The 71,784-nt window shown below is 39.7% G+C and overlaps 6 protein-coding genes and 1 pseudogene across 6 annotated transcripts in view; 3 read left to right on the forward strand and 4 right to left on the reverse strand.

Moving 5' to 3' along the window:
- The first annotated feature begins 13,366 nt into the window (after positions 1-13,366).
- Positions 13,367-14,155, forward strand: LOC148099872 (uncharacterized). Its single transcript, XM_087850490.1, has 2 exons — positions 13,367-13,545; positions 13,639-14,155. Exons 1-2 carry the CDS (start codon positions 13,445-13,447, stop codon positions 14,153-14,155), a joined length of 618 nt encoding a protein of 205 aa, XP_087706616.1. The 5' UTR covers positions 13,367-13,444.
- Positions 14,156-22,166: 8,011 nt separating this feature from the next.
- LOC148099873 (uncharacterized) lies at positions 22,167-23,825 on the forward strand (annotated as a pseudogene).
- Positions 23,826-28,421: 4,596 nt separating this feature from the next.
- On the reverse strand, positions 28,422-29,846 carry LOC148099874 (uncharacterized). The gene is made up of 3 exons (XM_087850491.1): positions 29,760-29,846; positions 29,093-29,289; positions 28,422-28,983 (listed from the first exon to the last, which is right to left on the reverse strand). The coding sequence occupies exons 1-3, from the start codon at positions 29,844-29,846 to the stop codon at positions 28,422-28,424; spliced, it is 846 nt and encodes a 281-aa protein (XP_087706617.1).
- Positions 29,847-44,834: 14,988 nt separating this feature from the next.
- Positions 44,835-46,181, reverse strand: LOC148099875 (uncharacterized). The gene is made up of 3 exons (XM_087850492.1): positions 46,113-46,181; positions 45,503-45,699; positions 44,835-45,393 (listed from the first exon to the last, which is right to left on the reverse strand). Exons 1-3 carry the CDS (start codon positions 46,179-46,181, stop codon positions 44,835-44,837), a joined length of 825 nt encoding a protein of 274 aa, XP_087706618.1.
- A 5,606-nt stretch (positions 46,182-51,787) lies between these two features.
- On the reverse strand, positions 51,788-56,738 carry LOC102797115 (uncharacterized). Its single transcript, XM_006783501.3, has 4 exons — positions 56,544-56,738; positions 55,683-55,838; positions 52,425-52,612; positions 51,788-52,293 (listed from the first exon to the last, which is right to left on the reverse strand). The coding sequence occupies exons 2-4, from the start codon at positions 55,767-55,769 to the stop codon at positions 51,822-51,824; spliced, it is 747 nt and encodes a 248-aa protein (XP_006783564.2). The 5' UTR covers positions 55,770-55,838; positions 56,544-56,738; the 3' UTR covers positions 51,788-51,821.
- Positions 56,739-64,022: 7,284 nt separating this feature from the next.
- LOC148099876 (uncharacterized) lies at positions 64,023-66,285 on the reverse strand. Its single transcript, XM_087849670.1, has 3 exons — positions 66,175-66,285; positions 64,665-64,852; positions 64,023-64,536 (listed from the first exon to the last, which is right to left on the reverse strand). The coding sequence occupies exons 1-3, from the start codon at positions 66,259-66,261 to the stop codon at positions 64,023-64,025; spliced, it is 789 nt and encodes a 262-aa protein (XP_087705796.1). The 5' UTR covers positions 66,262-66,285.
- Positions 66,286-71,156: 4,871 nt separating this feature from the next.
- Positions 71,157-71,784, forward strand: part of LOC148099877 (uncharacterized) — a 1,752-nt gene continuing 1,124 nt past the window's right edge. Inside the window, exon 1 of the mRNA XM_087849671.1 lies at positions 71,157-71,470. Within this exon, the coding sequence (XP_087705797.1) occupies positions 71,157-71,470 (314 nt within the window). The remainder of the gene's footprint in view (positions 71,471-71,784) is intronic.

Genomic DNA, 71,784 nt, shown 5'->3' on the forward strand with positions numbered 1-71,784 from the left:
ATATTCAAGTAACACAACAAATGTACGAACATGTGTCTAGACACTATAGCAACGTAGCGTCCAATGCTAATTTTAAAGCTAAACGAGGTGATCCCGTTTAATGGCCAATTGAAGAAGTTCGAAACTATGAGCAACTTCAACTCGTGCAAAGAAAATAACGCAGTCAGTACTTGTTTTTATTTACAAGGACATGCGCCCTTTAAGTGTTGTGGAGAATAAAGCATAAAATGCTGGAGCCGTGTTACACCGTTCTCTTCTGACAACACATCACGGACATCGCTCTGACAAAGTTGAACCAAGAAGCCAAAGCGACAGTGCCGGACTCTCTCAGCTCGGCAGAGACAGTTGCTTTGACGTGCGACGCTTGGACTTCGAGAGCCACTGAATCGTACGTAACTGTTACAGCACATCACATCACTGACCAGTGGAACCTTCAGTCTCATGTACTACAAACCTGAGCCATGCATGGCAGTCACACAGGTGAACACATTGCAGCGTTGCTAACTGACGCCGTGGCTGAATGGGGAATTAAACGCAAAGGACCTTGTTGTTGTTACCGATAATGCACCAAACATGGAAATGTGGAAAGGCTCCATCGACAAGCTGCTGTTATCTCTGTGTTGCTGCAGTTTGGAGAAGACTGCAGGAGACGTAGCTGCAGATACAACATTGCAGCTATGATACTGCAGCAGATGTGATGAATAAAAAAGGAGGCAGATTTATTGCTGTACATGATGATACAAAGACAAATATTTAAGAAAGAATGAAACTACAAACTGAGAAACTAGATGGGAACACACAGCTTGTGGGGACAATGTGACACAGAGGGACTCAGACAATATACACAGGAGATTAGGGCAGAGGGGACACAGCTGAACACAATCTGACTGACGAGACAAGGGAAGCAAAAATTAAAGACTATCAACATAAAACAGGAAGTAACACACACTGAGACTCAGACTGACACTGGGACTGGGGATAAACAGACATTGAGACATGACAACCTGATAAAGCAAAGGTGCAAAACATAGAGAGATAAACATGGGAACATCATTTGAGAAAAACACACAGCACTACAAATGCAGAGAGCCATGGAGACAGAACACAGACAGACATGATCAGGGACATTATTGGGAAACAGGACATTGACATTGAAACTAACATCATGAGGAACAAAGGATCGATGTTAGAATTCAGCAAAAATAAACTCAGATGCATGAAGAAATAATATTATACTCAACACTAAAAATACAGACAGATTATAAATCATCTCTTAAATCCAAAAAGAATAAACAATAAAGTCAACGCAAAACTCAGACTGCTGGGTCGAAGACCAAGTACCATCATCATATCATACATTTAGTTTTTTAATTAAAAAAACAACAATTAAAATGCACATGTTATCCAAATGATATGTTAGTGAAGCTACGACCATGTAAAGAAAGTTTTTTGGTCACTAGATGGAGACAAAGGGGTTGAAATAGCAACACGTTTTAAAGATAGGAAGTCAAAAACTAATCAGAGACTTCTTCATATCTGATGTAAAGAAGTCTTTATCAGTTTTTATCATTCAAAATTGAAGTCATTTTTTTGCAAGCCTAACTGGACGGGCAGATACTCATCTCACATTAATGAATGCTGGAGTTTGACTGTAATACTTTAACTGTTGCAATGTTTGCACAAAACAAGCTTGTTCTGCTTCTAAAGACTTTCTACAGATGAACAATTCTCCAGGTCTTTATACATCTTATTAATAAGAATGATTAAATTTCAACATTTTAACTATTAACATGACATAATGACATCAAATGAAAGATGAAGTCTTAATCTGACCTGTTTAATATGGACTATTATTAATATTAATATTGATTCCCATTCATTTCCCATGGCAGTCTGACCAGGAACACCACGTAAGGTCGATAAAAACACTCAAAATTCAGTGAAAGGTGGTGCTCATCACTTTTATATGTGTGCATAGTGTGGAGGATGTCATAAGGTGTTGAAGCAATCAGATGTAAAACTCAATATTTATGACTCTTTTAAGTTGTAAATCAGTCAGATTTGTACAGGGTGCCATTTGTAAACTGAATCATGCTGAAATTAACGGCAACATTTTTCCATATTTAACTCAAAAGTCATTCTTTTGAAAACAAAGGAGTGTGTGGTGGACTTCCAGAGACGCAGACCCACCACACTGACACCGGTGAACATCCAGGGAGGACATTGAGATAGTGGACTCTTACAGGTACCTGGGTGTTCACCTGAATAATAAACTGGAGCCACAACACTGATGCTCTTTACAGGAAAGGTCAGAGCAGACTCTACCTGCTGAGGCGACTGAGGTCATTTGGAGTCCAGGGAGCGCTTTTAAAGACCTTCTATGACTCTGTGGTGGCATCTGTCATTTTTTACAGTGTTGTATGTTGGAGCAGCGGTTTATCGGCAGCTGAGAGGAAGAGGTTGGATAAACTCACGAGGAAGGCCAGCTCTGTTCTGGGATGCACCCTGGACCCAGTGCAGGTGGTGGGAGACAGAAGGACTCTGGTCAAAATAACATCTCTGATGAGTCTCCCACTCCATGCATGTAGATGTTGCTGAACTGCAGAGCTGCTTCAGTGACAGACTGCTGCATCCTCGATGCATGAAGGAGCGTTTCTGCAGGTCCTTCCTCCCTGCAGCTGTCAGACTGTACAATCAGAACTGCTCCCAACAAACACAGATGTTTACATCAATGCTGTAACTGCAATAAGTTAATTAACCGATTCGCACTACAACCTGGTTTCCCCCTTACCTGTAGTTATTTTTATTTAATTTAATAACTGTACAGTACTCTCTGTTTATAGTAACCACTGTCCTTAATGTAAATATGTAAGAAAAATTGTGTATGTTTCTGTTCCGTGTCCTGTGTACTGTTTGTTTGTATATTTGTCTTTTTGGCTGCTGTTACAACCAAATTTCCCCTTGTGGGACAATTAAAGGATTATTCTATTCTATTCTATTCTATTCTATTCTATTCTTTACGACATTTAGTAAAATAGTTGTAACTTTTTATATTTAAAAGACAATTTTAAATGTTAAATCTAAATATTATATTTAAATGTAAATGTTAAATATTAAATCTAAATGTTACAGGAAAATAAAAATGTAGCTAACATGCAAATTTTTTTTTTTATTGTACAGGTCAACAGACATACCAAAATAAAAGGTTTACGAAAACCTCCGGTGCTAATGTGTGCCGATAGTGGTCAGATTGTGTCTGCTCTTCCCTGAAGGTCACCTCTGCCACCATGAGCTGCTTCACTTCTCGCCTGCCAGCTGTGCTGCGGGAATTGCGACGTGGAGACTGCAGCTGCTGAGGGTGCTCTACTGCCGAACATTTGATTAGCCGACTAAACGGCTCTTCTCATGTTTTTAGCTAAATGGATTTAACATTTAGATTTAAATATAATATTTAGATTTAACATTTAACATTTAGATTTAATATTTAACATTGTGTTTTAAATATAAAAAGTTAGAAATATTTTACTAAATGTTGTAAAAAATGACTCCAAAAAAAGCTTTTGTAAGGTTTTAAGTTAAATGTGAAAAAATGTTGCCGTTAATTTCACCATGATACAAATGGTGCCCCACTGATTTGACCCGAACATGACAGGAAGGTTGAAGGTCATCATGTGAATGAAGAGTAAAAACCACAGTTATTACTTATTTTTCCATTTTCTATAAAAGCCTCAAAATGTGTGTTTAAATTTTACATCAATCACCAGTCTACTGCAGTGTGTGGAAACTGAATTTATAAATCCAAAATATAGACAAAGAAAAATTGTTCAACCATTTCCTGTATGAGGAGAAATGATCAACAGTAACATCACAGGAAGACATTTGTGGTTGAAATATGGGTCACCGTGGTTACTGTGACACCTTTCAGCTTGTGGGTAAAGCTCACTGTTGTCAAGCAAAGACACACTTTTTGCTGGGAAACAATGGTAAAGGTTTAAATGCAAGTATTTCACATAAGCATAATGAGTTATGTTTAAAAAATGCATATATTATATCCCAGACTGTTTTTTCTCCAGAGCAGAAGATATTATTGTATTGTTGCAGTGCGACAATCAATCCTAATTTAATAACCCCAAAAATCCCACCTGTCTTTCCTCAAACACTTAACCTGGACTTTGATTGTGGCTTTATTCTGATAGATAGTATTACGAGGTCAGAGGACAAAATGTAGCAGACGGCTATGACAGCTGATGCTGCTGACATGAGTCTGCAGCATCACTATCCTGAAGATGGGCAACAAACAGTTGATCTCAGACACTTTGCATTGTTTCTTCTTATTCTGTTGGTTTTTTTTGGCATTTATACAAATGTGAACAGCTTGGTGAAATAAAAAAGTAATAACCCATTGTGGATTAACACCCCCCACCCCCAAAAAACAAACAAACAAACAAAACAAAACAAAAAAACCCTCCATCTGATCTACACTCAGATGTCAGTGTTGGGGATGTACATGGTGGTAAAGATGTCTTCTTACCATGTGCAACCTGAAAGTCACCACAGTTAATATACTGATTCTTGTTTCAGCCACAGATGTTTCCCGTGTGGTTACTGCTGCTTGTTTCTCAGCATGCAGGACCTGTTAGAGTAAACTACTTACATTTAAAACCTCACCATCACAGTCTACTGTGTGTGTGCTAAACAAATATGAACATTACACAAGAATTCAGGGGTCAGTAATTATTAGGGTTATTAGGGTTCAACTATGGGTTTATGGAATATGTTAACTGATTTATTTTCACTTATATTACTGTGGTGATCTATGTCAGTGAGGACACTCTAAGGAAATGTGACTATTTGAACTTAACGCTTGTCATCAACTTGTCCAGACACATGTCACACTATTTTTCCTTGAGAGACACAATCATTAAATACTCATGCAACATGTTGGTTACATATCATATGTACATTGCATTGCAGCTATAGTCTGTACTGATGTTTGCATCTGATTTTTCACGGGGTGAATAAACCTAATATGAGAGATCTTTGTTCACACACTAAACCAACTTCCTGTCTGAAACACCTGCACTACAGGGACAAGTTCTGAAAAGGAAGTAATTATCAAGTTTTTACACAGAACTGAGTTGAATAAAGTCTGTTAAAATAAAAATGGTAATTATGCAGGGTCATTGTTCCCTGTTGTGCTGGACGACATGGCACTGCTAAGGACTGGCTGCAGGAATCCCTAAAATAAAAGTGCCACTTATCAGAGATATGAAGTGAAATTAATACAATAATAACTAGAATTGAGTAGAATTTTAAAACAGGCACTGGCTAACAGATCAACCAAAGTATTTACCACAGTCTGCACAAATCTGAAGGGACTTTTGCAGCTCAAAATGCAGATTTAGGTTTAAAGTTAGTTACGTTAAGGAGCTCGGGGAAAAAAATGTGTCAATCAGATGTCCTCACTATGATGTAAAAACATGTGTATGTGTGTGTGTGTGTAAATAGGGTGGAGCACACAAGTTCCTTGTTTTCACTCTGAAAAATCAATTCATTAATCAATCAGTAAGGCTAAAATACAGCATGTTTTTTATTTGGTAAATAGACTGGTTCTTGTATAGTGTTTTTCTACTCTGCTACTTAGAGACAAAGAGAGTTTTGAGATGTGAGGGATTTGTGACGTTTAGTGTGTTTGGAGTATAAAGTTAGTGTGTTGTGTGGTAGACAGAGATGGGCAAGTAACGCGTTACTGTAATCCGATTACTTTTTTCAAGTAACGAGTAAAGTAAGGGATTACTATACTAATTAGATTACCGTTACTTTCCCGTAGGAACGCTGCGTTACTGCGTTACTAAAACCGTGATTTTTTTGCGAGAATGTCTCATGACAGTGACGTAAGCGAGTGCGACGTTCGTGACAACAGCTGTGTGCAGATCAACAATGGATCATATATCGAGTGCAGAGAGAGTATGAGCGTGCAGCGTTTAAAGCGTGGAAGTATTGACCTTACTTTGAGTTTGATTCCATAAAAAGTGACAAAAACATTAGTGTCCGTTGTTCGTGGGAAGAAAACTTCTTTTTACAGCGAAAAAAACCCTAAACTTCCGAGCAAGCACCGAGTAGCTACGACGTAATGGGAAACTCACAGAGAAACTCGCGGATTCTTCCACTGACAGCTGCACACCTGCACCAGGGTAAACCTCCGCCTACCCCACTCCTGCTTTACAGGTGAAAATAGAGCAACAGGACCGCTAGTCTTTGACTTTATTTATTTTCTGCTGTGTTTTACTTGCATCTATTTGAAAGACTGAGTGTAAACACACAAAAAATATTTTATTTTATGTGCTGGAATGTGCAGAAAATAGGTTTAAATGTTAAACAAATTTCTTCCAGTCAGAGAATGTTGCAGATAATTAAATTTTTGTTTGATGCTAAAAGTTAAAATATTAAAACTAATAAAACAAGTTTTAAAAAGAGACTTTTCCATTTGATTACATTTTGTATGATGATTATGCAGAAAAAGTAGAATTGGGCTGAAAGATCTATCACTTTATCACCTGTTCAGGTTGTAAATCGTGTTTTTAAAAAGTAACTAAGTAATTAATTACTTTTGAAAATAAGTAATCAGTAAAGTAACGGGATTACTTTTTTGGGGAAGTAATCAGTAATTAGTTACTGATTACTTTTTTCAAGTAACTTGACCAACACTGGTGGTAGATAGTTTTGTTGTGAATGTCAAAATTTCTGCCAAAAAGCTACCAAAGGCATATTTAACTATAAATACTGTCTCCAGGTAGAAAACAGGATGAGCGATAAGCCCCCTGTTGTCAGGCCTGCAGGTATCAGGCTGTTGTTCTCCTTTATCTCATAGTGGACAGAAATAATTTTTTGGAGTGGCACAAATAATTTGTGTGGCATCTTATTTGATGCAGAACAGCTGATTGTTCTGTAAATAGTTTGAAATGTTGATTTTAAAAAACGCCTTGGCTACATTTTTGGATAAATAGCTGCAAAAAACTTGTGTTAACGTACTACGCAGGTCATGAACAAGATTTCTTTTCATTTTCATTGTAAGTGGGCTAAAGGACTTGCTCAGACACATGAAAGATTAGAGGGGACATTGATCGTGGGTCTGGGTCATTTTGAAAAAGGGCAAACTGAAGCAAAATTAACACAAACCTAAACTGGGAAATCAAAACAAACAATAAGAAAAATGTAGACAAGAAACTTGGAAACATGGCATAGGAAACATGGCGTGGACAACAGACGACCTGACCATGACACACTGAAAACAGACGACTTAAATACACAGGAGGTGATTAGGGGAAGTGGGAACACATGGAGGAACAGCTGACTGACATGAGCCTAATGACAGGACAAGGGAAGTGAAACTAAATACAATGAACAAAGAACACACGACTCCTTCAAAATAAAACAGGAAACATGAGACAGACATGATAATACAAACTTGATAACATAAGACACGCAGCATGAAACACAAAGGGAAACTTAAACACAGGGGAAGAAAACACAAGGAGTCTAATAACCGAATGAACTTCGCTAATCTAATGAACTTAAACATAAACAACATCCAAATAAACTAAAACTTAAAACGCTGGGTCAACAGACCCAGGAACATGACATGTTCATTTTTAAAACTACAACTAAATAGAGCTCCACTGAAATCTACTGACTGCCCTGTTTATAGTGTGTTTGTGTGCCCATGCGTGAGGGGTGGGGTATATAAAGTACCACAATTTCCCCGTTCAGATTCTGTCGAAACGTTAGACTGCTGATTTTACAAACTATCTCAACAGGAAGCCGTCCTGAGGTGAGTCTCATTCACATTATCTTTAGTTTTAAGGAAACTGCATGCTCATGTGCACAAATTAGAATTATGAGACAGGAAGTTACACAACAAGTTTTATTAATTTATTAATTAATTTTCTAAATGTTTTTTAAATGTTTAATGCTTTTATATGAATGACATGGATGTTGTAGAAATGAAAACCCAATGGAAATGTCTGTATTAACTTTAATTAACTGAAAGACCCTGATGATGATGATAGATTCCAGTGTTGAATCTAATATATGTAACAGTGTATATGGACATACAGTTAGCTTTTTATCAGGTAAACATCTGTAATTAAATTAATCCCTTTTTCAATAAAATCATATTATTGCTGAAATTACAGAAATGCTTTTCTGTTATTGTTTCAAAACTACCAAAGATCTGTGTGTGTGTGTGTGTGTGTGTGTGTGTGTGTGGGTGTGTGTGTGTGTGTGTGTGTGTGTGTGTGTGTAAATAAAAAAGGTTACATTGGTTAGCTTATATCATGTTAACTGTTGGAAATAAGTTCCAGATACTGGTGTGTTTCATTCAGGTCACAATTTACATCAATGACAAATTGTAAATAAAGTACTGCAGTCCTTTGTTTTCCAACCATCATTTGAATGTTTTCAATTTTAAGGTGGTCAAAATACAAGATATTTGCTGAACTATTATATGTAAAAATCAGTGTTTATTTACATAATTTATTTACACCAAAACAGTTTGTGTATTGGCGATACGCAGTCAGAGGTTTTCGTAGCAGTAATGCTGATTGTTTTTAAGTACCAAATTCTACATTCAAAAATAATTTTATATTGTCTGGGAGATGGAAATGAACATGTGCATTTCAATAAAATCATCCTTTTTCTGAAAAAATTTATTTGAGTTCTACCGAGTTGGCTTTGAAATGCGCTGTGATGCATTGTTAGGTTACATTTCTGATGCCACAATATTGTTAAATAATTCAGTTCAGCAAACGTTTTACCTTCAACCTTGTTTTCATCTTTAATTTCAAACTGATATAAGAGCAATGTTAACATGCTGCGTATTCAACAAACTGTTTTTCTTTAATGCAGAAAAGAGTGAACGACTTTATTTCAGCAGCTCCGTCACACAGAGAGAAACCAGAGATGGAGTTTTTCACTTTTATGATTTTGAGTAACATCTTTGTCTTCCCGCTTTTGACCATAATTGTCATCTGTTGTGTGGTATGTAAATTTTGACTATCATTAATCACTTTTATACCAGTCTGACTGTGAATGATATGAAGAGTCATCTGAACACATTTGGAGTGCTGCAGAGATGAAAACATTTAATCATTATTTTGACTATTTTGATGATTTTCATCATTATTTTGATTTTAGATATGACATTCCTGTTGCTCTATAACTTACAATAAATAAAGAGGTGAACAAACACAGTATGTAGCCGTGTAGCAGGCAGGTTAAGACCCAAAATGCAGGACTAGTAAACTCAGAAACAGCTTAATAGCTGGTTTAATGAGAATCAAGGTGCAGAACAAGGAAAGTAGGCTGGACATAAACTAAGAACTCTTTCACTGGTAAATAACACAGAACTCACTGGATGCACAGCTCGAAGGAATGAGGGGGGATGAGACAAAGAGAGACTGAGACAGGAAACTAACACTGAGACAAACCTGATAAGGACAAAAGGGAAAATAAAACATGGAGACACGACTGACCTGAGGAACCACAAAGGGGAACAAAGAGAGACCAAATACAGATGAGACTAAAGGACAGACAGAGAAACACAAGGGATGTTAGAATAATAAAGGGTCTCAAGGAACAAAATGAAACCAGGAAAACACTAAAATAAGATACCAGACCTGGAAAAATAAAGAAGAATAGAGTAAAAAGAGTTGAAACTTAAAAACACCGAGTCAACGACCTGGGATAAACGATGTGGGGTTCATAGATAATTGGCAAACCTTCTGAGGGAAACCTGGTCTTGTTCAATTCAATTCAATTCAATTCAATTTTATTTATATAGCGCCAAATCACAACAAAAGTCGCCTCAAGGCGCTTCATAGATACAGAGAAAAACCCAACAACCATATGACCCCCTATGAGCAAGCACTTTGGCGACAGTGGGAAGGAGAAACTCCCTTTTAACAGGAAGAAACCTCCGGCAGAACCAGGCTCAGGGAGGGGCGGGGCCATCTGCTGCGACCGGTTGGGGTGAGAGAAGGAAGACAGGATAAAAGACATGCTGTGGAAGAGAGACAGAGGTTAATAACAGATATGATTCAATGCAGAGAAGTCTATTAACACATAGTGAGCGAGAAAGGTGACTGGAAAGGAAAAACTCAATGCATCATGGGAATCCCCCGTTAAGGGGAGAAGGCATCCATCCCACTTTGGATGGAGCAGCTCTCATTTCTAGAAAATTTATTAAACCCCCCAAAATATGACCATCCAGAGTTGGGACCAGGAAGCAGAGTTGCAGTCTTACATGCCTCTCTGCGGCTTCTCTCCTCCTATTACCCCCCCCCCCCCCCTCCCCAAAAAAACCAACCCATCTCCGTAGAGACTGTTTCAGCTCCCAAACAGACAAAAAACAAACTAAAAACCAGCAATACAAAACTTAAACATAAAAAAATCACAAAGAAAGAACAATACAGTATCCACATCTGAACCAAAGAGTAAAACAGTGAAATGTGGATTATTTAACATTAGGTCTCTCTCCTCCAAGTCTCTGTTAGTAAATGACTTAATAATTGATCAACAAATCGATTTACTCTGCTTTACAGAAACCTGATTGCAGCAGGATGATTATGTTAGTTTAAATGAATCAACTACCAGAAATCACGAAGCACAGGCCAAGAGGGAGGTCTGGCAGCAATTTTTCACACCAGTCTATTAATCAACAAAAGACCATCCATCCGTCCATTTTCTTCTGCTTATCCGGGGCCGGGTCACGGGGGCAGCAGCCCAAGCAGAGAAGCCCAGACCTCCCTCTCCCCAGCCACCTCCTTCAGCTTATCTGGGGGAACACCAAGGCGCTCCCAGGCCAGCCAAGAGATATAATCTCTCCAGCGTGTCCTGGGTCTGCCCCGGGGCCTCCTCCTGGTGGGACATGTCCGGAAAACCTCGCCCAGGAGGTGCCCAGGTGCATCCTTGCCAGCCACCCTTCGGAGGCAGCCCATTTCCGCCGCTTGTATTTGCGATGTCGTTCTTTCGGTCACTATCCACAGCTCATGACGATATGTAAGGGTAGGGGCGTAGATCGACCGGTAAATTGAGAGCTTCGCTTTTACACTCAGCTCTCTCTTCACCACAACAGACCGGTACAGCGTCCGTATCACTGCAGCCGCTGCACCAATCTCCCGCTCCCTTCTCCCATCACTCGTGAACAAGACCCCAAGATACTTAAACTTCTCTACTTGGGGCAGCGTCTTGTCCCCGACCCGGAGTGGGCACTCCACCCTTTTCTGGCTGAGGACCATGGCCTCAGAATTGCAGGTGCTGATTCTCATTCCCACCACTTCACACTTGGCTCAAAACCATTCCAAGGCGAGCTGGAGGCCATCATCTTATGAAGCCAACAGGACCACATCATCTGCAAAAAGCAGAGATGAGATCCTGAGACCACCGAAGTGACAGCCTTGCACCACTTGTCTACGCCTAGAAATTCTGTCCATAAAAATTACGAACAGAATCGGTGACAAAGGGCAGCCCTGGCGGAGCCCATCACCCACCAGGAAGAAGTTCGACTTATTGTCGGCAATGCGAACCAAGCTCTTGCAGCGGTCGTAGAAGGACTGAATGGCCATAGCAATGGGCCAGCCAGCCCATACTCCCGGAGCACCCCCCAAAGGACCCCCGAGGGACACAGTCGAATGCTTTCTCCAAGTCCCCAATGCACATGTAGACTGGTTGGGAAAACTCCCATGCACCCTCGAGTATCCTCGAGAGGCTAAAGAGCTGATCCAGTGTTCCATGACCAGGATGAAAACCGCATTGTTCCTCCTGTATCCGAGGTTCGACTAACCCGACTCCTCTCCAGCACCCTGGCATAGACTTTCCCAGGGAGACTGGGGAGTGTGATTCCCCTGTAGTTGGAACACACCCTCCGGTCCCCTTTCTTAAAGATGGGGACCATCTGCCAGTCCAGGGGTACTGCCGGTGGTCTCCACCAAACATTGCAGAGACGTGTCAACGTGTTTACATTATACATGCTTCCCTTAGGCAATATCATTAGAAGACATAGCATACATTTTCACTGCTATGCAGATGACACCCAGCTCTATCTATCTATGGAGCCAGATAACACACACCAATTAGTTAAACTGCAGGAATGTCTTAAAGACATAAAGACCTGGATGGCCGCCAACTTTCTGCTTCTTAATTCAGATAAAACTGAGGTTATTGTACTCGGCCCTGAAAATCTTAGAAATACGGAGTAATTTTTGACCAGTTCTGTCCTTCAACGCACATAAACAAATATGTAAGACTGCTTTCTTCCATTTGTGCAACATCTCTAAAATTAGAAATATCCTGTCTCAGAGTGATGCTGAAAAACTAGTTCATGCATTTATTACTTCCAGGCTGGACGACTGTAATTCATTATTATCAGGAAGTCCTAAAAACTCGCTGAAAAGCCTTCAGATAATCCAAAATGCTGCAGCAAGAGTCCTGACAGGGACTAGAAAGAGAGAGCAGATTTCTCCTGTATTGGCTTCCCTTCATTGGCTTCCTGTTAAATCCAGAATTCAAAATCCTGCTCCTCACATACAAGGTCTTAAATATTCAGGCCCCATCTTATCTTAATGACCTTGTAGTACCATATCACCCTATCAGAGCACTTCGCTCTCACACTGCAGGCCTACTTGTTGTTCCTAGAGTGTTTAAAAGTAGAATGGGAGGCAGAGCCTTCAGTTTTCAGGCCCCTCTTCTGTGGAACCAGCTTCCAGTTTGGATTCGGGAGACAGACACTATCTCTACTTTCAAGATTAGGCTTCAAACTTTCCTTTTTGCTAAAGCATATAGTTAGGGCTGGACCAGGTGACCCTGAATCCTCCCTTAGTTATGCTGCAATAGACGTAGGCTGCCGGGGATTCCCATGATGCATTGGACCATACCTGTTAATAATCTCTGGCTCTCTTCCACAGCATGTCTTTATCCTGTTTTCCTTCTGTCACCCCAACCGGTCGCAGCAGATGGCCGCCCCTCCCTGAGCCTGAGCCTTTCCTGTTAAAAGGGAGCTTTTCCTTCCCACTGTCGCCAAAGTGCTTGCTCATAGGGGGGGTCATATGATTGTTGGGTTTTTCTCTGTATCTTTTATTGTACAATCTACTGTACAATATAAAGCACGTTGAGGCGACTGCTGTTGTGATTTGGCGCCATATAAATAAAATTGAATTGAATTGAAAATAAACAGCAAGTCAATTGTACTTAATCACTAAAACCTTTGATATTAACATCACTGTTTTTCTTTTGTTCAAAACTTGTTTGGGATAATCTGAGATGCTCCTCTTGTATTTTCTGACTTTTATAAATATTTCTGCAGGTGCGAAGAGATCGGGCCCAGATCATTTATTACACAAACCTCCTCATCTCCAACGTAATCCAGTTCTGTGCAAGAGTCTATTTGATGTCCAGACCACGAGAATGGCATCATGACATCGATGTTGCTTTTTACTTCATCAGTGTGATGGCCAATGTTTACTTCCAAGTGTGCCTTGCTGCTGAAAGGTAACAGTGTTTATTACTGTGTTTTTGTGTACTTGCATATATTTGGCTAAATATTCTGTGACATTTAGAGAAATCGTCTGTTTTCTGTTGCAGATATTCCCTCATCGGCTGCCCACTGCTGGCCTGCATCAGACAAATAAAGCGTTCTCTGCTGATCTCTGCTCTGGTCTGGGCCTTTTGCATTATCACTGTAGTTCCTGCCACAGTCTTTGAGCAGTTTATAATCCCCCCTATTTTTGCTCTGCTCCCTGCTCCTCTGTTCATCGTCTGCTTAGCTGGAACCATCAAAGCCCTGCGTGCTGCCACCTCAGTGCCCACAGAGGAAAAACGGAGAACTGTAGGAACCCTTGTTCTGTTGCTGTTTAACTACTGTCTGATTGTGATTCAAATATGGATTGTTTGGTGTTTCCTTTCTTTGGCCTGTGGGCCATCTCCCTTTCACTGCTGTTCCATAGAAACTGTGGTGATTAGTTTGTTTCTGCTACATCCTTTTTTGGACTTGATTCTGTCTGTTTTCATGCAGAGAGGTTGCATTGACAAGCTGCTGGCATGTCTGTGCTGCTGCAGGATGGACAGCACTGCAGCAGCTGTCAGCACCACATCAGTGTGACTGATGGTAGCACAGAGAGGTGGGCTGATGTAGTCAGAGTTCATTGGAGAGAGGAAAATAGAGAAAATGGTTTGTGAGATTGCTGATAAATTAAAAAGAGAGAAAATAAACTTATAAATATTGTTATAAGTGTCAGCTGACAGTAGATTTAGATTCTGGTTTTTAAAATTGTTTATAATATTAATTTCTTTATATCAAAATTACTTTGCTTTTATATTCAGATAATATTTTCAGTGATATTCAGTTTTTATTTCTGGACATGTTTGTGTGCCCTCACAATATTTTCTTTTCTGCTAATCTGCTGAGGAAAGGTGAATAAAGTTTTAATTGTTATGCATAAATAGTAATGTTGTACTGTGTAAAAGTCTACAGGTTTGTGAATTTCATTCAGCTTTCTTGTTTTCTCACAGCAAGAGAAATTATTGCTTTGGTTTTGTTTTGTTATGATTATTTGATATAGTTTGTGTTGACTCGTTTGTCATTCTTACAAAAGTAATAAAACAATAAAAGGTAAAAAGAAATGATTTTCTGTTCCAGTTTACATCATTAAGATCATGTAGAGTGAATTGTCATGTCATCAGTTAATGCCATAGTGTCTCATTTATAGAACGTATACTTTTATGGTGGTGCGTTCACATTTTTGCTTTTGTAACCCACATACAAGCTTTAAGAAGTTATAGAAATGAGGAAAGATGGACCAACCAATCAGAAAACAAAGGTTCCAGTATGTTTTGACCAATGGGAATGCAGCCTGCTGCTTTATGTCCCACCTACCTGCTCTGTGTTCCTGCTACCTGTGTGTGTAGTTGTGTGCTGGCAGGAGAAAAAGAGTGATGTGCTGCTACATTTACTTCACGAGAGGCTGCTGCACATACGTTTGCTGGTTATTAGCGATCTTCCAGAAGTAAGGTTACACTTGAAGCACAACTTATGTTTATTTTTGTTCATGTTGATACGTTATATTAGTCTCATTAAAAAAAAAAAAGCCCCGCATGTTCCGACCGAAAGACGCCATACCATTGTCTTCGGCCGTGATGCACCAAGATTGGTGAGCACATGTTGTATGTCTCAGTTAGTTTTAGTCTGTTTTGCACTTTATAGTTGAAAAACTGAATTCACATGAATTAATGATTAATAATTGTTGTATATGCAATAACTTTACTTATTGATTAGTAGGTTTCATATTGTATTTGGAAAAGTGTTTTGAAAATTATTGAAGTTATGCATAGTTTGTATCAGAGAGATGTTTTATTTTTATACATTTGAGTATTTCAATTACAAATTGATGTCAAATATGATGTCACAAAATCCTAAATGGTGGATTATAGCTAGAACAGCATAATTAATATTTTACCATATTGATCATGATGGCTGCTTTCTGCCTCTGCATTTTCTCTTGGAGATGAAGCTGAGAAAGTTCTAGAGTCAGACGCTCGACTTGAAGCTTGTGATACACTGTCCGCGGAGGAAACCTCTGTTTCCTGAGATTCAACAGTCTTACTCACCAGAGTCAACAACAGTGTTACTCCAGAAGGTGCAGGACATGTTTTCTGCATATCAAAAGTACAATTTTCTTTAGCTTTATTTACCGCTTAGTATGCGTCTCTAATTATCATCTGTGGCTGATCTGATCAAATGAAGTTATTTTAAAATGATCTTGAACAATATGCCATCTTCTGAAATGGGACTAGATCATAACAGCAATGTGTGAAGGAATGCGGCATGATCAGCAGACATCACCAAGATGGCGCGAGCTCTGGAGCTAAAACAAAGTGAGCAGCTGCTCGGTGGAGCAGAAATGTCCCCGAACTTCTCACAGACAGTTTGCTCATCAACAAAGACTGTAGAGCAGATAGTTAAGTTCAAACATACACAAAAACTTCTTACAGTCTGGCTACTGATCACAATCACATTCACTTCTCTTCACAATAAAACAGGATACTTGTAAAAATGAACCATATATAATGCAAGTGCTCTTTCAGACTTATTAAACACATTGTGCTCCTTTTAAAATGAATACCTTTTGTTTTCTAAATACTTTAAGGATTATTGTTTTTTACATTTTAGCATGGATTTCAACACATTTTAATATTTCAACACATTTTAATAAATAACAGTTTTAACTTGGTTACAAACAAATAAGTTGATTAGTCAAAATAAAATAAAACAGGAAATATAAAATCCCCCAAAACCCACATGTACTGAATAAATCAATATGCACAGAATGAATTGTGTTTGATTATAAACAATCTGTATTCGTATGTGTCATGTTAATAACAAAAATGTTGATATTTGTAAATAAAAAAATACAGCATTTATTATGGTGTAAATCTGCTGCACCTGACCTATATGAGTCCGTAGAGGCCTAGATTGGAGGCTATGAGGTCAAAGACACTGAAACCTTCTTATACACAATCATCTTTCTTGCTCCGGTCACATCTTTCAGGTAGCATCACCTGTATAACGTGACGGTTTAATATGTGGTTTGGAATCTTTCTGAACTATTAAAAACAGCAAGATGGAGAGAGATAACTTCCTTAGCAGCACCGTTACTCTCCGCACCCCTCAACAACAACAACAAAACACTTCCTGTGTCCAGCCCTCATGATACTGGCCACTCAGAAGCCAGGAAAACCTATACAAGGAAAAACGCAATAAAAACAACTAGGAAGACTCAACACATACTGATTACTATTTAAACGTGCAGTGTAAACATCCAGATGTGTAAACAAGTAAATATCATATTATGTAACCACCGAATGGGTACATAACTAGCTCCATAACCCTTGTAAGTACCTCTTTGTGCATCAAGTGACACATAAATTTACTTCACACCTGCATTTGTCTCCTCTGAACAACAGTTTCAGCCACAAGCAGACAACATTGCTGCTGCTCATCAGAATGTGGAGCAGATGTGGTGTCATGGTTAAGTGAACAATGGCAGTGGTACACTCTAATGTCCTGTAGATATGTAAAAGTAGATGGTTATCTATCATCAGTCAGCATCAGTAGTTTGTGCTTCTATGAAGGAAAATAACGCGTCCTGTATGACAGGGAGGAGTCAGGAGCATCAGACAAAACTGCAAAATTTGATGACCCAGAAAAGGTTTGTGTGTGTGTGTGTGTGTGTGTGTGTGTGTGTGTGTGTGTGTGTGTGTGTGTGTGTGTGTGTGTGAAGTGAAACGGTTTTGTTTAGTATCATAAGCTCTGACAGAAACCACAAAGACGAGGTTATTTGCTACTTCAATGCAAGTTTTTTACCAAGTAAAAAAAAAAAAAAACTACAGCAAACGCTGCACATTATGATTCAGACTTGCTAACAGCTCCCTGATCATATTTTCTTTCTAATAAAGTTTGACTGGTCTCCATTGTAGGTGGGCAGCCAGCTAACAATAGAGAATATTGGGTAGTCATTTCAGCTAAAGCACGTTTTAAAAGAAGAATGCACAGCGTTAGGACAGAGTTTTGTTGAACTTGAGCATAAAAGACAACTTGAGATAAGCTGCTGTCACTTCTCACTCATTATCTATGACTCATTATCCACAAACTGGTTTTCAGTTTGTCACATTTATTTTACATGAAGAAGAAGAACAAAGTTAATTCAACTGAGTTTTGTTTCATCCTCCTAATAAGGTGACGCACCATGATGTCATAATAATGTCAAATATGTTTCAATAAACCATCAAATGCATTATTGTGTTTGTTCATAATGTATTTTGAATATGTTACAATCACCTGGTACCATCTGGAGGTGCAGAGACAATGAACAGCACAGCTTGAGCTACAACTCGTGTTTGAAATGCCTGATTAATGAGAGCATGAGAACACACACAGAGCTGCTCACTTCCTACAAACAGTAAAACAATTTGAAATCAGCACCAACAAAAATATATCAAAATGTAACAAATTATAAATGACTGGATACAGTATTTATATTCAAGTCCTATTGTTTTCATACTAACTAAGACCTACCATAGAACCAAGGCCGCCAGAGCTTACTTTATAATTTTACATGCTGTAGAGCCATTTTAGGGAGCATTTCAAGTTGCTATACATCAATACAACTGTTATAGCCCACATTTTAATGTTATGTATGCATTAAGTCAATAGTAACGACATAAATTGCAAAAAAGTGCAATAAACTACAAAAAATTGAAAATCGTTTTTGTTTTTTTGTTTTTTTTACATATATTTCTACTTGGAGAAATTTAAAAGGTTTATCCCTCAAAACTTTAGATACAAAAAAGTTGCAAAAAATAGTTTACAACAACAGGAAATTTATTTTGAGTGTCTTCATAGTTTTATTTTTTAGATACACCAATTTTTATATACTGCAGAAAAAACGAAAAACAATCTTATGATGCAAATTTGCAAAGAAACAACCTCGTGGTGAGCCAGTAGAAGAGTTCAGCTGTTTGGAGAAACAGCCGTTTACTCTCACACACTGAGATCTGTCAGTTAAAAAGTCTAAAATCCAACCAACGAGATTAAAATCAAGTTTAAACTGGTTAAGAAGTTTATCAGCTAAAAGATGTGGCTGGATAGTATTAAAAGCTGAAGAAAAATCAATAAATAAGAGCCGAGCGTGAGCTTTGGCGCCATCAAGATGGCAATAGAGGAAGTTCAACAGAGTGACCACTGCATCATCAACACCAGGGCTGGACTGGGACAAAAAATCGGCCCGGGCATTTTGACTAGAGACCGGCCCACCAAAAATGTGACGTCATTCAGGGGTAAAACCGCAAAGGATTCTGGGAACTTGTGGCAAGCAGTACTAGCGCATGCAGGCTTTCAATTGAACTCAGTTACACAGCGATAAAAAGAAACACAAAAAATGGCAAGAAACTGTTGTATTATTAACTGCAATAGCCGGTGTTGTGCCAAAAAGTGATTGTCTGCCAAAAAGTGATTTCCGGTATTTGCCAAAAACTGATTGCTCGTATTTAAATTGCTATAAGTAACTTGTTGGGCTATAATATGTGAAACATATGTCAAATGCATCCCTCATGGATGACATAAAGTCATATTGAGCTACAAACAACATTAGTGTAACAAGGTAGAAGCCGCAATCAGTCTTTGGCAGTGACTTTTATATAACCTTTATTTATGCCGTTAAAAAAATTGAATTAACATTAAAAATGTCTTTTGTAAGAAGTAGTTGGACAGCAGAAATGGCTCAAATATTACAATAGTTCTGTAAAAATATTTAAAGTGGGGATAAAGGAGCGGATTGGTTATAATGTAAGTACAATAACACAGAGTTGTAAAGATACTTGAAAAAACAGATAATTTTTAATTCCATATATAGCCCCTTTGTAAACGCTGTTCACCGAAGTCTATTTACTAACATAGATATTACACATAAAATATACACGCAAACATTGGAAATCACTTTTTGGCACAACACCTGTTGCATAACAGCAACGGAAAGCCGACGGGTAAAGAGATCGGTTGTTATCGGATTACGTCGTGGAAATTGTTTAAGCTATGTTTCCGAAGTAACAAAGAGCTGATGGATGGCCTATAAGATTGCTAAACAAGGGGGAGGGTGCATCCGACCTCCTCGGCTGTAATTGGTCCAGCCCAGAGTCGATCATGACCAATTGGCCAATCCAACACCTTTCATTATTTATACCCTTCCAAAAAAAATAATAAAAAAATCGATCGGCCCATAAAAACAAAAAATCGCCAGCGGTATGCCCGATGGCCAGTCCAGCTATGATCAACACCTCTACGAGGCCTGTATGTAGTGGGTCGATAAGCTTCTCTACTTGCTGCAGGATCTCCTTCCTGACAAGTTTTTCAAAGGACTTCATCACTAAGGATGTTAAAGCGACAGGCCTAAAATCATTTAATGATGTAGGTTTTGTGGTCTTAGCAACTGGAGAAATAATAGATTTTTTCCTCTGGAACCTTCTGTTGCTGAAGAGATAAAACAAAGATGTAATAAAAAATATTGCATAGTTGCTCAGCGCATGTTCGAAGCACCTGACCACATATATTATCAGGACCTGGACTCTGCTTCTGGTTTCTTTGACATTTGCGACTGCGCCCCTGTGAACCGTTAACCTGTTTATTGTCAGCATGACTATTGATCACAGTCCTGAAAGATCATGTGTGAACAGCAGATGATGTGAAATGTTGATCACCTACCCGACTTATTGAGCTGTGCTAATACTTTGAAATTCTTCAGCTCACAATCTCAACATGTTAACCAGACCAGGCTTCACATGAGAGATCTTCTATCTGCCTCTCACCACATAAAGCTCCTCAGCTGCACAGGGAAGTTCTTCAGAGGGCAAAGAAAGTCCTTTATGCATTAGCATCTCCTGAAGTGTTGGAAACATGTTAGTGTCTTATGCAAAAACACTGAGTTATGATATTATTTGACAGATTTTTAGCAGCAGGACAGCAGTTTGTGTTGTCCAGCAGAGAGAGACCCACTCAACACTTCACAATTCTCTAAAATAAAAAAACAATTTTCCAGAGAAGTGAACTGTTCACTTTTAAAACGACAACTAAATAGAGCTCCACTGAAATCTACTGACTATTCTGTTTATAGTGTGTTTGTGTGCCCATGCGTGAGGGGTGGGGTATATAAAGTACCACAATTTCCCCGTTCAGATTCTGTCGAAACGTTAGACTGCTGATTTTACAAACTATCTCAACAGGAAGCCGTCCTGAGGTGAGTCTCATTCACATTATCTTTAGTTTTAAGGAAACGGCATGCTCATGTGCACAAATTAGAATTATGAGACAGGAAGTTACATAAAAAAGTTTTATTAATTAATTAATTTATTTATTTTCTAAATGTTTTTTAAATGTTTAATGCTTTTATATGAATGACATGGATGTTGTATAAATGAAAACCCAATGGAAATGTCTGTATTAACTTTAATTAACTGAAAGACCCTGATGATGATGATAGATTCCAGTGTTGAATCTAATATATGTAACAGTGTATATGGACATACAGTTAGCTTTTTATCAGGTAAACATCAGTAATTAAATTAATCCCTCTTTCACTAAAATCCTATTATTGCTGAAATTACAGAAATGCTTTTCTGTTATTGTTTCAAAACTACCAAATATCTGTGTGTGTGTGTGTGTGTGTGTGTGTGTGTGTGTGTGTGTGTGTGTGTGGGGCAAGGTGTTTCTGCGCAGTGTACCAGGGGCACGGAGAAAAGTTGTCGTACCATAGGCACGAGGAGTGTGTGTGTGTAGAGCATGACACCAACTTCTAACTCTGCCTTACCACCCAAACATATTGAAATATATTCATATGTCATTCGAAAGTTGCATAAAATGTTTAGTCCAGTTTAAACTGTGTAGTGTGGTGAAGTTTGCAGGTACGGCTGGCTCAGAGCAGACTGTGGTGATAATGGCCCAACAAGGCTGTGTTTAGATGCTGATCAGTTTTACTCACCACATTTTACATTTGATACAAACTTTAGATTATCTGCGAGATTAAAATCAGCCTTGATTTCTGGTTTAACATGTGCTAATATCTAATATCTATATCTCGAGCTGATCACGGCCTGTACACAAAGAAAAATCTTAAATTATTGTGTGACTTATTTCATAACAATTCTGTTCCCCACACTTCACTCTTACACCCAACCTTCTCCTGATGAATCCCATTTTATCCGCTGGTTTTGAGTTCAGATAAAACTAAGTTGAAGTTTGTGAGTCAGAAGTTTTTATTTTATTTTATTTTTTTTACTACTTTTGAGAAAAGAACGAAGATTTCAAGAAAATCATCTTTTTCTGAAAAACCAGGCTGGCCTTGAAATGCACTGTGCTGCATTGTTAGGTTACATTTCTGATGCCAGAATATTGTTAAATAATTCAGTTCAGCAGAAGTTTCATCTTCAGCCTTGTTTTCATCTTTAATTTCAAACTGATATAAGAGCAATGTTAACATGCTGCATATTCAAACTGTTTTTCTTTTTTGCAGAAAAGAGTGAACAAATTTATTTCAGCAGCTCCGTCACACAGAGAGAAACCAGAGATGGAGTTTTTCATTTTGGTGTTTCTGAGTAGCATCCTTGTGTGCCTGCCTTTGACCATAGTCTTCGCCTGTTGTGTGGTATGTAAATGTTGAATTTTATTAATCACTTTTATATCAGTCTGACTGTGAATGATATGAAGAATCATCCAAAAACATTTGCAGTGCTGCAGAGAGGAAAACATTTCATCATTATTTTGACTTTGATTCATTTATATATGACATTTGTTTTGCTCTATAAGTCACAATAAATACAGACACAGACAAACAGAGTATGTAGCTGTGTAGCAGGCAGGTTGAGACCCGAAATGCAGGACAAGTAAACTCAGAAACAGCTTCATAGCTGGTTAATTGAGAATCAAGCAACAACAAAAGTAGGCTAAGACCTCACTTTCACTCACTGGATGCACAGCTCGAAGGAATGAGGGGGGATGAGACAAAGAAAGACTGAGACAGGAAACTAACACTGAGACGAACCTGATGAGGATAAAAGGAAAACAAACATGGAGACACAACGGACTGAGGAACCCACAAAGGGGAACAAAAAGAGACCAAATACAGATGAAACTAAAGGACAAACAGGGAAACACAAGGGAGGTTAGAATAATAAAGGCCCTCAAGCAACAAAATCAAACCAGGAAAAGATTAAAAAAAGACACCAGACCTGGAAAAATAAAGAAAAATAGACTAAAAAGCTAAAAACACTGAGTCAGCGACGTGGGAACCATGAGATCAACAGCAAGTCAAATGTACTTAAATGTACTAAAACCTCTGATATTAACATCACTGTGTTTTTGTTCAAAACTTGTTTGAGATAATCTGAGATGCTTCTCTTGCATTTTCTGACTTTTATAAATATTTCTGCAGGTGCGACGAGATCAGGCGCAGACCATTTATTACACAAACCTCCTCCTCTCCAACGTAATCCAGATCTGTGCAAAGATTGTTTGGATTGTAACAACAGGAAGATGGCATCATGACATCACCGTTGCTTTTTACTTCATCAGTGTGATGGCCAATGTTTACTTCCAAATGTGCCTTGCTGCTGAAAGGTAACAGTGTTTATTACTGTGTTTTTGTGTACTTGCATATATCTGGATACATATTCTGTGATATTTAGAGAAATCGTCTGTTTTCTGTTGCAGATATTCCCTCATCGGCTGCCCACTGCTGGCCTGCATCAGACAAATAAAGCGTTCTCTGCTGGTCTCTGCCCTGGTCTGGGCCTTTTGCATTATCACTGTAGTTCCTGCCACAGTCTTTGAGCAGTTTATAATCCCCCCTATTTTTGCTCAGCTCCCTGCTCCTCTGTTCATCGTCTGCTTAGCTGGAACCATCAAAGCCCTGCGTGCTGCCACCTCAGTGCCCACAGAGGAAAAACGGAGAACTGTAGGAACTCTTGTTCTGTTGCTGTTTAACTACTGTCTGATGATGGTTCAAATATGGATTGTTTGGTGTTTCCTTTCTCGGGCCTGTGTGCCATCTCCCTTTCACTGCTGTTTCATAGAAACTGTGGTGTTTTGTTTGTTTCTGCTCAGTCCTTTTCTGGACTTGATTCTGTTTGTTTTCATGTAGAAAATTTGCATTGACAAGCTGCTGGCATGTCTGTGCTGCTGCAGGATGGACAGCACTGCAGCAGCTGTCAGCACCACATCAGTGTGACTGATGGTAGCACAGAGAGGTGGACGGATGTAATCAGAGCTCATTGGAGAGAGGAAAATAGAGAAAATGGTTTGTGAGATTGCTGATAAATTAAAAAGAGAAAATTGTTTTTAAATATAGAGAGTAGATTCAGTTTCTGGTTTTTAAAAAAGTTTTTTTTTTTTCAATTTTACCTTTTATATTTAGATAATATTTTCAGTGCTGTCCTTTTCTTCTTTGTGTGCCTTCACAATATTCTCTTTTCTGCTAATCTGCTGAGGAAAGGTGAATAAAGTTTTAAGTGTTATGCATAAATAGTAATATTGTACTGCGTAAAAATCTACCAGTATGTGAATTATTGTTCATTTAGCTTTGTTTTGTACACACGGAAAGATAATTATTTTTATTGCTTTTTTTGGATTGTACGATGGAGTTTTATTGACTTATTTTTCATTTTTATAAAAATATTACATTCATAAAAGGTAAAAAATGATTTCCTGTTCCAGTTTACATCATTGAGATCATGTAGAGTGAATTGTCATTGTCTGATTTATAGAACGTGTCCTTTTGCATATAAAACATCTCACAGTATGGTTACTGACCACAACCACATTCACTTCTCTTCACAATTAAACACAATACTTACACAAAGAAATCAAATATAATGCAAATAAAAAAAAAATTTGTTTTTAATTTACACTTTAACATTTATTTCATCATTTTAACATTTCAACACATTTTAATAAATGGCAATTTTAACTTGGTTACAAACAAAAAAGTAGATTAACTGAAACAAACCAGGAAAAGAAAAACAGGAAATATAAAATCCCCCAAAACCCACATGTACTGAATAAATCAACAGGCTAACACAGAATAAATTATCTTTGTTTATAAACAATCTGTATTCATATGCATCATGTTAATAACAATAATTCTGATATTTATAAATAATAAAGCATAAAATTTATTAATGATGTAAATCTCCTGCACGTGTCATAGACGAGCCCGTAGAGGCCTAGATTGGAGGCTATGAGGTCAAAGACTGTCTTCTTGCTCCAGTCACATCATCCAGGTAGCATCACCGGCATTTATGAAGCAGACTCAAACAAAGAAATATGAGACACTGAAACCATTCATACATAATCACCTTTGGCTTCTACAACATCACCAGAATGTGGAGCAGACTGTGGTGTCATGGTTATCTATGAACAACGGCAGTGGTACACTCTACTGTCATGATCGCTGTAGATATCTAAAAGTAGATGGTTATCTATCATCAGTCAGCATCAGTAGTTCGTGCTTCTATGAAGTAATGAGATTAAAGATTTGTAAAACAGTGAGAAGCTGGCAGCATCAGACAAAACTGCAAAATATGATGACCCAGAAAATGTCTGTGTGTGTGCATCAATTGAAACTGTTTTGTTGTAGTATCATCAGCTCTTGACAGAAACCGCAAAGACAAAACGAAGTTGAAGCTGAACATAAAAGCAAACCTGAGATGAGCTGCTGTGACTTCTCACTGACGATCGATGATTCATTGTGTTTGTCAGATTGATTTTACACGAAGAAGAAGAACATAAAGAGGAATTTGCCTTCACTCTCCTTCATTCATGCCTTTTAGTTTTGTATACTACTACTGCACATCGTTAACTTTTGTCTGCTTTCTGCTGTTGCTTGTGGTTAATTTTAAAATGTTCTCTCCTCATTTCCCCCTGACACTTAAAACTAGCTGCAGAAGAGGCTGTCCTTTGCATTAAGCTGTAATCATAAAAATACTTCCAAGCTGAAAATCTCAACATGTTAAACAACCATCTGCCCCTCACCTCAGATGCTAATCTATCAGCATCTCCTGAAGTGTTGCAAAATTTACAGTGTGTCTTCAGAAGTCCCCAAAACTATAACAAAATAGACATTTTCATATCAGTATATTGTTGCTGGTCCTGTCCTCTAGCTTCAACACTGCTGACTAACACATCGTGCAGGATTAGCTGAGACACTGGGGGAGTGCTTCTTGTTCAGATTTGGAGATTTTCTCTTCATATCTGTCTGAATGATTTGCTCCATCTCCAAAACATCCAGACATCACTTTTAAAAGTGCAAATTAAATTCTTCTCAGTATTTAGACACCTCCCTGTCATATTCACCCCCAGACTGTTGAGGTGAGCGCTGCACTGCATGCTGTGGAGAGTCAGGGGAAATTGTGGCGCTCACGGCCTGATGACAGGATTTAGCAGGTGGCAAAGGTCAAAACAGGCTATCTTGAATTGTTTTAGTGTTAGAATATTTTTAATAATATTACAATATTTAAATTTTTATATTTTAATTTTATGATATTACATGACTGGAAGTCACAAGTGGAGTTTTAGATCAACTGTTTCATATAATATTTTATATATTCTATGTAAGATTAAAATGCACACATACATTTTCAGGCTTTTATCAAAAACATAGATTTTCATTTTGTTCACATTGAAGAATGTCCCTACTTTTCAGATCGCAGTGAACATGCAAAACTTCTTTCTCTGGAACCTCTGCACGCTCATAGTCACAGTTTTAGGTTCCCTGACATTTAAATTTGACTGAGCATCAAAGCAAAATGACTGTAAATATAAGTGAAGCATCCATACTCATTTCCACCACCAACGTATCCCTATCACTCGCTGAGGCGAGTCTTACCGCCACCCATACCTCTAAATTCTGCACATCAATAACATCACATGTTCATTTGTTTCTAATGATCTCACATTTTTGAACTGTTTTACTCTCCAGTAGATTGATGTCCCCATCAGTCTTGCTCTCTTCCCCTCTCTCTCTCTCTCTCTCTCAACCAAAGATCACCATGGAAAACAGGAAGTGGTTATATTAAGATTGTTTAATTCCCAAAGCAACATAACAGTTTGTGTTGGAACACAATGCAACAGAGGCTCTTAGATCTGGTGATATTGTGACAAAAACTCAAAATAAAATGTGTTTATTAGGAATTTTAATTAAGAACTGCTTACAAAAACTCAAAACAGTTACAGGTTGTCAACACAAACCAGATGTTTTCAAGACTGACCCTGTCACAGTAATGCATAGCCTTTTCAGTTTTGCTAACATAAGTCCAGAAGACTGCTCACCACTAGGCGACTAGTCACGATTACATCGACTATCAAAATTGTCGACGACAAATTTAATAGTCGACATGTTGTTTAAGGCTTTGTAAGATCCTGAAAGACGCAGGAATAAGTAGTAGGATTTAAGAGTGTAATAACAGACTGAAACAGCAGATGGCAGCACTGCATGTACAAGGATGCCAGCTGCCGTTAAACCCCCGAAGAAGAAGAAGCAACTCTGTTATCATAGCTATGTCCAAACTCAGGGATGCATCCTTCGGAGGCCGCATTTGAAGGCCGATTTAGTTACAGCAACGCGACAGAGGCTGTCCAAATTCAGAGACTTCTGCAAATGCAGCCGACAAATGCGTCCTACTTTTCCCCAGATTTGAAGGATGGGTCGGGCGTATCCTTTGTGGCCCAACCTACCCCAGAATTCACAGCATGGCTCAGCCAATTCCAGTTTCCAACAACAGTGGCAGCTACTTAGTTTTAATATTACTCTTATTACTATTTTCTGGATCACAAAATAAACTTTTAACATATTTTCAGGAGAGAATGTAGCTGTGTAAACTTCAAATATCTGCTCGGTTTATCAAGACATCACATATTTGTAAAAGTACTCCAACATTTTCGGAGACGTCTGCTACCCACCAGCTCAAAAGCTAGCTGGGGGTTCAAAGCTTACTAGAGCCGGCGAGAACAGCGAACTCCCGGCATGTCGTTTTCAGACCCACTGCGGTCTTTCGCTACTCAGGTTGAACATGATATATAAGTCACTTAGATAACTTAAAATGTTATTGTTTGGCTTTTTTCAGCGTTTTATTTGTTCCTGACTAAATCGTTTTGGCTGAGATTAAAGTTATAGTTTTCACACAGCTGAATAAACGTAAAAAAAAATGATTAAACAGAAGTGTGAGATGCTCGAGAATTTACTCCGGTGTCCTGTTATATTTTAGATAGCAAGAAGCAGACGGCTGAGTTTATTAAACTCCACCAAAACAATCTGCAAATGTCATTAAAAGTTTAATAAACTATGTTCTTGTCTTTATTTTTAGTTAGCACAGACCTTAAACACTTTAAGCTGTAAGCTAATGATAGTCATATAAGAGCAGATGCTGCTGGTGCAATAAGCTGTACTTTTTATGTCCAATGGATGATGAACTGATTAGTTGACTAATCGCAAAAATAATCGGTGACTAGTCGACTATCAAAATAATCGTTTGTGGCAGCCCTACTCACCACTGCACAAAGCAAGGTCCATAAAGACGGGTTGTGATTGGTGTGAAAGAACTAGACTGGCCTGCACACAGTCCTGACAACTTAAAAGAGCCTTTGGGATGAACTAGAACAGAGACTGTGAGCCAGGCTTTCATGTACCATACTCTTTCTTAGTATGTGTGAAGAAATACAAATTACAGAGGAGCAGAATAGTAGTTCACTTAATTTATCTACTTCTTTCACAGAATCTTCCCCTTTTGTCTCTCTCGCTACATTAAACCACCTGTCTGATTATGTGCAGCTACATCTGCTGCAGTGCTGTGTACACCACTGTGCTGTTACAGTCACTGCAGCATTGTAGCTGTAGCATTTTATCTGCAGCTACTTCTCCAGCAGTGTAGCAGCACAGAGACAACAGCTGATTGTCGATGGGGTCTTTCCGCATCACAAAAACCAAAATCACATCCATGAAAGGACTGAATAGAAATATATTCACGTGGATTAGAAAGACAGGAATATCAGCAAGAAAATAAAGTGAAATTGATACAATATAAAAGATGATCAGGGGAAGGTACATCAGACAATGATTAACTAACAACAGAACTAAGGTTCCTACAATTCTCTGTTTTTCTTCAGTGGGCACTGAGGTGGCAGCAGGCAGAGTTTTGAGGGTCCAAACCAAAGTGAAGACGAACAGGAAAAAAGGTAAGAGGTTAAAAAAAATTAACACAGGGAAAATCATATAGAAGAATACAACAAGAAATCCAGAGATAATAGACAGGATCCAGACCAGAACAGAGAGCAGCACAGAACATTTAGTTTGTCTGATGCAGTTCCACTGTGGACGGGTGATGACCAAACACCTGCAACACAAGACAGACATACGGGTCAATACAGGAGGACATTTATCTTCAGAGGGACGCTTGAGAATATGATTGAATGCAATACACACAGAGAAAGACAGACAGGTACCTTTCAGTAGCAATGCACATCTTGAAGTCAAGATTAGCAAACACAGCACAGCACAAAATGCCAAGAGAAATATAACGATAGAGATCTGGTTCATGGTTTCCTTTGACGATCAAAATGAAGATTATCACGCTGAACTGGATCAGATTGGAGATAAGGAGGTTTGTGTAGTAGGTGATGGAGACCTGCTCCCTTCGTACCTGCAGAAAATATTAATGCAACAAGTCACATTAATGCAGTAATAAATATGACATTCAGAACTAAACATTTAAATGTTTACAGAAAGTGATGTAGAGAGCTAGTCGTCTTTTAATAACAACTGTATTAAGTGTCCAGAAAGTATTTTTAGTGTGATTTAGAAAAATAAGAAACTCAAAAATGTGTAAAAGCTGCAAAATTTTCTGATGGAATTAAAAAGAGTGAAAGATTGGTGACCAGCACAGGTTTCACTCCACCTCTCACACTGTGACAAGGATAAGCTTCCACTTCAGAAGCAGAAAAAAAATGGACGGATGAATTCAGAACTAAACTTTATGAACTATTAACTCAGAAAATGAACTTTTAAAGTGACAAAAGTGGAATAATCTTATAAAACTAGACTGTTTGTAAAAGTGAATTAGTTCAGCAGGAGTGAGACATAGAAAGTAATGAAAGTCTCTCATTTACGTACCACAAAAAACACCCAACAGCTCACTGCCATAGTCAAAGGAAGGCAGAAACAGACGTTTATCAGGAACATTATTTGGAAGATATCCATCTCCAGCCAACTTTCTGTATGATGGATCCGCTATAAAAGCTCTACCCACTCTCTTCTCTTTGCCAAAGGATCTGCCTGAGTGCAACAGGAGGTGTTAAAATAGTGAGCAGATCAACATTGTTGTTATTTTGATATGAAATTATAGCTCAAGATATTAGAGAAAATTGTGCCAAAATAAAACAAAAGGGGAAAAACAAAATACTGGTTGAATTAAACTGAATCTAATAAATTTCTTTAAATTCTATTCAGTTTTCTTTACATAATGCCAAATCACAATAACAGTTGCCTCAAGGCTCTTTATATTGTAACATAAAGATCCTACAATAACAATAGCACAGAGAAAACAAAGAATCCCCAACAATCATCTGACCCTCGTCGAGCAAGCGCTTTGGCAACAGTGGGAAAGAAAAACACCCTTTGTTTTGTTAGTGAACATTTAAACAAAATGTAACAAAATCTGGTATTAAAACATCTAAAAATGTGTCCGATATTGAGTCAAAGCCATCTGGACTAATGAATCAGTTTTCCCTTGATTTTGTTTTCTACAGATGAAAAAAAGCTAAACTATCAACTTCATTAGCAAGCTGTACTTAATAAACTGGTACCCGACTACCTATAAGGAAGCCCTTTGTAGTTTGATCTGTTAACCTGGTTACAAAATTAAGCAGAAATAAAGCATAATCAATAAATATGTTTTCATTTGGTTTTCATTTAAGCAGCTTTCATGCTGTTTACAGGGAAGCACAAAAGAATAAAGTAACCCCCTCCTGTATCTTCAATATATATATAAGTAAACATCAGCCTTACTTTCTTCAGCGCAGCTTCCAACTCAATAGTTAGTTCAGCATTCTGACTTTTAAGATATTTTTATCAGAGCGAATCAGAAAAAGGAAATTGTGGTGGGTTATAAACTCCACCCCACAGCCCCTGTGGCAGCACATTCACACGCTTTGATGAGAATAGTCAAACCATTTTTATTTTCGTGTTCAGCTTTGTTTAGGATTAAGTATTAAATCCACTTCATGTCTCTGATAAATTAAACTTTAGTTTGAGCGAGTACAGCAGCCTGAGCAGATCTCTGTCTTCCAGCACAACACAAAACAGTGACTTGACTATGACGATTAACTTTGCTCACTGGCTACTAAATCTGCAAAATAATTGAAACACCCTCCTGACACCCTGTACATAAATATAAAGACATGATCTTCTTTAATTATAAAGAACGGGAAAATGTTGAAATTAAGTCAATGTTTAGAACATGTCATGATGTGATGTATATATTACTTTAGAAACCTGTTTGCTGTTTTTACTACAGATAATATCAGTAACTGACTAAATATTGACTGATAGCTTATGGCAGAGGGGTGGGATTAAATAAGTCTGTATTTCTTCCCACTCCTTTTCGACATGTAACTGAAACACAGCAGAAGCAACATTGAAATGTAGCTTTATGTTGTATAGTGCTTTTTTCTCTTCTCTTCTTTGCAAAATGTACTTGTATATTGTTTACATGATTGAAATAAATGAACAAACAAACAATAACATTGCAAACACTGGCACATGTATAAAAATAAATACACTCCGTTTCTTTTTTCTATATTAAACTCCAGTAACCAAATTTTTGAAAACAGTAGTTGGCAACTCTTTCATGAAACATAATTCTAATAAATTTAATTTTCCTGTTCTCACCACATTAAATCCACACACATAAAATGAAAAGTAAGAGTAGCTTGAGGTTGAAAATCACTAGTGTAGACCTCAGCTTGACTATTAAAAACATGTGGCCTCAGAAAAATATCATATCATAAACTATTACAGAGTTATTGCCAAGAGGCTCACACTGTGGATTATTTTCTCTGATTCTTCAAATCTACACGAGGTGGAGAGCACCATGGCTCCATCTAGTGGTCAATTGTATATTTAAAAAGTCTGGAGCGCTGAGAGATTTAAATAGTATTCTCAAAATTAAAACAATTATCATAATGAATTTTAAAATGTTTAAATATTTATTTTCATTGTGGACTTTAGTGAAATACAGCCACGGTGATGTGATTCATAAGTCCTCCTGGAAAAAGCACAACAGCATTACAAACATCAATTCAAACCATAAAGTTCATAACATCATAAAGAAAAAACAAAGAAACAAAACTGTTTTTAATGGAAAACATAGTCACTGCTTTATATTCAATTATTTTAGAGAAAAAGAGGGAAAAGCAGAGACGAACGGTTCTGTAGATGGAAGTAAATTTGCCTTCTAATTTTAAACTGAAGAGAACATTGTAATGTAAAAGATTTCCTTATTTAATAAATAACATGCAACTAACACTGTAAAATGGGAGAGAAATTATCAAATAAAATTGTGAAATGAATCGAGTCCATAAAAGCAGCGGTCCTCAACCCCCGGGCCTTGGACCGGTACCGGTCCGTGAGTCGTTTGGTACCGGTCCGCGAGAGTTGAGGCTCAGGTGTGAAATGTATAGTTTTCAGGGTTTTTATCGGTTTTCAGCGTTATTTTGTTATCGTTTTTATCGTTTACTCGGTTTTCCTGGGTCTTTTCACGTGTGTTATGAATAAATTTTCTTTTTTTCGGTACCGGTACTAGTTTTATTTTGTTGTATTTATCCGCGACACCTTAAAGGCCGGTCCATGAAAATATTGTCGGGCATAAACCAGTCCGTGGCGCAAAAAAGGCTGTGGACCGCTGCATAAAAGGACTGAGTCACTGCATCGAGTGCTCCGATTACCACTGGGACCACCGTCACCTTCACCCTCCACATCTTCTCTGAGCCCTTGGTACTTCTCCAGCTTCTTGTGTTCCTTCTTCCTGATGTTGCTGTCACTCAGTATCGCTATGTCTATCACTACAGCCGTCTTCTTCTGCTTGTTCACCACCACCATTGCTGATTGGGACAAAAAATCAGCCTGGGCATTTTGACTAGTGACCGGCCCACCAGGTATTAAAGCCATAAAGCCTTTATAATAAACTTAAACCTACACCACCCTCCCTATTCTGCTATTCTAAACAGTACTTATAAAAAAACATAAAACAACCTAATTTATAATTACATATTCCTCACTAATAGGGAACCACTCCCCCACCCTCTGCCTCAAGATGCTTAACTGACAAAACCGATTTTAATTTAGTGCACGTATAAAACAAATGCACAGAAATCTGTTATTTTTCTCCAGTAATTAAATAGATTGAACATCTTTCTTCAACAGAATTGCAGACTGCACAGATGGTACCTTCCCAAAGGAAAGAATACTATAACTTACTAGGATATATACTAGACTTAAAATTACTGAATACAATAATGGATTTGTATACATTTTACATCAGATGAAAACTTTGATGCAGATAATTATTTATTAAAAGCGAGACATTTTAAATTAGAATAAGAAAGAAAAGTGTTTCTTTGTGCCCCCCTTTCCCTGTCAATGCCCTACATGGCCCTCTGGCAACACTTTGCTAGACCCGCCCCTGCACAGTTACCAGCTGTCAGCTACTTAGAAAAAGGATCCTGGTGTTATTTGTCTCTCAGAAACAGTTCATAACTTCAACTTATCCATGTCACCTAAAAGGTAAACCTGTTTCTCCATCACCTGCTCAGCTCTGATGATTCAGTAAAAACATCTCCTGGTTTCATCTTCATGTTTCCCTCTCACCACATATCCAAACCGACATCATGAGCAGCAGCTTTACAGCTGTGGCTCCAGCAAACATCAGCTGATACTAGAAATTAACATTAAATAAATTCTAACAACAGCTGATCAAGCTTAAACGTGCTGCTGTTGTGTAACGCGACATCCGCCGGTTTCCTCTTTCTGGCGCAGAGAAAAGCCGATCAGCTGATCACTGATCAGTTTCATGAAGTAGTGCGGGACAAATCGTGTTCCTTTTCACCTCGACTTTAAAGTTCGACCTCCTCGGCTGTAATTGGTCCAGCCCAGAGTCGATCATGACCAACTGGCCAATCCACCACCGTTCATTTATACCGTTAAAAAGAAATAAAACTCCATCGGCCCATAAAAATTAAAAATCACGAGTGGAAATGCCCAGTATGCCCGATGGCCAGTCCAGCCCTGACCACCACTATGTCCAGTTGGTTAGCAATCATCACCATTTTGTCCATCTGTATCTGGAATCCCACAGGATCTTAGCTCGCTCATTCTCCACCACCATAAAATGTTAAGATGAAAAAAATCTTAACATTGTTATCAATGTTACTGAACAACATCTATGACTTTTAATGAAATGGCATTTGCCACTGCCTTTCATTATTCAGTATGCCAGATTTCATAGCAAAAGTTCAAAATTAGATTTTGATAATATTTTTGAAGAAATATTTACTTACTTACTTACTAATAATTACCTGCATTTTTTCTATTTACCACTAGATGGAAGAAGCAGTTTCTCTGTGTTGTCTATCACTGCCTTCTTTGAGGTTAGTGTTTAACCTCATAACGCCAAGTGTATCACTTTTGATAAAAGAGATTTTGAGACTTTTACATCATCAGTGTGACTTTTCTGCCAGGAAACCTGAAGTACACAGTCAGACATGGTGTGAGAAATAAGCTGTGCAAGAAAGTCAAATGTAGCCAAAATGATAAAAACAAGGTGATGTTCATACAATACAGGGCACCATGTAGAATATAAGGAGCACTTCTGTCAGGCTCTTATGAATATTCTACAGAGGAAGTATCAGTGAGAAGAGGTAAGTGACGTCATCCTGATGTCTTGCCTATGACTAAACTACATCAGCGCCACCACAGAAGAAACAACACAGCAGCTACCTCATGCCAGTGAGAAAATATATGTCTCCATTATTTAGGAGTTACCACCACCAAAACACAGTATATGCATCAGCAACACATTGTGGCTACTCTTGAGGAAATAGAGTTTGGATATTATTTTTCCATTATTATTTAACCCTCTTGTTTAAATGACAGTTTTTCATGGCACAGGGTCTGTTTGTGGATTCATCATATTCCTTGATTCATGTTATTCGTGGTTTCTGCTTATGTTATATTCTTGATATTCTTAGTTCTAGTCCTCAGGTTTCTGTTATCTAGTCTTCCCGTGTTCCACGTTTCGTGTTAAGTTACTCTTGTCTCTGTGCTCACTATTTGCTCTGTTCTCGCTGTCTCTCTGTTTGTGTGATTCCTGTTTTCCTTTGATACTCTCGTGTCCTTTGTTAATGTTTTCTGCTTCACTCCTTTTGGTCTCGTTTTGTCTGATTAATTACAGCTGTGTTCCCCTCCTGTTGGCCATTTTCCTTTGCTCCCTGTCAGATCGTCTGTTCATCCTCCCTTGTGTATCTCCCCCTGTATTTCCAGGTTTCTTAGTTCTACTTTTCCAGTTTCACGTTTAGCTGTTTCCAGTTTAGGTATTGTTAGTTCCCTTCCTGCTTTTCCTTTTGTGGTGTTTGTGTAGCCAACAATAAAGGCTCGCCTTTTGTTAAACATTCACCTCCGCTTCATGTGTCTGCATTCTTTCTCCTCTCCACACGGTTTGCTAGCTCAGACCGTGACACTGTTATTTAACCCCCCTTTAACCATCATTATTTAACCCTAGGGTCAAGGGTTTAATTTTACCTACGTCTTTTTAAAAAAGTAGTTTCCTTGCCTTCATTGTCTGCCTTCCCGTGTTTATAGTTATATACAACTATTAACATTGTCTGTTGAAGGTTCTCAGTCATCCAGGTGATCGTAGTCTAGGATCTTGGAAAGAAAAGCGTCTGGACTTCTTTAAGTTACTTGAAGATGTTTCATCTCTCATCCGAGAAGCTTCTTCAGTTCTAAGGTCAAATGGTGGGGAGTCCCAGATTTAAACCCAGTGGGAGTTTCCCCCCAAAGAGGGACAAAAGGACCCCCTGATGATCCTCTACCTAATCAAATGAGCCAAGGTGTGAAAACGGGTGTGGTTCACAATCAGCCAGGGTTTCAGGTGAGCTCATTGTGAAACCTAACCCCACCCTATCATGTGATTTCCTGAGGTCAGATGACCCAGGGTGTGAGTGGGCGTTAAGGCGTCTGGGAAGGGATCTCAGAAGGATTGTGATCTGTCTCGACAAAACAAGGTTCCCGTCTTTGTTTTGCTCTTTTTCTTGTTTTTCACAATGCTCGTACAATCGTGAGCTCCTCAAAATCAAGAGAAGAAAATCCATGAACTTTTCAATCACGAAAGAGCTACAAGCTACACTGAGGAACTGCAGACTGCTTCGGAGGCATCTACCATCAGCAACCCCCATCACTAGATCTCGCCCACAGTAGAAATGTCTCAGGCGGGAGGAAACAGAAGAGGGGTAAGCATGGAGGCATCCGGAGTAGGCTAGCGGCTAATCCACACAAACCCAACGTGCGCTCCCTACACAACAAACTGGATTATTTACGCTCACTTTGAAGTCAGTGAGGCAGTGTTGTGTCTTTGTGTGCACGTCTCCGAAGATCTCTCCTGGTCAAAAGACACAGCATCACTAGTCAGTAAAGCCCAACAGCAACTCTGCTTCCTCTGCAAACTGAGGAGAGCAAGAGCCTCAACTATGAGCACCTTCTACAGAGGCACCGTTGAGAGTATCGTCACCAGCTGCATCACTGTGTGGTGTGGCTCCTGCACCGAGTCCTGCTGGAAAAAGTTGCAATGGGTAGTGAGAGCAGAGGTGAGGATCTTCCCTCCCTCCAGGACATCTACTGCACCCGCCTCACCCTAAAAGCCCGCTGCAGTTCAGGTGACCCCACTCATCCGTCCAACAGCTTCTTCAGTTTGCTGCCATCAGGAAGGAGACTGAAGAGCCTCCTGGCTAGAACCAACAGACAGAGAGACAGCTTCATCCATTCGGCTTTCAGGATGCTGAATTCAGTCCCTCTCGCACACGAACTCAAGACCTGCACTCACCCCTTCCCTCTGAACCCCCCAAACATGCCCCACTCCCACTTGCACACGAACTTTCCCACAATAACTATGATTGTGTTGGACACTGCTGTTTATATAAGATTGTATAGCATTGTATTGTGTTGTACATATGACTGCTATTTTATTTTTATCTTTTTATTTTTATATTGTTTTAGTGTACACTGAGGGCCTCGGGAGCATTGCAATTTCAAATTCCTGTATATGGCAGCGTTATGGTGTTTGACAATAAAGCTGACTTTGACTTTCACACAAAGCATGTTTAGTTTAAAAGCAGTACAAAAGAACAGCTGTGTGTCTTCTGTGTGAGCCGAAACAAACCGACATTTCAGCGAACAAAAACTCAGCACCCAACCTGAGGAAACATGTTGCGGTCACTGTGCTCTAAATTTAGTATTTGCTGTGGTTAGGTGGATGTCAGGCTTAAGTTCCAACAGCTGTGTTGAGCTCCGTTCCTTGAGGGTCGGTGTACTGCAACCTTTTGATGTGTCAAACACAAACTCATCTCTGACACCTCACCCACTACACACCTCCTCCACACACCCTGGTCACTACTCCCCACCCCCAACCACAGCATTCAGTATAGGGTTTTGGAGTTGACGTCACGCCGCAATGCATTGTGGGAGCGCGGCACCATTTTAGCATGCCACGAATCAAAACAAACACACTGTGTTGGAAGGACGATTGCTATGAACTATACTTAAAAGCAGTTCAAAAGAAAAAGGCTGGTATAGAGACAGATTGTGTCCGGATGCAAAGAGACGGTACTTGCAAAAAATAGCGTGCATTGGAAATGTGGATCCGTATGAAATAACGGCAGTGGAGTAGAAACCCTGAAGACCAACTACTATTGACTGATATATTTTCCTACCTTGTCTGTGGACTCCACAAAAAACTCAACATTTTGCTGCAACCTTTCAAAGAGCCGGAAAGTAAATAAACGTCAGACAGAAATGAGAAATTGTCTTGTGTTTCACGCATGCGCAGTACTGGAACGTAAGCGTTTCCTGCCGTTTCAATGTGGACGCACAACTCTGTGAAAACGACTGAAAACGATAGTGTGGACATGGAGTGTTTTCAGGCAAAACCCTGCACAGACCTGCACAACCCTGAGCCTAAGGCTGGGGAGAATCCCACAGCTCTGGAAAACCTCTTCCGTTATACCATTGCCAAAGACTCCATGTCTCAAGGAACTCCACAGCTACAGGCCGGTGGCCCTGACATCCCATATGATGAAGACCCTGGAGTGGCTGGTCCTGGGGCTCAGCTTCGGTCCCTGGTAAGCCCATCACTGGATCCCCTTCAATTTGCCTAACAGCCTGGCATTGACTGTCATTCACCTCCTACATCGTTCCCTCTCTCACCTGGAGACCGCTGGGAGCACTGTGAGAATCATGTTCTTTGATTTCTCCAGTGCCTTTAACATCATTCCTCCCACAGTCCTGAAGGTCAAGCTGGAGAACTCAGGAGTGGACAATCACCTCACTACATGAATACTGGACTACCTCACCGACCACCCAGAGTATGTGAGAACTCAGGGCTGTGAGTCGGACAGGGTCGTCTGCAGTATGGTGCCCCCGCAGGGAACAGTTCTGGCTCCGTTCCTCTTCACCATCTACACTGCAGACTTCTCCCACAACTCCACTCAGTGCTTCCTGCAGAAGTTCTCTGATGACTTTGCAATAGTCGGCCTCATCACTGATGGGGATGACAGGAAGTACAGAGAACTGACACAAGGCTTTGTGGACTGGTGCCAGCTGAACTACCTCCAGATCAACACTAGTAAAACCAAGGAGCTGGTGGTAGACTTCGGCAGGTACAAACATCCTACACTGCAACCACTGAACATCCAAGCTATGGACATTGAGACGGTAGACAGCTACAGGTACCTTGGTGTTCATCTGAACAATAAACTAGACTGGACTCACAATTCAAATGCACTCTACAGAAAAGGGCAGAGCAGGCTGTACCTGCTGCAGAGAATCAGGTCTGTTGGAGTGAAGGGGTCACTCCTGAAGACCTTTTATGACTCTGTGATGGCCTCAGCCATCTTTTATGGTGTGGTCTGGGGACAGGAAGATACTGGTGTAGTCTGCTGATCCGGAGGGCCAGCTCTGTTCTAGGATGCCCTCTGGACCCAGTAGAGGTGGTGAGTGACAGGAGAATGGTGGCTAAGCTGTCATCCCTGTTGGACAACATCTCCCACCCCATGCTGTCAAACATGGTCTCTACAGATGACCACACACATTTAATACAATGGTGGTAATGTTCGCCCTGTCTATCTGATATGCAATATAACAGGAATGTAGAATGGGAGGGAGAACATCAGTTTTCAGGCCCCTCTTCTGTGGAACCAGCTACCAGTTAAAGATTAGGCTGAAAACTTTCCTTTTTGCTAAAGCATACAGTTAGGGCTGGATCAGCTGACCCTGAATCCTCCCTTAGTTTTCCTGCAATGGGTGTAGGCTGCTGGGCGATTCCCATGTTGCACTGTTTCTTCTTCAGTCACCTTTCTCACTCACTGTGTGTTAATAGTATTTCTGATTCTGATATTACCAAGTGCAATTTTCCTGATACAACAAAGTATTTTATTCTATTTTGTATAGTATGCTATTCTATTTTTTCTTATTCTATTCTATTGTTTGTTCTTAACTTTTAATACTCTTAGCTTGGTTCTGGTAGATGGTGACTCTCAAGCACAACAACGTAGAAACACACAACATGTAAACGACACAATACACACACACACACACACACGGTTAGTAAACTGGTCGATCTGTTAACCAGTGCCTGTTTTAAAGTAACTCTAGCTTTAATGTATTAATTCCACTTCATAGCTCTAATAAATGGCACTTTTGTTTCAGGGATTCCTGCAGCCACTCCTGAGACCCCCCCCTGTCTTCCAGGACAACAGAAATTAATGACTTGACTATGATTATTTATTTTGTGGGTACAAACAACTGGTTGTTTCTGTAAAATCACTAAAACAGCCTGGAAAATTGCCATAGGCTTAGACATGAATTTCTACATTTAACTAATACTTTATTCAGTACTTAAGAATGACTTCATAGTTATACACAAACATAGAATCATTTCCTTTACCCTTTGCAGAACTTGTCCCTGTAGTGCAGGTGTTTCAGTGAGGCAGGAAGTTGGTTCAGTGTGTGAATAAAGATGTCACATATGTATATTTATCATTTAACCAGTGAAAGATTAGATGTAACCATGCACTACATGCTATTGGAGCCAAGTCAGAAATATGTGACAGGCAGTTACAAAAAATAAACTTTTTAGGCTATAGATTTAATTCACTGTACGTATAGTATGTAATCAGCATGTTGCATGAGCATTTGATGATCATCTCTCTCAAAGAGTGTGACAAATGTCTGGAGTGAAAATAGCTGAAGTGCATGGTTGAATGCTCCATGAAAATAATTACTGACCCCTCAATTCTTGTGTAATGTTCACATTTGTTTAGCACACACACAGTAGACTGTGATGGTAAAGTTTTAATGTAATAATAATAATAATAATAATAATAATAATAATTATTATTATTATTATTATTATTATTATTATTATTATTATTATAAGCCACAAGACAGGTATTTGTGGAGATGGGTTGCAGTAGGGGTAAAAGAAACCTGGAGTATTTTGGTCTTCCTCAAAGGTAATTTAAAACGATGGGCAGAGGGCAACAAGTCAAAGTCACAGTCAGGTGGATTGTTAAAACAATTCACAATAAACTGAGCCCTCCTCAGCACACGTTTGTTATAAAGTACGTCTTGCCAACACCCTGAGATTCTGCTGGAAGTTTTTACCAAAAGTTGTTCTTCATAGTGATGTTATCAAACAAAGCGATACAGAAAGACAATAATAAAATCAATTGTAAATAAAATTGTAAACCAACAACAACATCTCAGATGAGAAATTAAAAGACCTCATTTTCCATAAAAAGAAAAGTCTTTGCTGAACTTTTTTTGGAGTGGCATCACCATGAGGTTCAAAATAGTTTATAGTCAAGTATCGCCGCTAAATACTTATAATTCCGCAATCCCAATATCAGCAGCTTTAATGACAGTAAGTGATGAGCTATAAAAAGACTTCCTAAAAGCAATAATCAGGTCTTTTGTTTTTGACACATTCAGTGAAAGGAAGGACTCATGACTCCAAGCCACAAAACCTTCTACAACCTGCCCGTGGCCTGACTCGTCCCCCACAAGACGACTAACGATCACTGTGTCATTAGCAAACTTCAGGATGTGTCTGTTAGAAAAATTACTGCGACATTCATTCGTATACAGAATGAAAAGAAGGGGTGAGAGACAGCAACCCTGGGGAGACCCAGTAGAAGAGGAGACCACATCAGAAAGTACACTATTCACCTTCACACATTGTGACCTGTTAGTCAAAAAAGTTTATCACCCAGCCGATCAGACTAGGATCAAGCTTAAAATGATTATAAAACCTATTAGCAAGTAAGGAGGGCTGAACTGTGTTGAATGCGAATGAAAAGTCCGCAAATAACAATCTTACATGTGTGTTGTGGCCCTCAAGATGCTTATACAAGAAATGCAAGTGTGTGACAACAGCACACCTTCACACCTTTTCCTGCTCTATAGGCAAACTGGAAGGGGTCCAGGTGATGTTCAACAGTGGGAACATCTACCTCATTAAAAGCAATTTTCCTTTTAATAATCACATCCTTGATGTCTTTAGAGTACGGAGCCCCGCAGGGGACATGGGAGAAAAAAAATTAAGACGGACTTTTGCGAGATCTCGCAAAACTAACTCGGGATCTCGCAAAATTTTTGCGAGATCTCGCAAAAGTTGAATTCCAACAATGGCGGCAGCTACTTAGTTGTAATATTCCTCTTTCTGGGTCACAAAATACACTTTTAAGATATTTTGAGGCGTGAATGTAGTTGTGTAAACGTCAGATACCTGCTCGGTTTACAAGACATCACATATTTGCAAAAGTGCTCCGACGTTTTCGGAGATCTGACACCCACTAGCTCGAAGCTAACGGGAGGTCGAGACCTACTACAGCCGGGAGGAACACCGCTTTCCCGGCACATCGTGCCTCAACCTCCCGGTCGGCTTCGAGCTGGCGGCCTCCGAAGAATGCGGCTAAAACTTTTGCGAGATCCCGAGTTTGTTTTTGCGAGATCTTGCAAAAGTCCGTCGGAATTTTTTTTTCTCCCATGTCCCCTGCGGGGCTCCGTATTAGAGAGCCACGGTTTGTTATTGTGAAAAATATTAAATTCTCTAGATGGAATCACAGTCTTTACAAAAAGAGATGTAACTACACACCACATCCGTAAGTTCATCCAAGTCAGAAGTGCTCTCTTGATACAAGGACCAATCGGTGCAATCAAAACACCCCTGAAGGGCAACAGAACTGTCTTTTGTCCAGACATTAGCCCGCTTCACACAGGCCCTCTCCCTCCTAATCAAAGTTCTATAAGCAGGGAGGAGGTAAACAATGTTGTGATCTGAAGAACCGAATGCAGGTCAACAGAGTTTACGAGGATTAGAAAGATAGGAATGAGAGTTATATGCCCCCTTAATTGGTCCATAACACAAATCCAGCATTTTATTACGCCTTGTAGGACATACCCCATTTTATGGACCATAAGGCGCACATGATTATAAGCCACATAAGGCAAAACAAAACAGTCAGATAAGTCAAACTTTACTCATTCTTCTTGCTTCCGCCACTTCCGTACCATTGATTCATTAATGCTGAATTCTCCCGCAGCTGCTCTCTTCACATGTTGTTGCAGTATATTAATGACTAACTTTGTATTGTGGATGGATTATCTCAGTTGTTCTCCTGACTGGAGTTTGGTCCATTTACAGCACCCTGCCATGCGATTGCATTTGTCCCTAACCATCGGGAACCCTCATGTTAACTTTTATCGAGTGCAAAAAAGTTAGCGTTCATCCTCCAGCTTCACTGCTAGCTACCACGTAGCACATCATTATATACCAGCTATTCCAACTTCAGTAACCCTTCAAACGTCACTGCTGTTTAGTTTTCTGTCTTCATTTATGTTGGAAGTGATAGCAGAGCTGTACGTTTGGATTTTTCAGAAATCTCTCAGTCAGAACATGCTATATCATGTTTAGGTGGAAGCTAGCGAGCTAACTTCCTGCTAACTTTTAACTGTTTTCATGGATGCCTGGATGTTAAACTTAATTGTTACACCTGGTAAAACAGCAACGCTGATCATTTTATTAAAGATGAAAGAATTTAGGTAGTTTTTAACTCTTAGTGATGCCACAGTGTTCGTTTGACTTTGGGACCTGAAGTAGACAGAGTTTAGGACCCAGATTAGTTTTCAAGACTCCTGAATACGGCAGCTGTAAATGCTCCGACAATCCATCAAGCGGTGCAGCTTCGTAGCTTACAAAGTCGTACTAACTCTTTTGATAGACCACATAAAATCGGTTAGAGGTCAGTAAGCACAAGCAGAATTCATGCATAAGCAACACCGGAGGCGCGCTGTCAAATTTTGAGAAAATTAAAGGATGTGCCCTATAGTGAGGTATTGAAAGAAATTGTTCAGTGATTTCTTAAGATTACAATTGTTCAATTCGCCTAAAATGAAAAATAGGAGCATCTGGAGAGAGAGACTGCAGGTTGTGTATCACTTCAAAAATGGCGTCAGGCAGCTTTGACGTCAGATTTGGGATGAATGTAAACAACAGTGACAAAGATTTGAGGGAATTCTCTCAGTAAGTAAAATGGCCTGACTTATGATTGGAAAATGTTGATTGCAGCAGGGAATTTTCATCAGCATAAACTTAAGACAATAAGTTTTTCTTATTGTTGTTGTTTTGCCTGTTACTGTGCTAGAACACCAGTGTTACACATCTTTTAGTGAGTGTCTGATGAGGGAAAGAGCTGAAGGTGCAGCAGGCCTTTCCAGGGTGTACACAGACTTTCACCCTCTGGCAGCTGGGACAGGGTCCAGCCCCTCAAAAACCCTGAATTGGATAAGCGAAGAGAATGGTTGGGTGGAAGTTTCTGCACAAAATCTTTATTTTTGCATGACTGGAAGTCAAAAGTGTTTTTTCAGATCAACCGTTTCATATAATATTTTATATATCCTATGTAAGATTAAAATGCACACATACATTTTCAGGCTTTTATCAAAAACATGTAGATTTTCATTTTGTTCACATTAAAAAATGTCCCTACTTTTCTGGAATTCCGGTTTTACTGAACAAAAAAACTTCCTCTACACGCTCATAGTCACAGTTTTAGGTTCCCCGACACATTTAAATTTGACTGAGCTTGAATTGACAAAAATACTTCAATCTTAATATAACATATGTTTATTCGGATTTTTAATTGAAAACTTTTTACAAAAACACACAAAACACTTTGTCAACACAAACCAGGTGTTTTTCAAGACTAACCCTGTCACAGTCAAGCATAGACTTTTCAGTATAGCTCACAGGAAATGGAAATATCCACGCATAAGTCCAGAAGACAAAAGTGCAATTTTCAAATGGCATTTAGAAAACAAATTAAACAGAAAATAATGAAACATTTATTTAGAACTCAATATATTACTTGCAAATTAAAAATGTAAAATAATCTGAAGCAGCAAACACTAGAAGCAATGTTCCAACATGACTGCTCACCACTGCACAAAGCAAAGTCCATAAAGACATGGAAGAGAAAGATTGGTGGAAGAACTAGACTGGCCTGCACACAGTCCTGACAACCTAAAAGAACCTTTGGGATGAACTAGAACAGAGACTGTGAGCCAGGCTTTCATGTACCATACTCTTTCTTAGTATGTGTGAAGAAATACAAATTACAGAGGAGCAGAATAGTACGCTCATTAATTATGTCTTCAGAGTTTTTTTCTCTCTCGTGATTCATAGCATCTGATCAATAAACAAAACATGCTTCTTGCTTCCCTTTCTCAAGATAAATCTCAGATGTCCACTTCACTACATTTATTAAGGTTGATGTTCGCTTAATTTATCTACTTCTTCCACAGAATCTTCCCCTTTTGTCTCTCTATGCTACATTAAACCACCTGTCTGATTATGTGCAGCTACATCTGCTGCAGTGCTGTGTACACCACTGTGCTGTTACAGTCACTGCAGCATTGTAGCTGTAGCATTTTATCTGCAGCTACTTCTCCAGCAGTGTAGCAGCACAGAGACAACAGCTGATTGTCGATGGGGTCTTTCCGCATCAGAAAAACCAAAATCACATCCATGAAAGGACTGAATAGAAATATATTCACGTGGATTAGAAGGAGAGGAATGAGGAAATAAACTAAAATTGGTACAATATAAAAGATGATCAGGGGAAGGAACATCAGACAATAATTAACTAACAACAGAACTAAGGTTCCTACAATTCTCTGTTTTTCTTCAGTGGGCACTGAGGTGGCAGCAGGCAGAGTTTTGAGGGTCCAAACCAAAGTGAAGACGAACAGGAAAAAAGGGATGAGGGCAAAAAAAATAAGCACAGGGAGTAAAATCATATAGAAAAATGCAACAAGTATTACAGTGATAATAGACAGGAACCAGACCAGAACAGAGAGCAGCACAGAACCTTTAGTTTGTCTGATGCAGTTCCACTGTGGACGGGTGATGACCAAATACCTGCAACACAAGACAGACATACGGGTCAATACAGGAGGACATTTATCTTCAGAGGGACGCTTGAGAATATGATTGAATGCAACACAGACAGAGAAAGACAGACAGGTACCTTTCAGTAGCAATGCACATCTTGAAGCTAATATTAGCAATCACAGCACAGCACAAAATGCCAAGAGAAATATAACGATAGAGATCTAGTTCATGGTTTTCTTTGACGATCAAAATGAAGATCATCATGCTGAACTGGATCAGATTGGAGATAAGGAGGTTTGTGTAGTAGGTGATGGAGACCTGCTCCCTTCGTACCTGCAGAAAATATTAATGCAACAAGTCACATTAATGCAGTAATAAATATGACATTCAGAACTAAACATTTAAATGTTTACAGAAAATGATGTAGAGAGCTAGTTTTTTTAATAACAACTGTATTAAGTGTCCAGAAAGTATTTTTAGTGTGATTTAGACTAACAAGAAACTCAAGAATGTGTAAAAGCTGCAAAATGGTCTGATGGAATTAAAAAAAGTGACAGATTGGTGACCAGTGCAGGTTTCACTCCACCTCTCACACTGTGACAAGGATAAGCTTCCACTTCAGAAGCAGAAAAATGAACAATTAAAGTGACAAAAGTGGAAAAATCTTATAAAACGACTGTTTGTAAAAGTGAATTAGTTCAGCAGGAGTGAGACATAGAAAGTAATGAAAGTCTTCATTTACGTACCACAAAAAACACCCAACAGCTCACTGCCATAGTTAAAGGAAGGCAGAAACAGACGCTTATCAGGAGCATTATTTGGAAGATATCCATCTCCAGCCAACTTTCTGTATGATGGATCTGCTATTAAAGCTCTACCCACTCTCTTCTCTTTGCCAAAGGATCTGCCTGAGTGCAACAGGAGATGTTAAAATAGTGATCAGATCAACATTGTTGTTATTCTGATATGAAATTATAGCTCAAGATATTAGAGAAAATTGTGCTGAAATAAAACAAAAGGGGAAAAAACAAAATACTGGTTGAATTAAATTGAACGTGTTGTATATTGAGTCAAAGCCATCTGGACTAATAAATCAATTTTCCTCTGATTTTGTTTTCTACAGATGAAAAAAAAAAAGCTAAACTTTTGAACCTAACTGAATTAGCAAGCTGTACTTATTAAACTGGTACCTGACTACAGAAATTATTTACCTATAAGGAAGCCCTTAGTAGTTTGATCTGTCCACAAGCCTATCAGTTAAGTACGAAATTAAGCAGAAATAAAGCATAATCAATAAATATATTTTCATTTGGTTTTCATTTAAGCAGCTTTCATGCTGTTTACAGGGAAGCTCAAAAGAATAAAGTAACCTCCTGTATCTTCAATATATATATACAAGTAAACATCAGCCTTACTTTCTTCAGCGCAGCTTCCAACTCAATAGTTAATTCAGCATTCTGACATTTAAGATATTTTTATCAGAGTGAATCAGAAAAAGGAAATTGTGGTGGGTTATAAACTCCACCCCACAGCCCCTGTGGCAGCACATTCACACGCTATGATGAGAATAGTCAAATCATTTCAATGTTATTTTCGTGTTCAGCTTTGTTTAGGATTAAGTATTAAATCCACTTCATGTCTCTGATAAATTAAACTTTAGTTTGAGCGAGTACAGCAGGCTGAGCAGACGGCGAAGGCGGTTTCACTTTTCTCCTCTCCTCCTTCCCCTTATCTTCCCTGCTTAGCCTCTTGTGTCTTTGTCCTGTCTCGTGTGCATTACTTTCCCTCGAACAGTCTCTCACTGTCGTTCTCTAAACCTAAAAGAGAATTATGGATTTGATCAACTGGTCTCTGAATGCTATTGGCACCCTTTTCTCAACGAGAAGTCTGGGGTCGGGAGAGCCCGAGTGCCCTGGAGGTACTTTCCCTGCCGGATACACGATGGACGGGTGGCAGAAATGGAGGATCATGTGCCTGGCGGGACTGTCGATCGAGGACGCTGAAGATATCTACCTATTTGGAACCATGATAACAGGGTTCTTGCTGATCGGAGCTGGCTTGGCCCTGGCTTATCGGAGAATTAAGAGAGCGGAACCGGCTGTTCAAACCCCGCCAAGGCTGCCCGCTGGGATTGAAACGATGGGACGAGGCGCGACTTCTCGCAACGAAAGCAGCATGGTTAACACCTTGGCTTACGGCTGCCGTGAAGACTCAAAATAACACCATTGAGCGTATATTGGGATGCATCAAAGAGAGGCCTGCTCAAAATGACAACCTTGAGCGAAAGTTGGATCACATCGCAGAACGGATCACTGCAGTTGTGGGGTCTCAGAATCACAAGAATGACAAGACCACGGAACAGAAGTTTGATACCATCATGGGGAGGCTCGCGGCTCTCCAACGGGAGATTGAGAGACCAGTGTCAGAGTGTCAAAGAACAGCTTTGAAATTCTCCTGAGCTGCTCGCATAAAAGAAAAATCAACAACATCAACATGCGGAAACCTCGGTGCCAGCTGTGGGCTCAAGGCTGGAGCCGAACAAAAACTCCCTGATAACGACTGTGTGATGACTGTTCTTCCCATCCCATGCAAGGCCACCTGGGTTGGCTAGCAGACTGTTTACTTAGCCTGATAGGGTGAAGGACACCGTCTCAGCTGAACTATGGACACGCACACACTTACACTTAAACTGATAAGCACTCACTCATCCCCCTCCCCTTCCAATGCCTTCGATGCTTGTTGCCTCCTGGGAACACGAGGCGGGTCTGGGCCCGCGCTGGAGAGTCGGCGCAGTGGCAGGATGGCTGCTGTGTTGCCTGGGATTACTCCTTATCCCCTACCCAACCCTGTTGCTGGTCATGTGCTCTATAATGTTGTACTGTGGACATTTATGTGCTTTCTGTGCAGGAGTTTTTTTGTTTCCTGTTCTCATGCTGTCCTCCCAGGAGCACAGCATGAGTAGAGATCTCTTTTTTTCCTCTTGTACTTTCCCATTGTAGTGTACATTTCAGTGGTTTTTTTGTAATGTAACCGTTCTCTGACTTGTATCCTCATGTGATGTCTGTGTCGTGTGTGTAAGGTCGGGGGGCGGGTTCATTCCACTGCAGGGCAACCTGCCACTGCATGCGGCGAATAAAATTTGAACTTGAACCTCTGTCTTCCAGCACAACACAAAACAGTGACTTGACTATGACGATTAACTTTGCTCACTGGCTGACTACTAAATCTGTAAAATAATTGAAACACCCTCCTGACACCCTGTACATAAATATAAACATTTAAAATCATAGTTTAGCTAATAGTGTACCATGATCTCAGTCGTTTCTTTTGCCTGTTGCAGAACGTCTCTGCAGTGGAGTTGCTTCTATGTGGAGACGTGAGAGGCTGGAAGGTGATATACCAAGAGATGGTGCTTTCTTCAAAAAAAACATTGACTAGGATAGTTAGCTAATAGATGATTATTGAAGGTTCTTTATCTTATCATATAAACCACATCAAGGCCACTGCTTTGATTTCATTTATATAAATACAACTGAATTGAATTTCACATTCTTTTCTTAGCTTGTGTTGTAAACTTCTTCATCCATTAAATATAAAAACTTTAAGTTTTTAAAATGTCAAATAAATGCATAAAAGTTCTAAGTCGGTTTAACCATTCAGATATTTTACACCATTCTTCATCAGTAAACCATTCTTCATTCATCCATTTCATTCTAATCTAATAAATAAATACAATTTCAAAGAAAATTATTCTATCCTGCTTTCTCCTGTAACACAAACCAGATGTGGAGATTATTTCTGAGATTTGTAGACTTGTAAACAAACTAGCTTATCGTTTGTTGGGTTTCTCCCACTCCCACTGACCTCCAGGACTGACACCTTGGTGCGTGTACGCACGCATGCACGTTTATGCACGCGCGCGCACAGAACTGATACTTCCGTCCGTGCTGGGAATGACTTCATTTTTCTTACTGTGTTTGAAAACAGGGAGAGTGTAATTGCTGACAGGGGCCGTGGAAACTGGAGGGTAAACCCATACCGCCTCACCTTTGAAGAAAGTTTGTTGTGATTTAACCCTTTCATGCATGAATTATGACAACCTCAATCAGGATTTTTTTTCCTGATGAATAACTTTTATGACTTCAGGAACCATGCAAGTATGATCCTCATAGTGATAGAGAGTATCAAAATCTTTGAAATAGCATATCATTAGTCAGTATGGAAATACACTGAGAATCTGAAACTCCTCAGAAAAATGGACCTGAAGAAGTGGCTGCTAATTGTCTTCAACCATTGCTCCATTGAAAGTGTGCTGACTGCATCTGTGTATGGTTCTCCAGCTGCACCATGGCACACAAAAAGGCACTTTACATTATTAATATTGCCCAAAAATCATTGCCCATCATCTTCCCTACATGAAGGACCTGCACAGCACTCGATGACTCAAGACGGCATGAAGCATCCTATGGGACTGCACACCCAGTACACCGTGTTTAAGCTGCTGCCGTCTGGCAGGAGGTTCAGGCTGCTGAGGTCCCAGACAAACAGACTAAAGGACAGCTTTTACAACAGGGCAACAGCCCTAATCAATGCTAACAGCTGACCTGATTGGACACCTCCTGAACAACAACAACAATAATAATAATAATAACGTGCCATAACCATACACTCATTCTTTTTATTTATTAAGTTAAGTTACTGTGTTGCGTTGGACAGTTTCCAATTTCGTTGTACTGTTGTACTAGGTATGACTGTGCAATGACAATAAAGAGTTGTCTTATCTTACAACTGCAGTGAGAGAAAGTCATTAAAGCTGTTGGCCTGAAGCTGTAGGATAATTGAGATTTGCATAACTGATCTAGTTTCCTGATAAATACAGAAGAACTGCACATGTGATGTCACTAGGTTCTCTGGAGAAACAGGAATGGAAAATAATTTGCAAACTTTGTACGGCTGATAGCCGATAGGATTATATGAGCTTCTGTTTGGTTCAGATCTATTTTCTCCCAAATCAAAATTGGCACATCATCATATTCAGATCATAATTTGATTTGCAAAAACTGCTGGAATGGAGGGATTAGCTTCTGGATGACATTAAGCTCTATGTCAGGAATGACTGAAGCACTGATTTACTGATCCACACCACCAGGCTCTACAGCACCGACATTAATCCTGCACACCATGTACCACTGTCAGATAAAAAACTGGACTGAAAGACAGCATAGAGGCGCTCATCATGGCAGCACAGGAACAAGCTCTAGTGCTGTGTTGAAGGTAAATTGTGAGTAAATATAATTCTAGTTAAAGATGGGAAATTTAAAGAGTGAAGAGACTTTTGTTACCAGTCATGTCTTTTAAAAAGCAGTTAAAAACCAAGTTTAAACTCGCTTTTGGCTGATTTTGTTTTGTTTTAGATTTTAATGTCTGTTTTCTGCCTCTGTAAAGCACTTTGTGATTTTATCTTGAAAGGTGCTATATAAATAAAAATTTACTTTTTTTCCTTTTACCACACTACTGACTGCAGCTTTCAACACTAACCAGAACAATGTGGGTTGTTTCTATCAGATTTGACTGTGAGAGGAAAGCTGTTCCACAGTTTGGGGGCACAGAAAACGCTCGATCTCCTCTGCATTTAAATTAAGAGTGAGACACAGTCAGAAGCATCTGATCAGTTGACCTGGAAGCTGAATAAAGAGGTCAGAGATGTAGAAAGCAGAAAGGAGCTAAACCATGAAGTGAGCAGCAGCATTTTGGACAAGCTGAAGACAGGAAACAGAGGACTGACTGAGACCAACGTAAAGAGAACTGCAGTACACTATGCTGTATGCTGTCGTCTGCTGACCCTCCAAATATTATTAGAGGGGTTTTTGAATATAAAAAGGGTAAAAAAAAAAAAAAAATCAAGTCCATAAAAGGACTGAATAGAAACAAGATAAAAACAACATCTCTGACAGTGTCATGTGGGTGAAATTCAAACGTTAACTCAGACCAGCACAGAACTCCTGGTTTGCCTCAAAAAGTCCATCAGTGTTGGTCAAGGTACTTGAAAAAAGTAATCAGTAACTAATTACTGATTACTTTCCCGAAAAGTAATCCTGTTACTTTACTGATTACTTATTTTCAAAAGTAATTATTTACCTAGTTACTTTTTAAAAACATGATTTACAACCTGAATAGGTAATAAAGCGATAGATTTTTCAGACCAATTCTAGTTTCTCTGCATAATCCATCATACAAAACAAATGAAAAAGTCTCTTTTTAAAACTTGTTTTATTATTTTTAATCTTTTAACTTTATGCATCAAGCAAAAATTAAATTATATGCAACATTCTCTGACTGGAAGACATTTGTTTAACATTTAAACCTATTTTCTGCATATTCGAGCATATAAAATAAAATTGTTTTTGCTGCTTGAATCTGTAGTACAACAGCCGTTTGCTTTTTCCTCACAATGATCAGCTGCTGCTAAACCTACTGCAGCAGCACGAACCAGCCAGCCGCTTGTCAGTGGGCATTTTCTGCATGAGACAAAACAAAATCAGGTCCATAAAAGGACTGAGTAGAAACAAGATAAAAACAACATCTCTGACAGTGTCATGTGGGTGAAATTCAAAGGTTAACTCAGTAATTGCAGGTAGGATCATCAGAAAGTAATTAAGCTGCAACAGAACCAAAGTTCCAACAATTCTTCGCTTTTCCTCGGTGCTCACTGTGGAGGCAGCACGCAGGGCTTTGAGGGTCGCAGCAAAACAGATGATGAACAGAAAGGCAGGGACTAGGATCAAAATAAGGACTCGTAGAAAATTACGCAACACTATGGCGACAGGTACACTGACAACACAAAGGGCCCAGACCAGAATGCAGACCAGCACAGAACTCCTGGTTTGCCTCATAAAGTCCATCAGTGGGCGGGTGATGAAAAAACACCTGCAGCACAAGACAAACAGATAATTTAATTTTCACAGTAGAGAATATATTATTTCTAAAAATATGGAGGATTCACAGTACAATAGTACTCAAGCACATGCAAGTACACACACTGAAAGTTAGACAGGTACCTTTCCAGAGCAATGCACAACTTGAAGTAAAGACTGGCCTGGACACCGAAATAGTAAATAACAAAAGACATCATGTAGGTTTCATGATCATCTGGTTTTGCCACGATAATGATGACAGTGCACATCTGGATTAGATTGGAGATCAGGAGGTTTGTGTAATAGATGACAGGGACCTGATCCCGTCGCACCTGCAGGACATACAATTATTAGTCAGAATATGAAGTAATAACAAGATGTGTTCAACTCCATCATTGAGCAGTCTATGAGGTCAGACTAAACAGACAATGTTTTGTCATGTGCGGTATTGCACTTGTTATCTGATGGGATGTGTATTATATGTTAGAGAGTACCTCACTTCCAAGTATATTAACGTTTACTCCTTTAGTGAAACATTCTGATTAAGCTATGAGACCCAGGTGTTGTGCATACTGTATGATAGAAAGGCTAACCTTGAAATTGTGCAGGCACTTTGTCAGCATTATTTAGCTTTTACATTTTAACTCACACAAAGATTTGATGTGAACAGAGAAGTTACAGGAACACCGATTAATATACAAACTAACAGATGTAATATTTTGATGCCATCTCTATTCATTTTAATCTGTTAACTACCCACAAGTCACCAGTGCGCCACTTAGCAGCAGGGTTTTAACTACATGCTAAACAACCAGTTTTAGAAAGTAAAACATCATTCAGATTCACTCTCTTACACACATTTGACCTGGTGATTCGAAATAATCCCCCACACTGTGCTGCAACCGTCTCCTCTTATTTTTCCCTGTTGTTTTATTCGTAACTATTCATAACTATTTTTTATTATGATTTTTTTTTTGTCTTACCATTGTTACCCCATAAAGTTTTTTTTTTAGCAGATTTCTATTAAAAAAGTACGGAGCCCCACAGGGGACATGGGAGAAAAAAAAAATTAAGACGGACTTTTGCGAGATCTCGCAAAACTAACTCGGGATCTCGCAAAAGTTTTGCGAGATCTCACAAAACAAACTCGGGATCTCGCAAAAGTTTTGCGAGATTTCGCAAAACAAACTCGGGATCTCGCAAAAGTTTTGCGAGATCTCGCAAAACAAACTCGGGATCTCGCAAAAGTTTTGCGAGATCTCGCAAAACAAACTCGGGATCTCGCAAAAGTTTTGCGAGATCTCGCAAAACAAACTCGGGATCTCGCAAAACTTTTGCGAGATCTCGCAAAAGTTTTAGCCGCATTCTTCCCGTTAGCTTTGAGCTAACGGGAGGTCGAGACCTACTACAGCCGGGAGGAACACCGTCGTGCCTCGACCTCCCGGTCGGCTTCGAGCCAGCGTCCGAAGAATGCGGCTAAAACATTTGCGAGATCTCGCAAAGGTTTTGCGAGATCCCGAGTTTGTTTTGCGAGATCTCGCAAAACTTTTGCGAGATCCCGAGTTTGTTTTGCGAGATCTTGCAAAAGTCCATCTTTTTTTTCTCCCATGTCCCCTGCGGGGCTCCGTAAAAAAGTGGTCGTTGCCATTAGTGGGGGTTAAAATTTGACAGATGTGGAAACATAGTGTAAGTTGTGGTACAGCAGGCAGTGTGTGGGCAGTGGTTGTACACTCAGTGTTGTGGATCAGCAGTTACTCCTTTGTAGTAAGTCTGGAGCAGTTTTCCAAAAGGTTTGAGTTTCCAATTCCAAGAGATAGACCCAACCAAGCAATGCAGGCAGCTTCAGTTGCCTACGTCCAGATGTTAACTGCACTAACTTCAGATGAAACACTGCCACTGAGTGGCCAGTGCTCATGGTCACAGACAGTCCTCTGCAGACTGCACCCAATGAAGTCCAAATGAGGGAGCAGTGACTCATTAAGTCCTCCAGCTCCTTTCAGACTTTAATCCAACAAAGCAAAGTGTGTAGAGAAAAATGCAAAATTATCATTAAAATTCTTAAGTCCACATTGGGTGAGTAACGATTAATCCTCTTACTGAAATTATTCAATGTGAACTCTAAAATCCCTTCAGATGTTACATACACTCATACACAGGAAGCTTTATTTATATAGCACCAAATCTCAAGACTCTCAATTTGCCTCAGTGACCCTAAAATAATAAAGGAACAACCCTGAAACATCTCCCATCACTCCCACCCACCCCCATCTCTCTCATAATCATGCTTTGTGACACACACTTCCTTGCCATTGCAAAATGTTCCCATAAATTCACATTTTTAAAGTGTCATATATCACTCTTATAGTGTCCCTGCTATTACTCAGCACCCAACCAGTCACCATGAATATCACAGTCTTGCCTGCACCAACATAGTAATTCACTGCAAACCTGCACATTAACCTGGACTTACTGTCCAGTATAAACTCTAACAAACATGAAATTACGATCATTACACTTAACCACACCCTAAGGGTCAAACTTCTCTTTTTTATAATGATTCATTTTTCACTTCTTTGTCACTTGACCCCAAATGAGTGACCGTGACCTAATTTTTAAGGTCACAGCTGCAAGTGTGAAAACTTTTCTGGGTATGCTGTAATGTGTAAACTATAACAGATGCAGCTGATTATATTATGTCAGGACTCATAAAGGAATAACCCTTAGAAGCCTAAGCACAGCCCCATCCAGTGTGACAGGTACCCATTCAGGACAATCAGTGTTCACGTTTCCCAATAAACCACAGAAGTAATTTTAAAGATCTCGACAGGATTCAATGTGTGCGGGACCCATCCAGTCTATTTGGGCGATACTGCCCATGTTAGTGTCGCAGGGGACATGGGAGAAAAAAAAATTAAGACGGACTTTTGCGAGATCTCGCAAAACTAACTCGGGATCTCGCAAAACGTTTGCGAGATCTCGCCAAAGTTGAATTCCAACAATGGCGGCAGCTACTTAGTTGTAATATTACTCTTTCTGGGTCACAAAATACACTTTTAAGATATTTTGAGGCGTGAATGTAGTTGTGTAAACGTCAGATACCTGCTCGGTTTACAAGACATCACATATTTGCAAAAGTGCTCCGACGTTTTCGGAGATCTGACACCCACTAGCTCGAAGCTAACGGGAGGTCGAGACCTACTACAGCCGGGAGGAACACCGCTTTCCCGGCACATCGTGCCTCGACCTCCCGGTCGGCTTCGAGCTGGCGGCCTCCAAAGAATGCGGCTAAAACTTAAGTCTGTCTTAATAAATTTTTTTCTCCCATGTCCCCTGCGGGGCTCCGTATTTTGTTCATATACTGACAGACATAAAATGCACAATATTTAGTGATTAGCTACATACCACACAACACAAACAGCAGATGACCAGTATGGTCAAAGGAAGGCAGACACCAATATTGATCCACATCATCACATGGATGGGCCCCATCTCTATCTGCCATTCAGGGATGGAGCTCTGGCAAAAGATGCACTGTTCACCTTTTCATCAAAGAAAGACCTGTCGGTGGAAAAGGGAGATTTCATGTAGTTACAGTGATGAAAATTCAATAAAAAGTACATGTAGAAAACTGGTAACAAATAATATAGACGGCTGTGTTATTATATTGTATTTATCAGGTTCATAAACACATTTACTGCTACTTTGAAGCAAATACGTGAAAATAAATCAGGATTCTGTCATCAGGTCTCTGACAAGTAATATGATCTTAAACAAGTGCAGTACCAGTACAGATATTTACATTCACAACATTCATAGATAAGCACACTGCAAACACAACAGAACATGTGACTAATTGCAAGTGTTGCCTTCACTTGCCTCGAGACCGCTCACACATGAAATATAATGCAGATAATACTGGTGAAAACTGAAGGAGGAAGTTGTGGTAGTCAACTTTAAAAATACCAACCCCCATTTACTGGAATTCACCGTCAGCATGTATTAAACTCGTGAAAACTAAATATTTGATTTTCTCTGATCAAGTTTTTATCAAGTAATCTGAGTATAATCAAGTACAGCCAATAACAGTTACCAGTACACACATTTCTGTTCTCTGCATTTATACAAAAGCATCCTGCAAGCACAAAAGAAACGAGCATAGTAGTCTATCTCATAATGCTTTATTACTAAAGGCCAGTTTTCTTGTGACTATGCTGTTCTTCAAGTAGACGCAGTGTGATAAGTGTAAACATCGCCCTTACTTGCCTCAGGAATGTTCCAACGGTCTCAGTCATCAAACTCTGAAGCATGATATCTGTCCCCGTCTGTCTTGAACAGAGACGTCGTCGTTGCCAACTTTAAACACTCCATACTCCACTCAGAGTCAAATACAAACCAGAGTAGTGATTTTTAGAGTAGAGACAGTTTTATATTTCCATGCTTCTAGTTGCCTTCACTTTGTCTTGAATGGGGAAGTTGCAAAACATGAAACCCCGCCCACTACCCGCATGCAGTCACACTTGCAGGGTAATTTTTAAGATTTACAGTGAAAAGACAGTTTTTTATTTTTAGTTTGCACCCCAATTCACTTGAGTTTAGAAACTAATCATTTCAATTTGCCCTTCTAGTAAATGAACCCCTGCAGTCACTCTTAACAGGATCTCTCTCTCTATGCATGTAAGAAAACAGAGTTATTAATGCAGCAATGGCTTTTGTTTGGGGTTTTTTAAGAACACACAAATGCCTGACTCGCAAATATTACATCAGCTTGAAAATTATCGCAACAACAGTAAAAATGCATTTTAGCTCAAAGTTCCTGCACAAAAGACACACTGTCAACATTATGCTCTGCTTTTTGTGTCATCTTGATCAATAGTCATACAACTATAGATATTTGAAAAGAAAAAAAAAAAATCAATGAAAGTTAAGTTGAACCTCATCTGAAACAAACACTGAAAAAACTCTAAATCCTACCAAGTATATTTGTCTTATTTCTAGTCAAAATAATCTCATCACACTTAAAATACGACACAATCAGCTACAGCATAGGTGTCAAATTTTGCCCGCAAAGCCATACCAAATTACTATTAGAGCTGGCCTACTGGTATTACACAGCTAAAAAAATATTTTATTTATTTATATATATATATATATATATATATATACATATATATATATATACATATTAGTATCAAGCTTTGCTTGTTCCATATTCAGTTTTTCAGCAAAACGTGTATGAAGAAAATATTCATTCTTATATCTGGAGGAATAAATATATTTCAATAAATATTAACGTTAGCCCGCGACTTTGTTCCAGTTTTGAATTTTGGCCCACTGTGTATTTGAGTTTGACACCCCTGAGCTACAGAGTAACATTTCAGATAAGATATGAGATAAGATAGAACTGTCACGGGGCCGAGTGGCCTGTACTGAACAGGACTCAGGTGCAGAAACCCAGAGCAGAGATGGCAGATGATGTAACAATTTATTAGGCGCAAGTGCAAAAAACATAGCAAAGAAAAAACAATAAGATGTGGAGTTTGACGAGGCGTGGCCTGGGAAACGTGGCTAGGGCGAGGGAATGAGGCCTGAGCTGCAGAGTGGAGCTGAGCAGGGAACAGTCGCACTGAAGAGAGAAGATAGTGGAGTTAGGGAGGTAGTGGAGGCAGCTCTGAAGTGGCAAGTTGTAAGGGTGGCAATTCTTACTTGCAGTAGGGGACATGGAGCGTTGAGAGGGGGGTGAGAGAATCCAGGAGGGGCTGAGTGGCGTGGAAAGGCTGACCTGAGATCCGGGGCTTCAGATGGAGTGTGATGGCAGGAGGGCAGGCAGGTGAGGCACAGAGGGATTTTCAAAATGATTGCTTGGTATCCTGAGTCTGGAGGTGGAGCGTGAGCCAAGGTAAATACAGCAACTGCAGCACAAGAGAGTCTGGTTAACAAGCTAAATCACAGCAAGAACTTGAAGTATAAGGCCTGTTACCAACATGTGTTGATGACGAACTGGCAGTGAATGAACATCAATGTGTGGCTTAAATCCCTCTGGCTTGATTGCCTGCAATAGGCTCCAGGTGTGCAGGAGCTGGAGGAGTTGGCCCTGCCCAGGGGCGGATCCCAGGTAGGTTCAGGAGCCTTATGGAAATTTCAGCCACCGACTGCAGACCATGACAAGAACTTTATTAATCCCTTGGGTGGGTTCCTCTGTGAAATTCGGTAAGATACAGGAACTAATTTTTAGACAGTGCATCTTGGAACTGGAGAATTTTCACTTGTTCCATTGGCAGATATTTTTCACTTGTTCCAGGCAAAAACATGTTGTATTAAATGCAAAATCTGCCAGGAGGAAAACATGTAAACAGCAAAGGGAGACACCTCGACCAGAAAACATGGACACAAATATAATTAAACATACAGCAAATACCAAGAATAACCTAATACTAAATAATAGAAAACTAATAGATTACCACACAAAGAACTTTAAAAAAAAGACCTTCCATGATGGTTCCTCCTCGCCCTCCTCTTTCTTGGGTTTCTGCTGCCTGAGGTATTCACTGAGCACGCGGTCAGTTGGGGCCATCTTCCTGATGTATTCGTGGATGTTCATTGTCTCATCCTTGACTGTGGTGCTGACACTCACCAGTCCCCGGCCTCCTTCCTTCCACTTAGCGTCCAGCCTCAGGGTGCTGGACTTGGGGTGAACCCCCCCATGCATGGTCAGGAGCTTCCTTGTCTTGATGTCAGTGGCTTCTATCTCCTCCTTTGGCCAGCTTATTACCCCAGCAGGGTACCTGATCACGGGCAGGGCGCAGGTGTTGATAGTCCGGATGTTGTTCTTACCGTTCAGCTGACTCCTCAGGACTTGCCTGACCCTCTGCAGGTACTTGGTGGTTGCAGCTTTCCTAGAGGCCTCTTCATGGTTTCCATTCGCCTGCGGGATCCCCAGGTACAGTGGGGCAAAAAAGTATTTAGTCATCCACCGATTGTGCAAGTTCCCCCACTTAAAATGATGACAGAGGTCAGTAATTTGCACCAGAGGTACACTTCAACTGTGAGAGACAGAATGTGAAAAAAAAATCCATGAATTCACATGGTAGGATTTGTAAAGAATTTATTCGTAAATCAGTGTGGAAAATAAGTATTTGGTCACCTCAAACAAGGAAAATCCCTGGCTCTCACAGACCTGTAACGTCTTCTGTAAGAAGCTTTTCTGTCCCCCACTCGTTACCTGTATGAATGGCACCTGTTTGACCTCAACATCTGTATAAAAGACACCTGTCCACAGCCTCAACCAGTCAGACTCCAAACTCCGCCATGGCCAAGACCAAAGAGCTTTCGAAGGACACCAGGAAAAGAATTGTAGACCTGCACCAGACTGGGAAGAGTGAATCTACAATAGGCAAGCAGCTTGGTGTGAAAAAATCAACTGTGGGAGCAATCATCAGAAAATGGAAGACATACAAGACCACTGATAATCTCCCTCGATCTGGGGCTCCACGCAAGATCTCATCCCGTGGGGTCAAAATGATCATGAGAACGGTGAGCAAAGATCCCAGAACCACACGGGGGGACCTGGTGAATGACCTGCAGAGAGCTGGGACCAAAGTAACAAAGGTCACCATCAGTAACACACTACAACGGCAGGGAATCAAATCCCGCAGTGCCAGACGTGTTCCGCTGCTGAAGCCAGTGCATGTCCAGGCCCGTCTGAAGTTTGCCAGAGAGCACATGGATGATACAGCAGAGGATTGGGAGAATGTCATGTGGTCAGATGAAACCAAAGTAGAACTTTTTGGTATAAACTCAACTCGTCGTGTTTGGAGGAAGAAGAATACTGAGTTGCATCCCAAGAACACCATACCTACTGTGAAGCATGGGGGTGGAAACATCATGCTATGGGGCTGTTTTTCTGCCAAGGGGACAGGACAACTGATCCGTGTTAAGGACAGAATGAATGGGGCCAAGTATCGTGAGATTTTGAGCCAAAACCTCCTTCCATCAGTGAGAACTTTGAAGATGAAACGAGGCTGGGTCTTCCAACATGACAATGATCCAAAACACACCGCCCGGGCAACAAAGGAGTGGCTCCGTAAGAAGCATTTGAAAGTCCTGGAGTGGCCTAGCCAGTCTCCAGACCTCAACCCCATAGAAAATCTGTGGCGGGAGTTGAAAGTCCGTGTTGCTCGGCAACAGCCCCAAAACATCACTGCTCTTGAGAAGATCTGCATGGAGGAATGGGCCAAAATACCAGCTACTGTGTGTGCAAACCTGGTAAAGACCTATAGTAAACGTTTGACCTCTGTTATTGCCAACAAAGGTTATGTTACAAAGTATTGAGTTGTATTTTTGTTATTGACCAAATACTTATTTTCCACCCTGATTTACGAATAAATTCTTTACAAATCCTACCATGTGAATTCATGGATTTTTTTTTCACATTCTGTCTCTCACAGTTGAAGTGTACCTCTGGTGCAAATTACTGACCTCTGTCATCATTTTAAGTGGGGGAACTTGCACAATCGGTGGCTGACTAAATACTTTTTTGCCCCACTGTACTTGTAACTGTCCTCTATGTCTGCAATGTTGCCTTCTGGTAGTTCAGTCCCCTCAGTTCTGACTACCTTCCCTCTCTTTGTTACATTTCTCCAGTCCGAACGACATTACAATATCATTGCTGTATATCCTGGTGGTGTGGATCAGTGAATCAATGTCTCGTTCACTCTTGGCATACAGCTTGATGTCATTAATGTACAGGAGGTGGCTGACAACTGCTCCATTCCGTAGTCGGTATCCGTAGCCAGTCTTGTCAATGATCTCACTGAGGGGGTTCAGCTGTATGGAGAACAGCAGTGGGGACAGAGCATCTCCTTGGTAGATCCCGCACTTGATGGTGACTTGTGCTATGGGCTTGAGGTTGGTGCTGCATTAGTGTCATCTAGCAGACGTTAGAGGGTACTTCACACAGTCTATATAGTCCATATATATATATATATATATATAGGGAGAGAGAGAGAGACGTTCATTTTAACCTATTATAACTACAGTATTTTCTTGAAACTAACCAAGTATATTTGGGGCCAAATAGATGCCAAAGAAAAACTACAAAACTAGATTTGTTTGTTTTAAACTTAAAGATACTTTTACATGTGTAATAACAACAATTGCAGAAATAATAATAATAATAAAAAGAAGAAGAAAGACATCAGGTGCAAAAATCTGCCAAATCAAATCTTGGAACCTCTCCAGCTAAACCAAAATATGTTCTTCTAAGTACGTTATTTTTATTCATGACGTCACTGCTGTTTAGTTTTCTGTCTTTATGTATGTTGGATGTGAGCAGAGCTGTATGTTTTAATTTGTTTCAGAAATCCCTCAGTCAGGACATGCCATATTATATTTAGATGTAAGCTAACTTCCTGCTAACTTCTAACTCGCTTAAATGTCATAAATTCCATTTTCACGGATGCCTGGATGTTAAACTTAATTGTTACACCTCGTAGAGCAGCCACACTGATCATTTTATTGCAGATAAAAGAATTTAGACAGTTTGTAACTCTCAGTGATCCTACAGTGATCGTTTGACTTATGGACCCGCTAGTGATGTGTCGGTCACGAACGAAACGGCTCTTAGAGCCAGATCATTGACATGAATGACAGGTGCAGTGTTGCCAACTCCTCAGTAAGGAAAATCGCTATTGGCTGTCCTAAAAGTCGCTAGAAGTCGCTAAATGACGTCATCACCTAATTTGCATAATTGGTCATGCTAATGTAATTGTAACCTACGCTGCTGGAGAGAGAAATAACATCGTGGAAGAGACATAAAGTGAGTAAAAAACGTCCTAAATGCATTTAGAGTTTATTTAGAACTACAAATTAAATTTATTTTAGCAATTATTGTTTTGTTTTAATGTCACAATTCCAACCCTGCTCCTTAATCCGGGCTTTGACCGGCAAAAGTGACCCGAAATAGGCACTCTGGTGGAGTTACTTTGTGTGTGTGTTTATAAGTAGTTTTAAACCTTGTGATCCACAAAACAGCATAACAGTAAAAGAGTAAAAGAAGAACTGACTGCGTTACAGCACCCGCTGCTTGTTGAGAGTAAAAGCGATATGCGCTTTCACGTCTTTTTTTTTAGCGCTAGGGGGTCTAAAAACTCGCTAAATATAGCGACAAAGTCGCTAAGTTGGCAACACTGGACAGGTGTCAGCTCCTTATTAGGATCGTGTTTCTTTTTTTCTTTCTCTCACTCTCTCTCTCTCACTTTTTTTCGCTTCATGCAGCACGTTTGCAGAGCAGAAGGGGGAGGGGCAGTAGTTGCACTCGCAATTGCACAAGAACAGAGCAGGAGGGAGGGCAACAACAAGAGACAACATAGTCACATTAGAAAGGCCTAGTAATGAAAATAAGTGACACCAAGAAAAGAAACAAAATCTGGAACCATTTTAATTTTAATGACAAAACATAACTTAAGGACAAGAAAAGGATATCACATGGAGCCGGCTCCACAAACAACCTGCACAGGCACCTGAGAACTGTCCACCCATTAGGGCAATGGGAAGATAAAACACAGTCAGTTGAGTGTGATATTAATGAAGATGCCAATGTGTCTACTGCAACTGTTGCTGCTGCTGCATCTACAACATCATGCAGTAGACCACCACAACCACATAAACCAACCCAGAGCTGTATTAGACAGTTTTTGTAGAAGCCTGTGACCCCAGCAAGAACTCAATTTATAAAGACCTGAAAATGATTGCACTTGATTTCCAACTATTTTTAGTTGTGGATGATAAAGGAATCAGAAAGTTTATTCATGCACTGAATCCTATGTATGCAATCCAAGCAGGAAAAAAACTCCTTGTTTTGCATATTAATTTATATTTTATTGTGTTGTGGTTTGTGTTGTTTCACTTTAAATTTGTTTAAAAGGAGAAAGCTTTTTTTTTTTTAAAAGTTAAAAATAGAATTGTAAATAGTTGGTTTTTGTATTTTATAATTTATTTTTTAAATGTTATGTGGAGTGAATAAATAAAAGCATATTTAGGAGCCGGTTCTCTAAAAAGAGCCAGAATTGCCATCACCTGCAGCAGAGTTTGGGCCCACACGGCTAATGACATCAGACTTAAAGACCAGATTTCACAGTCAGTGTTTACACTTTCCTTTACCTCTGGATTTAAACCTCTTAATGCTAAAAAAATCTAAAGTTGTCTCAGAATTGATGTTTTTCATGTCTTCCTTTAGTGTTAGTAGAGACAATTTGTCATGGTCCGTGTGAGCAGCTGTGTGCGTCCTATGGGGATGATTGTCTGCCATCCTCTCACCTGGGCAGCTCACCTGGAGTTAATTCATGGCAATCAACGGACAGTATTTATGGCCAGCTTCACCGTCATCTCATGACACAATTAGAAGATGATTGTATATTTTTAACATCAACAAGAGTTTCACTAAAGAAAAACACTCAAAAGGAACAAAAAGGCACATATTTTTTAATGTCTAAAAAATAAAAACTTGCATAAAAATAATAAAAAGCTTTGAATTGATGGCTTATTTACATTTTCCTGCTTACTCTCTAGTATGTATTATAAAGCTGTCTATGAAAGAGGAAATGCCATAATTATAATCAGGACATATAAATACATACAAACATGAGAAATATGTGGGAAACTAAATTCTCTTTATTTTCTGCATTTCTGCTTCTCCTTTTTTTCTCCACTTGTCTCTGCTGAAGTAAACCCACATCTCTGCACCCATCAGCCACTCTGATGGTGTGATTCTACGTCAGCTGCAGGGCTGTCAATACTGCAGCAGCACAGACATGCCAGCAGCTTGTCGATGGGCCCTTTCCGCATGAAAAAAACCAGAGTCAAATCTACAAAAGGACTGAGCAGAGACAAAGTCAAAACGATATCTGGGGTATCAGTATCGAAGTGATAATGAAGTGAGATGATTAAAATATAAAAAATGGTGGTGGGAAGTACGATCAGAAAGTAGTTAAGCAACAGCAGAACTAAAGTTCCTGCAATTCTTCTTTTTTCCTCAGTGGGTACTGCGGTGGCAGCGGGCAGCGCTGGTAGGATCCCAATTAGACAGTAGATGAACGGAAGACCCGGCAGGAGGGTGAAACAACTTAAACGGAAATATTGTTGTAAGACTGTGGCAGGAGGAATACTGACAATACAAAAAGCCCAGACCAGAACACAGAGCAGCGCAGAACTCTTAGTTTGCCTGATGCAGTCCAACAGTGGGCAGGCGATGAACAAATACCTGCAATACAAGACGAGCAGCTGTACAGATTATCACAATACAGAATATCATATTTATGACCATAAAGATGCTGCACAGTGAAATCCAATGCTCAGAGGCAGTAAAGTCACTGAAAGACAGATAGATACCTTTCCAGGGCAATGCACACCTTGAAGTAAAGATTAGCCATCACAGCACAGTAGAAAACAAGAGAAGAAGTGTTGGAGATTTTCCTGTCATCAGGCTTTGACACCATCATCATGATAGTGCAAATCTGGATAACTGTGGCAATGAGGAGGTTTGTGTAATAGATAATAGGAGTTTTATTCTTTTGCACCTACAGGAAAAGTAAATGAAAGTTACATTGATGTGGTAATAAACATAACAGTCTGTCTTAAACCGAGTCTCTAAAAAGACATAATGGCGCTTAAGTAAAATGTTTCAGGGATGTGGTGATGAAGTCTTGTTTCTGTCTTTGTTGGTACTTTATTCAGGATAAGATCGAGTTTAGGGTGTCAAATCTAAGAAAACAAAAGTTAAAAAAGAAATAAATAATAAAAAGTGTGTAAAGTAATTTTGCATGTCATACACTTTAGTACAGTTACGTGCAGGGAAACTGGCTGAAGACCTGAGAATATAGCTTTACTGTTCTGAGAGTACCAAGTTAGAAATATGTAACATGGATTTTATTTTGAACTGATGATAAATTTGCTGTTTCCACTCTTAGCCCCGTATCTCCTTTCTTACACTGAGAGATTGGAAGATGGCAAACAGAGATAAAAACATGATGCACGTATAAAAGAAAAGGCGACATTTTATACCACAGGATACAACAGAAGCTCTCGCTGCCATCCTTCTGTCACACATCTTATCTTCACCTGCTCCACCCTGCCGAAGCTGTTTTTCGGCTCTCTTTTGCACCGTCTGCTGTTTGTTGACTCCAGGTATTTAAACTCATCTATCTCTGACCCTGGTTCAATCCCCCAGCTCTCTCTGTCTCTGTCGTTGTGTCCTTGGGCAAGACACTTCACCTACCGCCTACTGGTGTTGGGAGGGGCCGATGGCGCGATATGGCAGCCTTGCTTCTGTCAGTCTGCCCCAGGGCAGCTGTGGCTACACTTGTAGCTGCCTCCACCAGTGTGTGAATGTGAGAGTGAATGAATAGTGGCATTGTAAAGCGCTTTGGGTGCCTTGAAAATTGCTATATAAATGCAATCCATTATTATTATTAATTCACACACATTTTTTTCCATCTCGCGTCTGTTGACCTTTTTCATCTCTCCAGGATCTCTTCCACCTGCACAGCCCATGGAAACTTCTGCCTGACCTCATCCGTCAGCCTGTCCATCACCATTGTAATTAAAAAAAGAGTTAAGAGGTGATCCCCAATGTAATCCTCCCCCCACCTCACCACCGCCAGCCACACTGTCCTCATACCTGTCCTGCACCAGTGCTTTCAAAACCAGTATGCTTTCTCTGGATTCACAAAGACACAGTGCTACTCTTTCTGCACATTGAAGTCATCACTCATCACAATTTTGATGATTAATATTTCAATTCCATGTCTTGATTTTGGGGCATTTTGGGGCTGTGTTTGTCTTTTGTAGTAAACCTTTAAATCGTTTCCACAACGACAAATATAAAAAGATTGCTACATACCAAACAACACACACAAAAGATGACCAGTATGGTCAAAGAAAGGCAGACACATAAGCTGCTCCACAGCACCACACGGGCAGGCTCCATCTCTGTCTGATTTTCTGTAGTGGTGTTGTTGGTGTCCACGCTTTTGTTTCTTAAACCAATCAAAATGAGAGAATTTCAGTTTAGCAGAGATACAGAGCAGCAGTTACACCATTACTTTAACTTGTATATTTATGTTAGTTCATGAATGATTGGTGTGGAAAGCACATCACATCAGTCGTATACACCGTAACTGCCCTGGAAGCGACATCTCTTTCTCTTTCTTTCACTTTCTCTCTCTCTCACAAACACACACACACACACAGTCCAATTTGTAATACTGTCACGGTCTGCAGAGACAGGCCGTGTGGTGGTGTGTGTGATGGACCCAGGTGCGTACACAAGTGAGTAGACGGGAGGGAACTTAACAGAAAGCGAGCCTTTATTATGGCCGAAGACAAAGTGTACAAACACAGCAGGGATAGCGTGACTAAACTAGACTATAACTAAACTGGGAAAACTAGTACTGTGACAAACTAAGAAGACTCAGAGACTATGGTGATAACTGCAAAGACTGACCGTGAAAACATGGAGGTGAGAACACAGACGACGCGACACAGGCTGTATCCCAATTCAGGGTCTGCAGCCTTAAAGGCCGCATTTTAAGGCCGATTACGTCACAGCAACGCGACAAAGGCTGTCCCAATTCGAAGGCTGCTCGAAATGCGGCCCTCAAATGCGTCCTTCATTTCCCTGAATTTTAAGGACGTGGCGGTGTAGACTTCGTGGCCCAACATATCCCAGAATGCATAGTGCGGCGGTGGGTGTGGATAATTTTGCCGAAAAAAAACAGCGGATGAGGGGCGCCCGAAGAGTAAACTTTAAGTAAGTACTGAATATTATGTCACTTATTTATGTGCAAATGTTTAATAACGAAGAACATGAAAATATTACTTATATATAAAGTTATGTGACATTAGTGACGTTTGTACTAACTTGGTTTTAAAGCCTTTACTTTAAAATATACGCCGTTCAATAGCTGAGCTTAATCAGAGAATGATCAAAGCTCATGTAGAAACAAACAAACAAATGAACAAAAGATTTTCTCCTTCATTTCTGTCAAACAAAGCTGTATGAAACGTTTCCAGCTGTTAGTATCATGGTTGCTAGGCAACCTGGGCAGCGCTAGACCGTCCCATTTCACAAGCCTCGCACTTCCGGCCTTAGCGGTCTTTGAGTACGCGGCCCTTGAGGATCGTTGAGGCTGCGTACTTTAAGGCTGCAGACCCTGAATTGGGAAACAGCCACAGACTGCATGAAACACAGAGACTAAATACACATGAGGGATGATCAGGGGAAGTGGCCACACATGGGAGCACAGCTGACACACATGAACCTAAAGACAGGACAGGAGAATTGAAACTAAATACACTGACATTGAATACAGACTTTCAAAGTAAAACAGGAAACATGGAGATTAGACATGACATGAACTAAACATAACCACGCAGACATGACTCATGACAGGTAGACGCACGAACCAGGGAGACTGAGTACAGGGGAAGATGACAGAAACGACAACATGAACTTGGCAACATAAGACACACAGACATAAACACATGAAGGGCAAGGGAGACTTAACACAAGGGTAATCTAATTACAAATGAGCTAGAATAACTTAATGAACCTAAACAAACAATAAACATCAAAATAGACTAAAACTCAAAACACTGGGTCGCATGACCCAGGACCATGACAAATACAGCCTCATAAGGGAGTTTCCTCATAGCTTTTCTAATCTTCAAGTAGAAAAATTAAGTGAAAAGCTAATATCGTCTTTACTTACCTCACGACTGCTCCCAGCTTAACTTCTCAGTAAACTCTGTAATATGTTTATCAAAGATCTTGAAAGGGGAAGTTCATTGCCTTATTTACACCCCATTTCATCACATTAAGCAATTCATAGTCACGTGTTTCAAAATCAAAGGAGGCCACAGCATGAAAATCAACCAGCTAGCATTCCTCTCTTTCTGACAAGGTTTTACTTTATGAAAGCATCTGACTGGTTTAATACGAACAACTAAATATGTAACATCAATCAATCGATCAATCAATAAAAACAGTGCAGAAGCATTTTCTCTATCAACATTAGCAAAACACAATAAGACATTTCAGTGTCTGTGCAAACTGAAAGATAAACCTGTTTGTCTTATTGTATTTCTAGTCTTCCTGACAAACTGCTGTGTATAAAGTTCTTGTAGACACAGCACTTTAGAAACTCTCTAAGCTACATCCTCTTTTCTCTGCTTCTTATCTCGCGTGCACTGACACATGTTGGACAGATGATTGTGCAATAAATACATTTAGCTATTAGTGGCTGCTTTGGGTGTCTGATAACCTCAGTCAGTAACGTTCTGTGTTTTTAAAGTTCAACCTGTGTTACAGAGAAATGAGCTTCCTGCAGTAAAATGAGTAGTTTAAGTATACTTTTTACTAGTTCTGTGGACTAGTAATCATCCCTGTGCCGATGATTGTGGCTGATTTTAGACAGGATGGGATGGCTGCTTGATCTAGTGAGAGGTTGAAGATTCTGGTGAGGATGAGGGTGAGCTGGTAGGCACATGCTCTGAGCACCTTGCCAGGTACTGCATCTGGATGGGCAGCCTTCATGGGGTTCACTTTAGATTTAACACAAGATAAATGTGATCACTCTTGTAACTCTTCTATATACAGGGTTTTTTGGTCATAAAAGGTTTTTGTTTTTTTCTTTAACTTTTCACTCATCTGTGTTGCTCCTGCAGAAAAAGGAAAACACTGACACCTGCTGTTCACTGTTTGTAACTGCTTCTGGTAATCTTCCAGTCTATTCTGCCTCTGACCTTCTAAACACTGAAGATCGAATTTTACTTACTTATTGTAGTTGAAATAAAAATATTAACTCTCTCCCAGAGATGACAGTTTAGCACTGTCACTTCACAGCAAGAAGGTGCTGGGTAACCCATATCAGCCTGGTTCAAATCTCCCTTTGTTCTCCCTGTTTCTGTTGGACATTCATGTGAGATTAATTTGATATTAGGCATAGTGGAAAATTCATCTTTAAATTATGGTGTATATATATTAATCTACACCTGCAATGTGTGCAATATGTCAAATTTCTTCTTTTAAAAGTAACCTTCCCAACACTGTATCATATATCATAAGGAATCTCAGAAAGAAGCATGAGACTTAGTGATGACACTGATGAGTGTTTACACAATAATCCAGCGACGAAGAATTCCCAGTGGCCGCCTTAAGTAGTGAGAGTGTTTATTAGATGATCGTTTGCAGGTGCAGGAGCCAGAGGCGGGAGTTACCATGACTCCGCCCCGGTAAGGAGCAGGGCGCGGGAGGGGAGCGAGGGGAGCAAAAGTAAACAAAAACACTTGATGCCATACCGAGTCAGCTGAGCAGGCACAGGGACCATGACACTTACATGCACCGTAAAAAAAAAAAAAGAAATCCTAAAAAAACAGTAATATCCCAGCAGCTGGGGCGCCAAAATAATACCAGAAAATAACAGAAAATAACTTTCCCATGAAAATACGGTTATTTTCAGTAATGACAATACAGTTTCTTGCCCTAATTTTACATGGGATTTTGCCTTTTTCACGTGCTTTTAAACATTAAATTAGGAACAATTTAATGTGATTAAACAATGAAATGACCTATAAACGAGGTCAATGAATGCGTCAATATGAATAATAATACTTAAATGTACAGAAATATACAGTTAACAGTTGGTTTAAATAATAATAATGGATTGCATTCATATAGCGCTTTATGAGACCCTCAAAGCGCTTTGCAATTCCACTTATAATTTCTAATTCCCCTCTGGCCATCACCAGTAGGTGGTAGGTGAAGTGTCCTGCCCAAGGACACAACGACCGAGAGTGTCCGAGCCGGGGCTCGAACCGACAACCTTCTGATTACAAGGCCCTAAATAACAATAATAATTATTATTATTTGATGTACAAAAAGTTTATATGAATCATTTTATATATTTTTCCATGGCATTACATTTGAATTTATCAGATCAATCTTTCAAATGACGGACAAATATTTGTGGAATTATGATGCATTTGTGAATGTATTTTAACAATCTAAATATACATATGTACAGACAGATACATTTAAAAAGCAAGAAAATTATGTTTTATTACATTTACAGTGATTTTACGTTAATTTACATTTGAAAAGTAAAATCGCCGTCTATTTATGTGAATTTAATGATATTGTAGAAGAACAGTACAAAACTCTAAAATACACTGTAAAATACTTTATATTACAATTTTTTTACAGTGTGATAGTTTGAAGTTTTTAGCTGTCCCATCAAGTCTCTACCATATGAACTTGTACTGTCCTTTTTCTTTTATAATATAACTAATTTTTTTCTCAGCACAAGCAATTTTAGAAATATTAATCGGTGACTGTAGAAACTTTGGTACTTGTACTTAAGACTGTAGAAACTTTCAGTCCCTAACTAAGAGTGGGGTGGGCATTAATGGTGGTCAAAGAAGCATCAGTAAAATTAATACATAGAAGGGAAAAAAAGCCTTATTTATTGCACAAATTTATATAAATATGACAAATATGAACTTTATTGAACCAAACTTCAAATTATATATATGCAGTTCACCTCTCTTTGAGAATGTGAGATAAAGATTGCTCATCTCTGGGGTTATCAACCACCTAAAGCAACCTCTAAGATAAGCATTTTGGATTAACTGAAGGCTTTTCAGGGAGTTTTTAGGACATCCTGATAATACAGTCGTCCAGCCTGGAAGTAATAAATGCAATAAGTGCACATTCGCACCTCAACGCGTGTCCAAGAAAAATCCATCGCGCCTCAAAATATAATGTTTTGACGCGCGTGAACCGGAAATGTGGGAGGAAGTCGTGCCAGACGGTATCTTTGCAAGATGGCAGCTGTCGAGCTAGCGCTTGAAGAGAGAGTCTCCCTTCTCTATGTACTGTGGAGAGCAGAGCAGCGGCGTAAAAGACGTCCTCGCCGTACCTGGGTCCATCAGGTCCTCCAGAGGCGTGAGCAGTTTGGTGAGTTTCACCATTTGCTCCAGGAGCTGCGCCTGGATGACGGCCGATTCCAGCGATATCACCGTCTTTCACTCGGCCAGTTTGAGGACCTGCTGTCCCGCGTCGGTCCCAGAATCGCCCGCCTAGACACCAACTACAGGCGCTCAATCCCACCTGCAGAGCGCCTGTCCATCTGCCTGAGGTTAGTAAAAGTATTTAATACGGTAGTCCTTTATTGATACCTGTGCTAATATATGCTAAACCATCCATTTATACACTGCTAACATGGAAGTGGTATGTTAACAGTGAATGCTCTCGGTGTTTACTGATAGCAAACTGTGGTATGGAGACGACTGTTTATAATATTTCTCGTGATACTCAGAAGGTCTCATCAAGTCCCGATTTAATTCGATTTATGCTGTTATCAGTGTTTGCAATATCAATCTATGCGGTCGGTGTTTGCTGATATCAAACTGTAGCATTAGGACCACTGTGGGTTAATCTTTGTAGTGATAC

The sequence above is a fragment of the Neolamprologus brichardi genome, chromosome 13 (genome assembly GCF_056152115.1).
Source record: "Neolamprologus brichardi isolate AB-2024 chromosome 13, ASM5615211v1, whole genome shotgun sequence".
NCBI lineage: Eukaryota > Metazoa > Chordata > Actinopteri > Cichliformes > Cichlidae > Neolamprologus > Neolamprologus brichardi.

Coding starts and splice junctions, on each gene's coding strand:
- LOC102797115 (XM_006783501.3), bottom strand. CDS start 55,769: ATGGGGCCCATCCATGTGATGATGTGGATCAATATTGGTGTCTGCCTT. Junction 52,613..55,682: donor TCTGCTGTTTGTGTTGTGTG/GTATGTAGCTAA, acceptor TATGTCCTGCAG/GTGCGACGGGATCAGGTCCC. Junction 52,294..52,424: donor TTGTGCATTGCTCTGGAAAG/GTACCTGTCTAA, acceptor CTTGTGCTGCAG/GTGTTTTTTCATCACCCGCC.
- LOC148099875 (XM_087850492.1), bottom strand. CDS start 46,181: ATGCTCCTGATAAGCGTCTGTTTCTGCCTTCCTTTAACTATGGCAGTG. Junction 45,700..46,112: donor GCTGTTGGGTGTTTTTTGTG/GTACGTAAATGA, acceptor TATTTTCTGCAG/GTACGAAGGGAGCAGGTCTC. Junction 45,394..45,502: donor ATGTGCATTGCTACTGAAAG/GTACCTGTCTGT, acceptor CTTGTGTTGCAG/GTATTTGGTCATCACCCGTC.
- LOC148099872 (XM_087850490.1), top strand. CDS start 13,445: ATGTCCAGACCACGAGAATGGCATCATGACATCGATGTTGCTTTTTAC. Junction 13,546..13,638: donor GTGTGCCTTGCTGCTGAAAG/GTAACAGTGTTT, acceptor TTTCTGTTGCAG/ATATTCCCTCATCGGCTGCC.
- LOC148099874 (XM_087850491.1), bottom strand. CDS start 29,846: ATGGATATCTTCCAAATAATGTTCCTGATAAACGTCTGTTTCTGCCTT. Junction 29,290..29,759: donor GCTGTTGGGTGTTTTTTGTG/GTACGTAAATGA, acceptor TATTTTCTGCAG/GTACGAAGGGAGCAGGTCTC. Junction 28,984..29,092: donor ATGTGCATTGCTACTGAAAG/GTACCTGTCTGT, acceptor CTTGTGTTGCAG/GTGTTTGGTCATCACCCGTC.
- LOC148099876 (XM_087849670.1), bottom strand. CDS start 66,261: ATGGAGCCTGCCCGTGTGGTGCTGTGGAGCAGCTTATGTGTCTGCCTT. Junction 64,853..66,174: donor TCTTTTGTGTGTGTTGTTTG/GTATGTAGCAAT, acceptor CTTTTCCTGTAG/GTGCAAAAGAATAAAACTCC. Junction 64,537..64,664: donor GTGTGCATTGCCCTGGAAAG/GTATCTATCTGT, acceptor CTTGTATTGCAG/GTATTTGTTCATCGCCTGCC.